Source organism: Coffea eugenioides, chromosome 10, assembly GCF_003713205.1.
Source record: "Coffea eugenioides isolate CCC68of chromosome 10, Ceug_1.0, whole genome shotgun sequence".
In the NCBI taxonomy this organism is placed as follows: domain Eukaryota; kingdom Viridiplantae; phylum Streptophyta; class Magnoliopsida; order Gentianales; family Rubiaceae; genus Coffea; species Coffea eugenioides.
Window position 1 is genome coordinate 31,467,778 of NC_040044.1, and position 72,089 is coordinate 31,539,866.

Sequence of the window (72,089 nt, forward strand, 5' to 3'; positions counted from 1 at the left end):
ACATGCTTTTTGCACATTGTTACGTATCATCTTTCATTCAGTCAAGACTATATTATTCTTCAGAATTAGAAATGTACTCAGCATCACCAAGTCACATAGATGAAATAGTGTCCAATATATATATAATGAAGCTGCAACAATCAACAGCATTTGTGTTATACGTCCTAGAACGAACATTACTTGTGCACCCTTCACTTCTACACAAGAGTACTCAGAGAGGAGAAATTCATTCCATGGTATCAAGATGTTTGGACGATTGTAGCTTTGCCATCCATCACACTTTTTGCAGAATGCGAACCATCTGAAGGACTTTTCTTCAAGCATTTGATTTTACGTGCCTTTCCAGTATGGTTTGTAATATAATCTTTTCGCTTGACTCAGGTAAATTATAGATGTTAAAAAGGTTATTGTGGTTTAAGATAATAAAATAAACAAAATGGAATAGAATGAAAGAGTAGATAAGGTATGCACTAGTTCCCAATTGGGTACAATAGCAAATGAATTTTGTTTCTTTTTCGTATCTTCTAATAGAATACATTCCATCCAGCAGACCAGATACAAGATTCATCAGACTCCTGTAGTTGTGGAAATTTAGTTTTGTTTATTCAAGTAGGTACACATGACGTATATGTAGATATGTAGCCAGCTATCTATTTTATTTGGACATGCAATAATCTTTCGAAACGTGGCTGATGAATCCTTATCTGGAATTGAAGGTCTTTTTCAATCTATTCATTCCCTTATGGAGGAGTTTAATGTTTGCAATGCAAATTCGTACAGATATATTATTGTTAATTGGTTGTTTCTGTTGAGAACAAGTATTAGCGCATTACTGAATTTCGTTTTGCCGGCTGAGCAATTTGTGTTGGAAAACGTTTTGTGGATTAGTTTCTGCGCAAACCATCCAATTGTTTTGTCCCCTTATTGCCCGTGAAGTATACAGATGAAAGAGGAAAAAAAGAAAAAGAAGCCAGAATATGGTTTCGATAATTGGCAACTTTCAAGCTGTAGAAGGATAATGTGAGGTAGATTTTGAAGTCATGCTTCTGGTGTAAGTCAGTACATCAGATAAATCAATTCATGCAAGATTTTTGGAGTTAATTTCAAAAATAATGTTGTAACCAAAGCTACTTCTCAGCATGATACTTAATTTACTGGTAGGGGTGATTGAAGGCGCGGCTGAAAATTAGATTGAACAGTAGTTTAACAAAATGTTCTTCGAGGTAGTTGGTTGAGGAAAAAATTTCTCCACAAATTTAAAAAATGTGGAACTGGAAAACTTTTCAATCGAAATATAAAGTTAGACATTTTCAACCACAAAATTAGCTGCACTCTATCATATTCTCGTAGGGCAATACGGAAAACCAAGATTGAAGAATGAGTTATGATGTTTACTCCTAATCATAAGGCCTACAGAAGAAATTATAGCTCCATTCTATCCCAATTCAGTCCTGCACTCCTTTCCCTACATTCTTTTTTGGAAATTATAGCTACACATAGTTGATTTTGGCCGTTGTTATTGTTGAATTTCTATCAATAGTTGTCTTAAAGCCAAAAATTTTAAAAACAACTTTTTACTCATTAGGGACTATTACGAAGCATAGGTTAAGAGATGTAATCGAGTCGAGTCGAACTCGAGTATCGCCATACTCGAGCTTGACTCGACATGCAAGAAGGATGTTCGAACTCGAGCGAGTAGTATTATTGGAACTCGAACTCGAGCTTGATGCTTGCTCACAGAACTCGAACTCGACTCGCATGGGTTCGAATCAATGCAAGCCTTATTGAACTCAATCGAGTTCGAGTTAGAAATTTTCATTTTCTTGATAATTTTTGAGCAAAAAGACATTATTGACCTTTAAAAATTTTCAAACGACTTGAAACATTTCGTAAATTCAACAATCGTTTTGGGTATAAGGGTAATTTTAGAATAATAATATATAAAATAATTAAAATTAAAAAACTCGATAAGGCTCGACGAGCTTTCGAGCATTGCTTCTTGATACTCGAACTCGACTTGTTTGACTTATCGAGGCACTCGAACTCGGATTCGAGTCAAGTTTTTGGCTTATCGAGTAACTCGGTTAACTCGAGTTCGAGTCAAATTTTTGACCGGGCTGCTCGCGAGTTTCGATTACAGCCCTTCCAAATTGAATTACTCCAAAAAACTGATTTGGAGAAGGAAAAACAGAACCAAATGCTTTTTCACTTTCTAATCCCCTCAACACTTGCTTTAGTTGCCAATTTCTAATTCTAGATAGATTATGCTTCACCAGAAGACTAGATCCCTACGACCAAAAAGGTCAAAACTGAAATGTTGTTTGCAAAGACAATGGACTACATTAAAATTAGAACACAATTTCAGTGACTTTGCAAGATGAATCTCCTCTTTTAAACACTTTTCTAAATTAATTTCACTCCTGTCACCAAAATTAAGACTTGAAACCCCCCTTAGTGAGTGTCTAAGCACCCGTTAGCCACACCCGGAATGTCATTTTGGACGCATCTATATAGAACACACAGATGTATTTGTTTGTTATTCCCAAATGTTGAAAGTATTCATCGCAAACAAAATTTGCAAGTTTCGCTCCTCTTTTTTCCCGGGGGTTCTGAATTCTGATATCTTTAACGCTATTTAGTAGGGCCTTACATCTTTCTTAGGTGAAACTATTGATCTATATTTTATACTCCACCAAAATGTGATGAACATTATTTCTAAGGCAAGAGACCTATTTATTTCTTTCATAAGGTCAATTGCAATTTCTCCCCTTCCTCTTGATTATTCGCGTTAAGCACTCAACCTCCTAATTGTCTTTTAACTTATGAAATGCCAGCCAAATTATATTAGCCCTAAGGTATTTTAAATCCTTCACTAAAAAAAATGAGAAATTCTAGATACTATATATAGAAAGTACTTCTGATAGTTTAGGAGGTTCGGTACTATTCTCAAATCATTCATTCAGGGGACAAATTGCAATTAACCCTTTCTTCTAATCACACATACTAATTACTTATCCTACCTAACAATACATTCAAGGTTGGTGGATTGATGTACTAATTCGAAAAATATAAAATTATACACTTGGGCAATTGGTACAAGTGGAGAATCATTTAAGAGAAAAATTTTGTTCTAGTACTCATCACTAGCAGTCAGTGACAAATGCCAAACTTTTGCAGGGGAAAGCTATGAATGGTTATGCAGTACAATAACTTTCTTTTTAATATTTAGAAAGAAAAATTTATATATTTATTATTTTTTTTTTGGAAATACTAACATGCACAGAAACCTATGCTCCAAGCTTCAAAGCCAGTCTCAAGTCATGGGACATCCGACAGCATTCAACTGATTACGGTAGAGCAATTGGTGGTGGAATAGCTTTTAGCTTACTTAATTAGCTCCTATCATCGAAAATTGGCTTTAATAATACACTCTTTCATCAAAAGGAAGGAGAAAGAGAAAAAAAAGAAAGTTTATATTAATAAATCACTTAAAGCTAAAAAAGATAATAATACATAATGACTGGAGATAAACTCGAAGGCTAGACTACAAAAAGATGACTTAAGATATTAAAGTAAAGTAGAGATAAAATATTGTGATGTGGAGTTGTGACTGGAGAGTCATAATGCTCTTTACTGGTTTTTTTTTTTCTTCTTCTTTTCTTGGATATTGGATGAGAGTAAACTACAAATTTGCAATACAAGATGACTTTTGGTCCTTTGATCTTGTGCCTGAATAATACAAGGAGTCCTTATTTTCATCAGGGACCAATTAATTTAAGACCACTATATCATGTTACCAATAGTACAAAAATTAAATATTCATTCCTTTTCTTTTTTGGGCAGAATTCATTCAATGATTGACAAAAAAGAAGTCACAAAGATTCTTGAAATGCATCTGTCTGCATTTCTAGTGGAGAATCCATGAATGTGGAGAATTGCCTCAGGCTCAGAGTTCCTGTTTGATTTTAAGTATCACATATATATATATATTTCATCTTTTTTCTTCTCCATCCTCATCACAGGTTGGTGTACAAGTGATGCACTCCAATGCAACCTCTTCTTTAGTCTGATTTGATTTTTCTTCACTTCCATGGATTTCAGTCTCTTTATTCTTGCCCCACAAAAAGCTGTACAGGCCAGCCACTAAAAGAACAGCCCCCAGAACACTGCTCCACAAATAATAAAAAACAGAAATCAGAATCCCACTAATCAATCAGGATAACCAATCACCATAGTCATTCAGATTTTAGGGTACAAGGAATAGGTTGATTAAGTAAAAAAGATGCTTTAAGTATTCTACTTGGAAAAGAAAGGTACAGTTTGTTTACATGTAAATATAAACATACCCGTACATGTGAAAATTTGGTTGTCAAGACGTGACTGCATTTTGATAAATTGTGAAAGGCAGCAACAAGAGATTAAATTTTCGATGTTTTATTTGCACTTTTATATTTGTTGCATAGATATGATAAAAGTACAAAACCTGCCCCAATGAAGCGTCTCCTTAAAAATCATTGCTGAAAAGATTGCTGTTAAAAGGAGTGCTATCGGGCTGAAAATGGATGTAAATACAGGCCCTCTCTTGTCCACTACCCATACTTGCAACCAGTATGACAGCCCGGTGACTACAATGCCCTGCAATTGAAGTTAAGTACTGGTCAGTTTAAAGCCAACATTTTATCTACTGATTTACGTGCAATAGACTGAAAACATTCATCTCCACCCAATAATTAGGTGGTGGTGTCGAATTTTTACACATATCTGATTGAAATAAGGTGACAACACAATGAAAAAAAAAAAGAGATAATAAGAATGCGAATATAAGCTTAATTTTTGTGGTTGCTGTCTTACAGAATCAAATTACATCTCCATGTGTTGTTTGTATGATTTTGGTTGGTGTAGAAGAAATAGGCTCATATCACAAAGAACAGAACTGGAAATGAAATGTGTTCTCTATTTTTAGGAATTTCAAATTTTAATCTTGTCCACGTCCCATTGGGATTCAGCCATCAGTATACAAGAGCAACGGCCACACATTGGGATGACAAAGAATGGCTTGAACTGTCCTTGTCCTAGCCCTATGGCTAGCTAATTTTAGGACATCTCGGCCTGCATCTATGCCCTTCTATAGAAAGAGAGGGAAGAGAAACAGGGAAACGTAACACTAGGCTTGAGAAAGCTTCATTTGTTTGTCTAAAAAACTTTTTACACTAACAAGTTTGAATGCATGACAAATTATCACCGTTCAATTTTGGAACTGTAGTATGCATTCAAGGCGATAAAATTATTTCATTTTGAGGGTGTAGGAGATATTAACGCTTATTTTTAGATTCTTATTACTTAATTTTGAAATGAAATGGTACTTTAAGTAAAGCTTGAAAGAATAACAAATAAAGAAAATTAAGGGACATGATTATGTTTCATAAACTAGCTTTCCAATTGCAGGTCCATCAATCCAGACTAATTAGTTAGTGCAAAACAAGCTGTTTAAAAAGAGTGCTTTAATCATTCTGATGTGATTTCTGGTATGTACTAAAAGTAAGATCATTAGACTTTGATGTTTAAGTGGTTATAGTTTAGTTCAGTTTAGATTTGAAACTAGTGGAATTAGGCTTCTCAAAGAGCAACTATGACACAACTTGCCACCCCAAAAGTGATATTACCATCACAAGGCAAGGATACGATCAATATCCCAATCAAGTTTTTCTCAAGATAAAATGAATATATAAGAAATAAAAGAACAAAAAATGAGCAGATAAGTAAAGAAATAAACAAACAACATACACAATAAGCTACGGAGAAAAGATTAACATCCCATCCAAGTTTCCAGGAGGATATGTTCCGCTCCACAGCTGCGCTATAAGCTGTCGAAATCACGCAGCTGAAACAGCACTGCAATGTTGTTAGCCGAAGTTTTGCTGGATACTGCTTGAGAATTGAAGCCTGGAAAATTTTTTTTTTTTTTGGATATAGTTTTTTGAAAAAGAAGTTTAGAGATGGAATATTAGTCCATGTTTAATGGAAAAATAAAAAAACTTAATTAGGAAGAAAAGTAAAGGCTAAGAACCTGCATAATAAGCCAGATAGCCCATGTTAAGTTTGATCCAAGCATGAGAAGAGAACCTTTTATCCATTCTTCTTTAGTATAGGTTCTTGAAGAATTGTGTGAGGCTTCTTTGCCATGTTCTGAATACAAAGCAGGACCTTTGTAGAAAGTGATTACCATGGCCCCTGAAAGACAAATAACTGCGCCTAACACTTTGGCCATCCCATGCCATTGAGTAATACTTAGGCTTTCAATCCTGTTTACCATTACCAAAACTATGATTTTAATGCTTTTTTTTCTTCAGTTAAATTTATAGTAATATTAATTTTGGTAATTAAAGCTGGGATGATACCTTAAACAGACAGCCATGATGAAGACCATGATTGGTATATTATTGGTCATGGCCGTAGCAAAAGTTGCTGAGGTGTAATTCATTCCAGCATAGTAAAGATTTAAACATAACGTTACCCTGATATTTGTCCCATGGAGAACGAAAAAAAAAATTATGTTAGGAGTCAAATTATTCGTTTTTATTTACATAAGTGAAAAAAAATTGCATCAAGATAATGAAACAATTACATACCCACATAATGACACAAGAAACAGCTTGCAGAGTACATTGAGTGATAGTGGATGAGACTTTTGGCTGCACAAAATAAAGAAAGGAAAAATTTGAGTTAATCCATCAACTTTGGTCGATCGAGGAAAATATAAATTTGAATTAAAAAATTGTAAAATTTTCCAGTGCTTTTTCCCCCTACCTTTCAAAGAAAATTGCGAAGGGAGCCAAGGCAAGTGTGGCTAATGCTTGTCTATAGGCAACAAATATTGAAGGTTTCATGCCTTCAGCTATTGCTGCTTTAGAGAAGAGGGACATGCCTGTGTAGATGAATTGTATAATCACCATGACAATACAAGGCTTATGTTTTTCCATGACTGCTAGGAAGTATTGCAATGCCATCATGTTGCCTTCTTAGCTGCTATCTCCAAATATAGTGATGCCGGTGAAGGGAAATGGAAGAGGACACACCAATTTATAGACCAATTCAGGAATTATTTTTCTTGCATGGATGGATACATTTTCAAAAGCCAATTGCATGAGCACTTTTTTCTAGCCCCATGTAAGCCACGTCGAGGGTCTGCGGTATGATGGACAATAGTGACATGATACCTTATAGCTTTTCATTATTTTATTTGAATGAATATGTTAGGTCTTTTAGCGATTAATAAAATCAAGAATTCTACGTCATATATACTTATACTGGATTATTGTTTGGAATACTAATCTGTTTTACGTTCTTAATTTAATTTACTATTGTCTCTTGCTTATTGTTATGAGTATTTATTGGCACTTGGATATGCCATTAATCCTCGTATTTATAATTGTATTCCTCCACATGTTTTATCTCCTGACTACAGGCTGCATGTACATCTTTGAACACTTGTGTAGGGACATAGAAACTTGTACATTATTTGGTGGAAAAACTTTAGAATATTTCAATTTTCTAAGGAAAAATTTTTACATTTCATAAATATATTTTCAATCACTTTTCTACCTCACATATGTTAAATCATTATAACGTATTTTTTCATATAAAAATTTAAAAAAATAGCAAGCCAAGCGGCCCCTTAGCCTTTGTACTATATATGTGCATAAAATGAAATTCTACATAGGTCAAGAGAAATTTGAGATATTTCTTACTGTCTTTTTTATGATGAAATAAATGCAAAATATGTACGTACTTCACCTTATTAAAAAGGCAAGACATAGAAACTTGTTAGAAAATGAAAAGACAAGAATTATCACGAACCTGCCATATATATATATATTTACAATTTATGTGCTTTTATCTGTTAAAGCAAGTTATGAGGACTTAACTGATTTGTTAAATTTGATTGTGGTTCAAAGTTCATTGTAGTGCTTGTGTTTATAGCAGTTAAATCAAATTCAGATTGTGTTATCAAGATAGCATCAAAAAATTAAGGGTAAATTATATATGACCACTATGGATTCACATATTGCTATATGATCTATCTAATATTTCAAAATATCCACATCACCCCCTTATAGTTTCATGTAAAGTGAAAATTTGACAAAAATAAACTCCGTAGAGTCATAAAGTTGAAATATTGCTCTTAAACACTAAATAGAACAATAGCCATTGCTTTTTTCTTTGTACAAAAGCATAACAGAATTATGTGCATAAATGCAAAAACTATGATGAGTAAAGCGAATATTGAGGCAAATTGATAGGGTGTAAATTGTAGTTCATTTCTAGGTAAAAGTTACTAGATAACCATGTTATTTGAGTTTTATCTTGAGTAGAAACTACTTAATTTTGCTCTTATATTGTTCTAATTGGTGAAAAGCTCAATTAGAGAGAAAAATGACTAAAAATGTGGCGTGAAGAAACAATGAAAAAGGAAAAAGTCAAGAGGAACAGGTTTGGCAGGATTGACATGCTTTAGTATTTTGGCAATAACGTAAGTTACACAAATTGGATTGAGATGATTCTTGATTAAATTTGAAGCTAAGAGAATACTCTACAACTTTTGTGAAGATATCAAAGTTCAGTTCTCAATTTTTCATAGTCAAAAATCCAAATTACTGAAGTATAGTTGCACGGCAATGCTCTTACAACTAGGTTTCCGTATTTTAGACATATCTTAGCTTCTAGACTTTCAAATGACTTGATTCTTATAGCGTTGGAAAACTTATTCAAAGGGCTATACCTTTTGTGTTTTGAGAAAGAACTGATTCGGCCTCATTGATGGTGTTTTTGGGCTTCAAAGAGGATCTGCACGCGAACCTGTACCGATCCGCTGACGGATCTAAGACCGGTGCCGGACATTGCAAACGACTTCGTGCCAGACATCTCCAGATTCTTTGGTATTTTAAGCTCAGCCTAATAACATGCACCGGACATTAGGCTGGTCTTCATTGGATAAATGTGCGAAAACGCAATTTTTCGAGTCCAATAGAGCCTATTCCTATCCTGTTTAGGATATATCTTCAAGAAATCATAAATAGAAGTTCTTTAGGTCTTTTTTGGGTGAAAAACATTAGTCTAGCCTAGTTTTAACATCTTTTCATAGTTTATTCTTGAGAGATCAAGATCACATGGAGGCGGATCAAGGAGCGCTCAAGGAGAAGATTGGAGCAAGCCATTGAGAAGTTTTCTTACTCTTTCTCTTATCTTTATAGCAATTCTATGAATTTGTGATTTTAATTTCTTAATCATGTTAAACTAAGTTGTTGCTAGGGTTATGGTTTTTATGAAGGAATTTGATTAATTTTCCTAGTTTAATTTCTTGCATTTTACTATAATTTATCTATCTTGATTTTAATTACATGTTTGTGATTGGCCATCGTAGACATGCTTTTAGGGTTTGTGTTGAACTGAGAAGGAATATACAATCTTGCACTAGATAGATAAACATATTTAGTCTAATTACGAGAGTAGGTTAGGATTTGTATGACGCACTTAGGCCTGTCAACGGGTCGGGTCTAGACCCGGATCCGGACCGGATCCGTGAAATTATTGCGGGTATGGGTAGGGATTTAATTCCGTTTTCCGGATCCGGATCCGGATCCGTTTTGTCAAACAAAAAAACGGGTCGGATACGGAATATAGTATTCCGGCCCGTATTAGACCCGGATCCGGATATAAATGAATTAATAATTTTAAATATATTTATTTATCAATATAATTTGATTAGAGTGATGTATTTTAATAAAGTTAATTTGATTTCTTTTCTTATTTGGTTTTTTCTTTGCATTAGTTAAAAATTAGTTTACAAATATATTTTTTTTTCATTTTTATTAGAAATTATAAATTTTGCTAAATTTGTTCGGGTAGACCCGGATCCGGATCCGGGACCCGCCGGATCCGGATCCGGAACATAGAATAAAAGACCCGTCGAGTAAACGGGTCGGGTCCGGGTCCGGCATAGTAATTCGGGTTCGGGTCCGGAATAATGAATTCCGGCCCGGACCCGGCCCGTTGACAGCCCTAGACGCACTTATATCAACAAAGTTTTAAAAGCTTTAATTGAATACTTGCGATCTCGAGAGAGAAATAAGATTTAATTAGGCATACTTTAGATGTATCAAGAGATAATCTAAAATGCAAGTGTGTTCATGGTTTGGTAGGAAATTAACTAGATAATTGACTCAAATTCTGGATTAAAACCTGAAACCCTAGACTCGTGTTTATTATTTTCTCACCACTACTGTATTTGAATTGATTATTCCTTTATTGCTTAGTTAGAAAATAAAACTCTTGAATTTGAATTTTGTTATTTTTCAGAATAATTAAAGTAGAAAATTAACTCGTCCCTATGGGTTCGATCCTAGAATACTCCAGGTAAATTATTACTACGATCGACCTGTGCGCTTGCAAGAAATTTTTTATCACAAATCATAGAAATATTAAGTGAATTTTATGATTCCATCATATGTATTTTTGAAGCTCATTTAGTTCAATCACCATAACTGTTGGTACTTTCATTCATTTTTTACATTACATAAAATCATAGGGAGTTATATGGATATTTTAAAACCTTAAGAGTCATACGGTATTATGAGAAACCACGAGGGAGTTCTATATAATTTACCCATAAATTAATTCATTATACTTAGAAAACCCGTTTTCATTTCTGAACATAAATTTTCTCAAGCTCATATATCCAAATATTAATTTTACCTTCTCATAGTTGCATGCCTCAGCTAAATCAACATGCTGTCAAGAAAAGGATGAGAAAGACCTTATCCTAATATATACGCTGGTCATGACCTATGTTTTCAGAACCGGACCGGATAGCGACTCGGCCGAGGTCAGGGGTCAGGGGTCAATGGGTTCGACCGGGGGTCGAACCGGATGACGTCATAAATAAAAATTATTTAAAAATTAAAATATTATATATATAATATCTAATAATATATTGATATTAATATAGGTATATTCATATATATTTGATATTTCAAATATATTTAACAAGAAAATACAAAGAAATTAGAACAATCAAGTAGCAATTTATATTATTTAATAAATATTAACAAGTTTAGAATTAAAATTATGAATTTAATTGAAAAATAACATCAAATTTTAGGACAATATTTATAAAATATCAAATATTTGAGGTATATCAATAAGTTTTAACAATTTAGGGGGTCAAAACATAATATTAAAAAGTTTGAATTTTTTTTAAAAAAAATTACTGTTGAACCGGAAAAACCGGTTTTTGCCCGGTCAAACCCGATTTTTGACCGAATTTTTAAATTTTCAGTTTTTTAATATGACTCGGACCAGCTACCTGACCGGTTCCCGGTTCCCGGTTCGACCGGCCGGTCCGGTCCGAGTTTCAAAACAGAGGTCATGACTCATGAATACTTAAACCTTAGTTATAATTGACATCACGACTAGTTCAATGCTGTTGCCTTCACCAAACCAAATGTGTCAAATCAATCGACCTGGGGTGGCGGGTCATCTTTTATAGACCATATCTCTTTTGGACACAATAATCTCTAGTAAAGTTTTCGTAGTGGACACGATTGGACTTAGCAAAAAAGCCGGTATATTACGTGGGTTGTGATACAATGCCATTGAAATTCGTTGAGTAGATTAGCACTTACAGGCGTGCTCCATGCCTCCATATTAGAAAAAGGGCTACAGATATCCCTAAATCAGGTTTTGCTCTTTGACTTTTTTTTTTCTTTGCAACTTTTTACCTTCACTAATGGATTCAACCCTTTATGCACAGCTCGTCTTTCCATGTTAAGGAAATGGGCGAAAAGTTAAAAATGAAAAAAAAAAAGAAGTAACAGGACTTGTCCCTGCACAAAAATGAAAAAGATCTTTGAAAGTAGTATTAATAGATAATTTTAATTTGAGATTTGAATTAGAATAGAGTCAAAAAATGGAAAGCATAGTAAGAATTAGGGTTATCACATTCAATCCCTACTGAATTGGCGACCGAATTTAAGAATTTGGATTAGGTAATTTGGCGGATGCACTGATCGCATGATGCACAGTACATGTGTAAAATTTTAAATAGGTATGAAATCTGTAAGGAGTTTTTCCAATACAGCGCGCATTGATTTCGAATTCAAATACAAACATCAATGGATAAGTTGTATCATACATTACTAATTACAATTAGTTCATTTTTTTTCCTACACAATTAATATCATAAGTTTAAACTAGTAAGTAGGAACCAATCAAGCATATATATTTAGTTATAACCATATAATAAACATTGATTTGTTGATTAATGAACTGTAAGCTTATCATTATCTCATTTAAGGGATTAAAAGTTCTATTAACGTGTAATTGAGGAGAAAGAAGGACTAAAGCTGAAAATTTATGTTATTTGGTGGTAGAAATTGGAAATAAAAATTCAACTAAGTGATATTAAGAACTTAGGGTCCCAATTAAATTGAATTCAACAGGAAGATTTTTTCCATTTTTTATAGTAAAGGAGAATGATTTTATTAATCATGAAACCAAATTTGTAGCAAGTGCTGATTTGTTGTTGAAAACAGTTTGTACTGTTTTTGCACTCAATTTCAGATCAAAAGGATAGATTATATATAATCCCTTGTGATTTTATATAATGTTAGATAACCCCTCTAAGGTTTTAAAATAGTCATATAACCCCTATGTGGGTTTATGTAAAGTGAAAAATAGACGGAATGCATAATCAATCATGGCTATTAGACCGCACTTGCTCTAAAAGTGCATATGATAAAATCATAATATCTACTTAACCCTCACATGGTTTGTATAAATATTCATTTTACCCCCTATGATTTTATATTTATCCATGTAATCTCATTGTTGACTTTACCAAATAACTCCTGAAATTTTATTAATCAAATCAATAGACTTGCTATGCATAAATGCTTTATGAAGATACAGGTCCATTCAACGGAAGAATTTTCTATTCTCGAATCTCCAAGAATGGCATACGTGATTCAATTGAAAACTTATCTAGCTCATTGAAGTACAGAATATACGTTCTTGTGGGGTGCTTCATTGAATTCTCTAGTGGCATATTCTCAACTACCTTTATACCCTTTTTTTCCTATCCAATAATCAGCAAAACCCAAAGAAAACATTCTCTAGTGTTTTCATTTTGGTACTTTTTGCTATACTAGGCCAGGCAAAATTAAAAAGACCCAAGATTTCTTGTGTTCCGTATTCATTGTATAGAACCATTTTACAAAGGACAGAGATCAAAGCTTTTTAGCGTTTCCTTCACTTAGTCTAACGTTTTTATTTGATAAAGCTACCAATGGAGCACGACAAATGAATGATAAACATTTGTTTGAGAGCTTCTTTTTCACGTTTCTCTGGTTCCATTGGTAGAAGAAGAATCCACATTGACCCTTAGTTAGAATGAAAACAAAACGTGATTTTCTACATGTTAAGCTATGTCGAGTGGATGGACACGTCAAAATGAAGAAATCTGATGCTAATGAATTTTTCTTGGGCAAATTACATTTCATCCCCTCAATGGTTTAGTGTTTTTGTACATAACCTCCTATAGTTTTAAAACCTATACATAACCCCTTCATGGTTTGGATTAAAGTATCAAAATGGTGGAAATGATCATTTATAACAGAACCTTTCAAAATATCGAAATTATCCTTATTTAAAAATTAAAATGGTTGAAATGACTAAAATATATAAATATAATATACATGACGCATAACCCCGTATGATTTTATGTTTTATCATATAATCCCCTTATGATTTTTAAAATATACATATAACCCCCCTTTGGTTAATAAATAATTTTCAACTTTACATATGAGTATTTTTGACATTTTAGATGACTCCATTATGGATTGCAAATTATGTTATTTTGACACTTTAATTCAAACTATAAGGAGGTTATGTAAAACTTTTGAAACCATAGGAGGGTAATGTACAAAAAAACACTAAATCACAGGGGGATAAAGTGTAATTTGCCCATTTTTCTTTATTGGAAGTGATATTTCATGTTTCGATAAAGCAAATGTAAAGTAGGTTGGTTCTGCTTGTCTATATTTAGCCATAGCTACAAGACTTCAATAGCTTCTTCACGAACTTGTACAAGCAAAACATGTATTTTTTTTCCCCGTTCAAAAGACAGAGGAAAGAATAGATTTGTCACCAAAATGAGTTAGTTGGAAAAAGTAACCAAATTCTACTTAGTAGTGGTTGCAATCAAATGACACTTTTCGATATATAAGGCAAATGGGATTAATGCCTTTCAACCAATTAATTCAAAAGACACGTTTTAATTCTTTTACAGTTGCAGCAGAAAAGCGAGTCTTCTCATTTCTCTTGGCTGGACAGCATTAATCATTTCTCTTCCCCCAATGCACAAAATCCAGAATTATATATGTCAAATGTACAAAATTAGGAACTTGGATACTTCGGATTTGGATTTGCTTATTCTAGATTTACTGAATCTAAAACTCATAAGGAACTTGTGGGATTATCTTAACGTCATGGTATGAAAAGAAAACTGCCAAGTTGATCCTTTTGGTTCGATTATGCACACATTTCGGGTAAAAAGCATCCAGAATTTTGCGACATCATGGCTCAAAACAAATACAAACGGGGTTTGGCTTTATTCAAGAAGAAAGACACACTACAACAAAAATGGCCTTTCCTGACATGTTTATAAGGACACTTGCTGGTTTGTGCCATTATAGCACTCCTATCATGACACTTATTATCAACTCAATAATATATACCCTAATTTTTTTTTATTTTATCAGATATAAAAATAATAATGTGCCTTTAGACTACTTAACATGACACTTGAGAAAATGTGAGGTGTACCAAAAAAAAAGAAAGACACAAAACGGCATCGTTTGATTTTGGCGGGCCAAAACACCCTTTTCAACTTCATGGATTTGTAAGGGTTTTTTGGCTGCCAATCTTTTGCACTTCTCCGAAAAAGAAGAAGAGGCGGAATTACTGTGAGCGATGGTCCAAGATGAAGACAATTCTAGCATTGGAGACTATGGATATTCCTGGCGGTGTTAAGATTAAGATGAAAGCCAAGCAGATCGAGGTGGAGGGACCACGCAGGAAGCTTACTCGCAACTTCAAGCATCTCAACCTCGACTTCCAACTCATCACCGATGAGGCCACCGGAAAGAGGAAGCTCAAGGTCGACACTTGGTTCGGCTCCTGCAAGACCACTGCCGCAATTCGAACTGCCCTCAGCCACGCCCTCATCACCGGCGTTACCAAGGGCTACTGCTACAAGATGAGATTCGTCTATGCACATTTCCCAATCAACGCCTCCATCACCAACTCCAACCGTTCTATTGAGATCCGCAACTTCCTTGGTGAGAAGAAGGTATCTACTATTCTACTAGCATGATGAATATTTGGGTCTTTTCTTATCTCTTTAGATTTGTTATTTCTGATTTCTTTTACATTTTCACACATGTGAATTTTGTTGATTCGATTAGAATTTCTTGATACTGTAAGAGGACTTAGACTTGTGCGGAGGAGCTCTTCCTTTTTCCCTCTGGTTTGAGTGTGTATTTGAGCAGAGTTTATGGGCCAGACTACCAGTGCTTTGTGTCTGTTCATTTCTAGGCTTATTGTTAGATGCTTTTGACCCTTCAATTTGAGAATTAAGCCAACTAAGGCCAGAATGATCCCCAACTTGGGCATTTCGTGGTTGGGTTGTGTGAGGTTGCTCGATAATTCATCTGGGTTTGCTCGGTAATTGCTTATCTGGTTTGCTTACCTGTTGATTACATTGTCAATTTTAGTATCCTGTTTGGTTGTTATGTGATTGTACTGCGTTTGGAATCATTTTGTTTGTCTCACTGGTCATTGGAGATCCGTGGTAATAGTTTTAGTGCTAGTAATACTATATGCGTCTTTAATTCATAGAAATGGGTAGTAGATGCTATTGGCATTATGGTTTGACTTTAAATGAAGTAATTACTTTCCTTTGCCAAACATACTATATTTGGTTTTTTTTCTTTTTTTTCTGCCTTTTTCTTTCTTCGAGGATTTCTGCTGCAACATCTGTAGACCAGTGTTGTTGAGGCTAATTAATATTGACTGGGTCATGGTTGAACCTTTCTACTAGACCAATATTGTTAGACTATGAGAGGTATTATGGAATTGCTTCCATTGGGTTGCCCCCATTATGCATGTTGAGATTGCTTGAAATTTCTGATAGGGAACATTTTGTAATGTGTGATGTTTTCTGCATCGGGTGAGTAAGGTGGATATGCTTGAAGAAGTCACTGTTATCCGGTCTGAGAAGGTTAAGGATGAATTGGTGTTGGATAGCAATGACATTGAGCTTGTTTCCCGATCTGCTGCCCTGATAAACCAAGTAAGAGTCACTCTGTGCCATATTTATGACATTTGAATCTACAAGTTTTGTTCCTTGTCACTTGTCTTTAAAATGTAGTTCATCTGGCTGGATAGCTAATATACAACGTTTTCTTATTGTGGACAAAAATGCCATGTGAAGAACAAAGATATCCGGAAGTTCCTTGATGGTATCTATGTCAGTGAGAAAGGGCAAATAGCTGAGGAGGAGTGAGAGTTAGTGGCCTACATTTCTTGTTCGTTTGATTGATTCCCTTTTATCATATCAAGCTGCTTGTGAGGATTTCTTAGAGATGACTTCTATTTTGAACTTAAAATAGAAGTCATGTTTTTTGGAGTATATATGCTTGCTTTTAGTGGTCAACTTTAATGTTTTCTAATCTGTATTTAGAATGTATCACTGCTTGCAGTGTTTTCGACCACTTGCTTGACGATAGCCCATTGCCTGCTAACGAGGCTTCTTTATCAGTGCTTTATTGCAACCTTTTTCAGTACACACTCACTAAATGGAAAAGGATCTACAGGAGGTGGAAAGCTGAGTGGAAATGGTGAAGTAGAGAAGGGGCTGTTGACACTAATTTCCTCAGATGCTCCTGGACTTCAGGTGTTGTAACCTATATTTGGACTTTTTTTTTTATGATCTGTAGGTAGGTTGCAACAATATGTACTAATTTCCTGGATTCCTTTTTAACTGCTTATACATTTTTTCTACATTTCAACTAGATCATTTTTGGAATTGTAATGCTTCAACACTTTGTTTTCCTTGATTAATTATCCACCAGTTTTTTCCTATTATTTCCAGGTTTGTGACCCCAATGGCCGTTGGTACCTGGCTGATAGTGGCTTTGTTCCTGGGGACCTTTTACTTCTCACAGGCAAGGTTCTCAGCCATGCTACAGCTGGTCTGAGGCCTGCGGCTTCACATCGCTCTGCATTGGATATCCCTCCAGGAACTTTTAGTGGCGGAAGGTAGATATTGGTGCTTAAGTGTAATTTGATAGTTGCCCAAGAATGTCATAGGTTGAAGAAATTTCTCAACTGATTAGTACACTTTGCCCTGCAGGACATCCCTCGTCTTTAGGCTCATGCCACAAGGCAATGCAATACTTGATTTTTCACCAATTGCAGCAGCTGGTCATGTCATTCCTCAGAGTTATGTGCCAATCTCTGTAATCCAGTTTATGGATGCTATAATAGTACTTGTTATGTGCCAATCTCTGTAACCCAGTTTATGTGCCAATCTCTGTAACCCGGTTTCGATTAGCTATGTTAGTACTTGTTGCTGACTTTTAGTTCAATAAATGATATTTGAGCATTAGCTTTTGCTTTTAAATTACTACATGCATTCTGTTCTTTGGGATAATTTTACAAGTCCTTTGGGTATCTGATTGACAGAATGTATGGTAGGAAGCACAATCAGGTTGCTTCTTTATTTAAAAAAAAAAATTCCTAGCAGTTAAAAGTGTCAGCATATCTCAGCAGCTTCGACAATATTCAAACACTTACGATTGTCAAGAAAAGGAGTTTTTGTTGGCAGATGGGATGCTATAATAGCATCATTTTCTTGACACCTTTGATGCTTCGAGCCTATTCCCACATTGGAAGGGACGACACTCATCTCAGGTGTGAAGAAAGGTAAAGTGTCAGTTTAAATTATCTATACTGACACCTTTAAATGCCGTTAAAGGTCATTTTTGTTGTAGTGACATGCTGCAGCTGCTGGTTTTATTATCACCAAAATAGATGTGATTGATCAAGAATAGAGTGCAAAGTATCCAAAATTAAAAGTTGAGTGTGCAAAATGCCCAAAATTGAAGTTTGAGGTATAAAGTGAGAAAGTGATACAAGTTTAGGGGTGTAAAGTAGAGTTAGTTTATTTTGTACAAGTTTATTTTGTGATTTTGAAATCATTTTTGTACAAGTAGAGTTATTTTGTGAAATTGTCAAAAATCAGAAAATATTAGAAGTTTGTTTATCGCTACTCTTGAGATTTTTGATAATTTCACTAAGTTCCCTTGAGATTTCAAAAATTACACCTACCTCCCTTGCTTTATCATGATGAGTACAACATGAAATTAACAACAATTGACTAAGGCAAAATGATTATCCATTACCATGATATAAAATTAAGGTATTAACAATGAATTTGGAAAAGTAGCAAATGGAAGCCAAATGAGTTTCTACGTTAAAGTCAACTTTCAATGCCCAATTCCCAAGATTGGTACATCAAATGATTTTTAAGGATGTAAGAATTCTAATCTTATATTAATTAGGAAGGCAACTGCCACGCACACATGGAGTAGCTGCTCATGTAAGTTTTGAAACTACAAATTTACGTATTTTCGATCATCTATAGACGTAGAAATTTTGTCATATAATGATTCTTGAATATTGTTGGCTCATAAAAACCATGACATAGGAAAAAATAACAATAATTGAAAAAAAAAATGACATGAGAAACCTTCCGTAGTTAAGCACAGGATAATTCATATTATTTGTGATTTGCCTATTGAAAATACCAAACCATTGGCACATTAAACTGTTCATTGTAGGACCCTAAATAATCTTTATTAAACAGCGAATAATAAAGATTATTTAGGGTCCTACAATGAGCAGTTTTCACAACATCCTCTATGCATCTTCAATTACCAAAGAAAAAAAAATTCTTTATTAAACAGCTCTCACAACATCCTCTATATATCTATTTGATATATGTTAATCACGTAATGCTATTTAATATAAAAGTTGTACATATTTACACATGTAACCTCAGTTGCAGCATATTAGTAAACAAAACTATGTGGTTCCATTGATAATTTATAAATGATTTTTTTTTTATTGGGGGAGGGGGGTGGGGGAAGGATTCTAGACAAAGTTTTAAGTTAGCTTTTTAATATGAATTTTTCTAACAGGTGACTACTGGACATCCATTAGTATTTTTTTTTATAGAACATGAGTCAATATTATTAATCATCTAGTTGGAAATCGTTCAGCATGATTTACTTGACAAAGTAACCTATACTAATGGCAAAAAATACATTGAACATATCACAGATATATTTGATGTGAAAAATCATAAGATTTAACAGAGTTACAAAATATAAAAGATTACACTGTGAATCACAAATCATCAAATCTGATCAATTAAACGAACCACTCTATAGATATATGTACATGTCTATTCCCCCAGATCTGCTATCCAACTGGTTCAAGTTCAAAACTGATGTTGAGATTTAACGAGAAGACATAAGAAATTTTAAATCTAACATATAGATCTGAAGAAATTTTTAGATCTGAGAAAATAAATAACAAAAAAAAACTAAACAAAACTCTCACCAGAATAGTTTGGAAGAGAAGAAAACTCTTATTAGAATACCCTAGGAGAGACTTTATTAAATAAAAATAAGAACAAAAAAAATAGGAAGGGAGACCTTGACTTAAGACCAAGATCTCCCTCCTATAGAGAAAGAAGAGTAGATAGAAGAAAGAGAGGGAAGAGAGAAAGTTTAGGTGTTTTCAATAGCCATACTAAACATCCATTAGTATATTTAAATTATATCTAATATATTATGTGATTGCACATACTTATATTATTTGTACTTTCTGCATTTCGGCACTTTTCAAAATTAACTATGCTCTTGTTAAAAATAAGCACTTTTAATGAGTGCCAATGGAATATCCGATAGCCAAACCCTTTTAATATACATGCCATGAATATTAAGTGAAATTTAATGGGAAAACATCATTTATGCTCTTCTATTATCTGTTAGCAGAAAGTCTGAAAATTGTATTACTATATCAATCTCTTACGGTCAAATGTCACTTTAGAAATGAAAAGCAACGACTTTCTTATCACTACCAACTCAATGCCCTTTACGTCTTGAAAGACATCTTATCAAAAGTTAAGAGGTGTTAAACTATGATTAAATACTTCGATAGTTCGATTCACCACACACACCCTAGTCAAGTTGCTAGTCTCCTCCTAAAATTTATCATTACTTAACTGAGAGATTAGAGGACAAGATATTGGAGCTTTTTATTGGTGGAAAAGAAAGATCGATCATGCAGCAGAAGGCAATCAACCGGGAAAGAAAGCAGTATCACTATAATTTGTCCCACCATTTCTTTTTCTTTTGAAGGGTGTGGGGAATGAGTGACATCATGATTTTTCATGAGTTTCAACTTTATGGCATGAATTAATGGATTTTTTTAAATGGATATCCAAAATGTACTCGTTAACGCACTTAATTTATATCAAATTTGTCATATACACACACAATCAAATTAATTTCACTCGTTATGTTTATACACTTTTCTAAATAAATACTAACAATCTTATCAAAAAATTAATAACGGATAAAACTCTTAGCACCCTAGACACCGTCAAACTCAAAATTAATTTCAAGAAATTATTTAAAGAAAATATTCCTATTCACATTTCTTATCTCAAATACCTGCCAGCTACATTGCCATGCATGGTTTGACTTTTACACGTTGAAACTATTGCCCCAAGTCCTATTTTAACGTGTCAACTATCTGTGCCTTACAAGTAAATTCACAGTTTCAGTATATAGAGTTTGCCTCAAGTAAATACATGCAAAAGACTTCAATTCATCTATTTTATGAGTTGTATGAGATTATGTCATGAAATCAATTACAACATGCGACTTTTATTTTTATTTTTTTTTGTGCTTAACTATTAAATTCTAGACAATAAAATTTTTAAATCACATAAAGGCAATGAAAAGTTTTTATGACCTTAGTCAATCCTGACATGGATTATCTAACAGCAGTTGCACCTGCAGTTACTGAAAGCCTTAAGACAATTGCAACAGTATGAGTAAGAAGAAAAGTAAGCACTTATAGAGAGAGGGCACCAAAAGAAAACATTATTGGACAATTGATTGACAAAAAAAAAAGGATTGAAGATCCCTTATATAAGCCATGTGTCTCGTAGTTATCAACTGCGATAAGGTTTGAAACAGCCTGAAAGCACATTTTTCTTGACAGAGTTCAATTCTCTCTTAAAGATGTTCCCATAAAAGTTTATTCATCAATAGAAAAGAATAGTTTGATTGGTCCAAATCCAATATGGTTCTGAAGTGCAATCTTTTACGTCTAACTTTTCACTGTTTGTCACCACAATCAACATTGATTAGCTGAAACAGTCACAGAATTCTAGGATTTGATTGGTCTGAATTACTCCTTCCTTACCAAATTTGTTTGTCGCAATTCGAGATTCCAACTTTTTAAATATCTAGCTTTTTACAGTTTGTCAACACAATTATTAACTAAAACAGTCACAGAATTCTAGGATTTTTTTTTTTTTTTGTCGACACAGGGGTGTCCGGGTCAATCCTTACGGGACCCGACTAATCCCCTGCGGCCCGGACCCGGCACCCTAGCCCGGCTCAAGCACGATATGTGCACGGAGGAATCCAGCAAAGCAAAAACTCGAACTCGGGACCTAGTGGTCACCGGTTGGAGGTGCTACCGCTGGACCATTCACGCGGGGCACAGAATTCTAGGATTTGATTGATCCAAATTACTCCTTCACTATACCAAATTTATTTGTCGTAATTCTATTCCAACATTTTAAAGTAGTGTCTTGATTGTAACGTTAGTACTTGTATTTTTAGTTTTGTCCTCTAAAGTTCAAAATTCAAAATTCAAAATTGAATCTAGCATAAAACATAGGTTAAGGTAGAGATAACAGTTGAAAAAAAAAGATAAAAAATAACTTAGACTTTGATAAGAGACCGATAAGCGCTAGATATGTATATAACAATTAAACTCAATTCACAGTTCAGTTTTACATTTATAAATTTCTAAATACTCCACACGCAATTTTTCGCTAGTATACGGGTTGTGAGCAAGTATAGGGTATTAAGGATCGATTCCTCAAAGAAGACAGGCGACTACCGGCACTACTAAAATTTTTTATTATTTAAACTATCGACAAATTAACACAAATAAACTAAACTATAAATGGATAGATAAATGCAAATAAAAACTCCTTGGATAATGGAATCCCTACCTATTCATGTTAGTGCAGCTCGCTAACCAAATGAGTACCAAAATCTCGACTAAATTATGGTATAATTTACTAATATACGTGATACCCGCTTTCGCCGGTGTATCAATTATACCTATAATTAATTCATACATACTTTTGTGATCATAAAATCAACTACAAGTTTATTCACTTCTATGAAATTACATGGAACAAAACCACAAATATATACCTCTACTTTCGTGAGTGTACTCTCTAGATTTAACATTTTTATGAACTAGTATCAAATTTCAATTCTCATTGCAAATCTAACACCTTTAGATGATCATAATTAATGGCCAATTAATCATGATTATAAGAGCAAAAGTGTTAAATAACTCAATCAAGATAATAGTATCAATCAACCAAGAAATCAACACCAAACAATTATAGAAAGTTCAACCAAATATCCATGGCATGTACTTTAAAATAACATCACAAACACAAAATCCAAATCTTGCATTAACAAATTTGGAGTTTAATACAAAGATAAAGATATGGAAAGAAGAGAACCCTTGTTACTAGAACTTCTTGGACCTCTCATACTTCATCTCCCTTGACCTCCTTGTTGAGCCAATACAAATATGGATACACCATAACTTACTTACAATACTATACTAACCTACACTAAATCAAGAGAAAATAAAGAGAGTTACATTTGTTAAAGACTTGTGTCTTGTTTCAAAGGGCAAGAGTACACAACCCTTTGGTTGTTCTTCTTCTTTCTCCCAACTATCTCTCTTTTCTCAAGTTAACTTGAACTAACTGTTCTTAAACTAGAAGAACTATGTAGTATATCTTCTCGGTCTTCAAGAGCCAATGTCTCTCTTTTCAATAATGTGTTTCTTTGTTATTAAGGATCAATAATAGAAGCTCCTAGATCCTTCAAAAGTTGGTACAAAACGTTCTTTTGTGTCTTGTCCAAAATAAAGAAAGAAAGAGAAGCCATGCAAGTTGGCAACTTGCAGCCATCATGAATCTCTTTAACGAATCCCTGGAGTGATTCTCTTAGGGATTGTGGAGAGTATTTGTGAAATGACATTCTGGACATAAACCGCGGGAGAAACTGCGGGTGGTTTCCTTGAGGGTTTCTCTTCTCTTTTTTTTTTTTTTCTTTTCTTTTGCACTACTTCTTTTAGCATTTGTTGTGACTTCTCAAGCTTCTCATCCTTACTCATTTCACTTTCAATTAAACTTAATCATTTTGCCTACAAAAACAAAGAGGTTTTGCAAGTAGAATGATAAAAATCACAAGTAATTCATTTATCAATTCAAGGTGCAAATTAGTGACACAAAATGGATAATTTATACCAATTAATCTTGCAGATTGACTCAAAAACAATATGAAACACATTCAAAATGATCATAAAATTAGCACTTATCAGAGACAAATATTTTGGGACATTCTAAAATGAAAGGTTGATCCTTTTAATTAGATGGAGAGAGTAATATTTGAAGAATTGCTTATGGATCAAGTCAAAATTTTTTTTTATCCTTTCAAGTTAGTTTTTGGATCCATTCAACTGAAATATGTCAATTATGGTTATTATGTGATCAAATAAAAGTCACATGCGTGTCTAACAAAAGTTACAAAGAACTTGAATCAGGTTGCTTATGGATCAAATAAAAAAAAATTATGCTTTCGAGTTAGTTTTTCGATCCATTCAACCGAAATATGTCAATTATGGTTACTGTGTGATCAAATAAAAGACATATGCGTGTGTAACAAAAGTTACAAAGAACTTGTGCTATTGAACTTGAATCAGGTTTCTAGGGTAACTTACGTTTATTCAAAAAAAAAAATGTGAATCAGGTTTCTAGGTTTATTTTCTGTCTCCAGCAATATCTATCAGTCAGGTGCTTTGGATAGCATAATATGTAAGTGGAAAAGTTGAGTCACAATCCAGACTTTAAAACATTGTGCTTGTGTGTATGCCACATTTTATTTATGTTGTTTTCCCTAAAGTTTCCAGAATTCGTGCTGATACAGATGTCTTCAAGATTAGAATTCCCATTTTTCTCATCTATGAAGATCTTTTGGATCCTTATCATAAAAAAGAAAAAAGTGAAATAGAACCAGGCTTCCATCTTTAAGTGATCACCATATATTTAAGGGCAGAACTAGCTACTACTATTCCCTTCCGACTGTATTTACGAAACAAGATTACTAAAACCCTACCACTTTCTTTAAAAATGGATTGCTCGTCCTACTAAATTGTGGCTTATCTTAGTATGGAAGCCCATGACAATTTACTTTAAAAAGCCAGTCTTTCTTTTTTCCATTGATTTCGAGACAGCTCGCAGGCAATAGGGATCTTTGCAATCAACTTGATTTTGTTTTGTAGTTTTTGTTTCTATTTGAGCTAAAGCTTTTAAGCCTTTTCAAGATTCCAAGCGGATCCTTTTCACTTTTTTGACCCAAAATGGACTTAGATGGCTTTGTAAATCCTATATAATCACTCACTTTCTTCAGTCAAACGAGACATTAGCTGGACTAGTTTACTGCAAAAAAAAAAAAAAAGTAATTGAGAAGAGGATTATTTCACATCGAATTTCAAATTTGAATAAAAATTATATACTATAATTCAAATTTACTTGCACAAAAAGTATTTTTATATTATCGGTGTGAGAATAATTAACCTTTTTTTTCAAAGTAGAGAAAAAGACTTCTATGCATTGTGACATAATCATTGGAAAACTTTAGAATAATGCAGTAACGTATCAGTCAATAGAAAGAGAGGACTCTTGTTGGCTAATTGAGTACAGTGTTAAAGTGGTACATGAACAGTCTACTAGTGTTCGTTTTCAACAAATTTTCAACACATTTTAGAAAGAGTGAAAGAGAACAAAAGGTGTAGCTTTTGCCTTTTTTTGTTGCCAATCTGTTTTTTTTTCTAATTCACAACTTTTAAGGTGGTTTTTCTTTTCATCTTGTCATCTTCATAAGTAACAAAATATCTTCCACAGACCCTTCTTGATATATATATATATATATGTGTGTGTGTGTGTGTACGATTCTAGTAGAAAGGGGCGCACATTATATTTGTAGCAAGAAATTTAAGAGGAATTATTAGAAAAAGTTAACATTATCTATTAAACAATTGTCCACTACTTGAAACTAATGGGAAAGGATGCTGATAGTTTTGTCAATCTTAAATATTGATAGCAATACTATATATATATATATATATATATATATATATATATATATATTGCTTAACTTGGACTGTCTCAATCCACTACTCAATCAAACATGATAGAAAACCTTCGAAAAAGAAATCAAATTCTCTAGGACAACAGCTTTATTGTTGTTTTTTTTTTGGAATAATAAAAAGCTAAACAGATAAGATATTGAAGCAAAAAAAAAAAGAAAAAGAAATCAGTATACCTTTCCATATTCGAAACTACCATCAATTGGCAGCCTACAAGTGTTTACAAAAACACGTCACTTCTAGAAACTTCAATAATGTGGTATTCCAATAATTTGGCATAGGAAAGTTGGCCACTGACTGTAGATTACGTTCTTCTTGGGGTTTGCTAGCAATAACAAGATCCGACCCTTTTGCTGCTTTACGATTTTCTGATTCAATCTCTTGTTTTATGGCTTACCCTCTACCGTATATATAGTGCACAAATGTTCCATTCCATCCACTAATCAATTAAAGATGAAAGAAAAAGGTGCATTAATTGAGAATTCGTACCAGGAAAGACATGCAATAATCTTGGCCCCAGAATGCTCGGGTTATTAGTTTCTTTACTTGAAACATAGGTTCAGATATGATGATCTTGTGTACTGCATATGCTATTTTTGGTGAGATGGTGTTCGTTTTCAATGGTTTCCAGCTTTGGAAATATGTGAAGGAGTTCCACCTTCACAAAATGTTTAATCAAGATTAAAAAACAATAAGCTCCAAATCTCTCTTAAGTTAGCCAACATGGGATCTGCTGGTTCAACATCCAAATGTTCTAGCCCCGAGCCCCAGGCTTGTTCTTGCCCCTTTAGAAAGCCAAGAAGTCCGCCATCAACATCAAAGATCAAAACATAAATTTTTACATTAAGATCCACCACACAACTTACATACATTTGAGGTTAATTATTAATGGATGGAAAGAATCCTTTTCGCCAAATTGAAATCTGAATTAGTTCAAGTTCCTTGAGCACTTGGCGAAACTCGATAGAGTGAACTATGCAAGACTAAGAATAAATGGATCAACCATAATTAAATAATGTGTGACTAGATTGGTAGCTAACCCTCATTGATATATATATTTTTTTGGATGGTGGTCCAAAGTTTGAGTCAACTCGGTTCCGATCATTGTTATGGGTCAGGATGTGCCCCTTTGATTAAGGTTCTTATCATACATCCACAATGAAATTGACCTTTTGTGAGGAAATGATCTCGTCTTATCTTTTCCATAAGATCTTAATATATAGTTAATACCCTATTTTTTCTTTTCATTCTACAAATTTAGTAATCAAGTTGATTTTCCAACTTGCCTTACGTTTAATGTCAAGATCGATCAGGCAAGTAATGGTTGTCTTGGTCGACAACTAAAGACATAGAATGCGAGGTGGAATTGGAATCTCCATCACAATCTGAGATATCGACTGAGAAATCGACAAGGAGAACAGAGACACACACCAAGTTGATTATTTTTTCAGAACCTAGATTCATGGAATTATACGAATTCCAAAAAAAGCTGAACAGTGCCGAATCCAGAATTAGATATTAAACAAGTACGTAGAAATACTAAAAGATATGATGCTTATATCTACAATATTGCATATAGTCATTATGCATTTCTATTGCGAAACGAGTAATTAATAAGATGCACAAAACTGAGGACTTGTTAGGTAAACGAATATGGCAGGCTCATTAAAATACAAAAGTGATAAATGATCAAACAACATAATCGGTTAAGAACTAAAAAATAAGTTGTTGGTTTTTATCTTTTATTTTCTAATTTGAAGAACTCCTAAACAAAAGAAATACTGAAAACCAAAAAAAAAAAAAAGAAATCTAAATATTTTTTATTTTCGAAACCACCATCAATTAGCAGCCTCAAAGTGCTTCCAGAAACATGTCATATCAAGATAACTTCAATAATCAGATATTCCAACAATTTGGCATAGAAAAGGTTGCCACTGACAAGAATAGGGTTTCTTTTTTAGGTTTTTTCGGTGCTCTTGCAATAGAAAGATCCGATCCTTTGCTGCTTTACCATTTTATGCTTTCATCTCTTATTTTATGGTTTACGTTCGACTTTGTATAGCGTACAAATGTTCAAACATGAAAGAAAAGATGCATTTGACAATTCGTACTGGGAAAGACATGCAAACTCTTTTGGCCCCAGGAAGCTTGGATTATTTATTTGTTTCTTATTACTCGAACCATGAATTTTTTTTTTTTAAAAAAAAAAATTAACCATGATGAGCTATCAGATAGGCTATTTTTGAGATGGTGCTCGATTTTGATCTTAGTTTTAAACATTATATAAAATGCAAGCTCTTATTTTAATTTTGAAAGAGCTTGCATTTTATATAATGTTTAAAACTAAAATAAGAAAAAAAATAAGTTCATTGTCTCTTAATTAGTACCTATTAAACACCTATTAGACAAATTCTATGTCAATTAATCCAAAGAAAGAATTAATTTTGAACTTCGTATCAATAAGCACTATTAGTTTGAAATTTCCATTTTAAGGTTTTACTTATATAATTGAATATAAACAGCTTTTCCATTTCAATGTGTAGCTTCTTTCAATTTTTTTTTTTGATAAAACATAAGTCAATATTATTAATAAACTTACTGGAAATCATCTAGTACAATTTGTTTGATAAAGAAAGCGACACTAATGGTAGAAAATACATTGAACATGTCACAAATATATCTAATATGAAAAATTATTAGATTTAATAGAGTTACAAAGTAAGAAAAATTATACTATGCATCACAAACTATCAAATTTGACCAATTACATGAGGTGCTCCATAAATATCTTTGCATGTCTGTTCACTCAAATATGTTATCCAACTTATTCAAGTTCAAAACTGATGTTGAGATATGATAACAAGACTCAAAAAATTCTAGATCTAACATATATATCTAGAAATAATCTTATATATGAGAAAAAACAATGAAAAACTAAATAAAACTTCCACTAGATTAGTTTAGAAAAGAAGAAAACTCTCACCAGTAAGCATTAGAAGAGAGCAAACTCTTACTAGAATATCGTAGAAGAGGCTTTATTAAACATAAAATAAAAATAGAGGAATAGAAAGGGAGATCTTGGAACCCTCTTACGAAGAAAGAATGATAAAGAGAAGGCAAAAAGTAGAGAGAAAGCACAGAGAATAGGTGGATCGAGAAATTGGATGTTTTTACTCTTTCAACTAATATAAATGAAAATGTCACCAATGTAGGTACTTACTCCTAGATAACAATTTGAGGAATTAAACCTCTCAAATTTAGAAATTATTGTACCATGGAATTATGCAGAACAACCTTATGGATTCAAGGGACCAAATTAGCCCATAACCGAATAATGAGTGCCTAACGCAACTATCCGCAATTGATATTCAAATAATTCGTACGTGGATGCATTAATTTATTTATTTTTTTTATGAAAATGTTACTAATTCAGTCGATTTGTCAACTTGCTTTAAATTAAATGTCAAGATACCTTAGGCAAGGAATGTTTGTCTTGTTCCTCAACTAAGACATACGAGAGCGGCGGAATTGGAATCTCCATGAGAATACCAACTAGGCAAACAGAGCAAAACCCACAAGTTTACATAGAACCAAAGTTTTTAGAATTATACAAATCGAAAAAGCTAAAAGGTAATGAATCCAGAATTAGACACTAAAGCATGCAGTCGAAGTTGCAAAAGATTATACGGTCACATCCAGAAAGCGTAGAGTTCATTTGTATATTTATCGCAAAAAGAGTAAAAAGATGTAGAAAGCTATTAGGTAAATGAAAATGATAGGCTGATTAAAATTTAAAAGTGGTTAATCAAGAATCGGATAATCTAATTGGTAAACGATGACTAAGTTTCTTGTAGATTGCTTAGAATAAGTAGTGTTTTAGCAACCTCTAAGTCTAAGGTATATAAAAATATGGTTAAGGAAGCTTAGATAAGTATACGCCATGCAACCTAAAAGGTGAAAAGTAGTGTAACTTTTAAGAAAGAATGGAGGGTTATCGTCTCCAATCAAATTGCAAAGCACGTAACTAAACATTAATGGTGCATTTAGCATAGGAGACTTATGCTCTATTTCGAAGTTGAATGTCTACATGTTAACCACATACGCTTCACTCTTCTTTTGGATATACGTTATTGTTCTAGCTACTACAAAAGAATTATTGTATAGCATTTGTACGATGTTAAAGTAGGCTAGTGTCCCTTTCATACTTAATTAGGTGGCTTTAATGAAGTTGTGGAATTACAAGAAAGAAGAGAAAAACATTGCTATTGGTATGTACTTCAAGGGAAAATAGATCTTGCTGGCCACAATGGTGGTTTCTTGGGCATTTTAGTTGGACCTTTTGCATATCTACTTCACAGGAATTGAAAAGATTGTAACTTGGATTCAACACCATCCGATTTTTTGTCATGCTATGAAAGATACACTAAGAATTTCTCGGTCCTTTTGCCCAAAACCCTTATCATTCTCATTTACAATAAAGCACTAGGAGCAAAAATTGATGATTGTAAGCAGCTAAATAAGCACTGCATAGTTGTAAGGCGCAGTATTGCGGGATATTCTTTAGTAATATATCCCTAAAATTAATCAAGAGCAAAAATTCAGCCCCTTAATAGTTCTAATTATTATTTAAATTGGCTGAAAAAAATGAAAGGAATATTAGCTGGAAAATTAAACTTAAGCATATGTTAAGCGAGTATTAACCAGCTGGATGAGCCAGGCAGACCATGTAATGTTGGACAAGAGCATGATTAGGGAACCCATTGCCAACTACCTTTGAAGAGTAGGCTTCACATTGGAATTTGTGGTCTCCTGATCATGGGCTTTAGACCATTGTATGAAATTCAATTGAGGCCCTTTAACAAAATCAAACTCCATAGCTCCAGAAAGACCACTTTGAGAACCCAAGGCCTTTGCCATTCCATGCCTCTTCTTTGCAGACACATTGTTTTCTTGTAAAACATTTGTTTTCTTGTAAGCAAATCAAGGTGTTGATTGACTTGTTTTCTTCACTGAAGGAACTAGGACTTGAGATTTGGAAGGCAAGATTAGTAAAATTATATACTTATAAAGAGTCTCTTATGTGTTTTGTATAAATCTTTGGGGCCAAAAACTAATATTTTCGAGGATACAAGTGAAAAGATTTACTTTTTTTCAGAGGATATAAAAAGAATTCTAATATTTTGGGTTCCGGGGGAGGGGGAGATCTACTTTCTATAAGAATACAAGCAAAAATGTTTTAAGAGGATATAAAAAGAATTTGTAAAATGTTGGGGGTGGCAGCTTCTTTCCTACATCTGCTGTGGTTGCCTCAATAGAATTGCCATAACAAACGTTGTGGCAGGAACTGTATTTGTTGCTGCAGCTGCAAATTAAATGTTGCTGAGGTATAATTCATTTCATAGGAGTAAAGATTTAAAATCAGTGTAATCCTGAAAGTTCCATAGAGAATTATCGTATAAAGCTATGTTGAAATAAAAATTTGAGAATATTAGATGTAACAATATCGGTATCAGAGAAAAAAGAGGAATTAAGCACGTACATGCCCAAGTAAAAGATTTTGTACACTATGACATACGACAAGAGGGAAGTCCTATTCCTGAATAAGGGGGAAAAAAACAAGAATTAAAAAGGGAAACAGCTCCTTTTTCTAAGAAAAACAGAATTAGAGTGAAGACATATATATATATCCATTTGCAAAACATGAACAGATGAAGAAAAAGGCTGTTTTTTTTGAAGCAACCTATCGATCGAGTAGAAGAGAAAAATGGAGCCAAAGCAATTGTTGCAAATGCTTGGCGGTAGGCAGCAAAGACTTCCTTTTGAGATTGCTGCTTTGGAGAATAAGGCATCGCCTGCATAGATTATCTCCACTAAGAGCACTGCAAAGTACGGTTTTTGTTTCTCTATACAGTTTGAGCAACCATTTTGAACCTCCATTTTTGGCTGACTATTTGATAGCTCACCTGCATATCCAAGACTTGCGCTAAAAATATGGCTGCACATAGTCTGGAAAAAGGAATCAATATGGGACTTTAGCATCCATACGCATGAAGAAAGCAATCTATGCATCTAAATGCACATTTTTTTGCATACCTATGGCTAAAGAAAAGGTACAAAAAATGGAGACAATGTATATTAAAGTCTGTCAATTTGGAGCGATGACAACAATGACTTGCTAAGCTTCATATATATATGTAGGGAGCAGTATATTCATGCAATGCTTTAGAAACAGGTACCATTTCCACTATCGTGAAATATACATTTGAGTATTAATCATCGTATGCTTTACCTGAAAATAGGTAAAGGCTTTTCATCGGTCACTGATATCAGGGTTTTTCTTTCTTTTTCATTCTTTCCGCACCTAGATAAATTGGAAACGCTTCCATGTCCACTGCAATCCAACAAATATCGTACCAAACATTCATTTTGAGAAATCGTTCCTTCTCAATATAATATATCCGCCCAAGACATTGTCCAAATATTCGGTGCATGTCTATAAGCTCAATCAACGAGCAAGAGAATTATTGAACGTGTAATTTATATAGAATTAATTTTAGTTGACTGTTAATGTAAGAATCATATTACACTAATACCTTTATATGTATATCACACGATTAAATTTAAACGTGTAATTCATTTTGCATATGTAGCATGCATCTGTACTTGTTAATGTGGGAAAAAAAAAACCTCTACACTGACAATTGACGGTACATAAAAAGTTTATTTCCTTGTATCCATAGAAGTTATTTCCTAGTTGGAAACCTAGCACAGTAACAATATTTTTGAATTTTGACTTCTCCCATCCGTCATTTATGTGTTTTGCAGTCCATTGCTGCTACTTGTACAACTCCACTTTCTTCCTTGTTTGATTCTGATGTTTGGTCTTTTGCTGTTTATTCTTCACTTTCTTTGCTTTTCCCCCACAAGACGGAATAGAGACCTCCAACAAGCATTATGGCTCCACAATAACTGCCAAATTCGACAGGAAGGGTTAAGAAGCAAAGTAATTTTTTCCTTTTCTTCTGCTTGTTTGCTGAATAAAATTAGCCTTGTTCACATGATAGTAAAAAATATGTAATCCTTAGTAACCCTCCCAAATAAAGTATCTCCTTCCACAAAAGTGCTGAAACAATAGCTGTAACAATCATGTTCACTGGGGTGAACATGGTAGTGAAAACGGAGCCTTTCTTCTCTACAGCCCAAAGTTGCATCCAAAAAGCTATTCTAGTGACAATCAAACCCTGCTAGAAAACAAAATCCCCAATATGTGAGCAAGAAACTTGGTGTAGGAAAACTAAGATTTTTGAAAAGTTGGAAAGCCAAAAAATGTGGATCATGTAGGCTGATGTGCCGTATGATTTAGAGCTTGAATATGCATTTTCAGCAACTCATGATTCGTCTGAAAAGGACCTGCCAATCCAACTAGAAAAGATCTCGTCGTTTGTGCTTAAAATAATTAAGCCTCATGATTCATGATTTTCAGGGTGGATTTAGTTTACTCAATTCTGAAGCCTTCTTTTTTTCAATTAGAAAAGATCTAGTTAGCATCAGTAGAATAATTGGAGGAGAATGAGATTGGACAAGGGTTTTTTTTTTTTTTCAGCTCACTTCTTATATTGACATAGCCAGAGAAATATACACAAGAAAGGTTTGAGTCAAAATTTGAATGTTTTCCTTCTACGTTTGAGTCATGATCAGTAGGTAATATTGAATCAGAAACCATTTGGTCCTATTTTCTACCTGAGTTGGCCAAATTGAATAGGTTTGCCTAATCTTGTAGCAATTGGATCGGTAAATCAGAAATTATAGCTTACTTTCATTAAATAGGATCCATAAATCCTCAGAAGTTCCCATGTTTTGGAAAGATTTGTCCATGCATCCAATTCGTTTGTTTGTGCTTTCTGAAGCCTTTGATTCTTCAAGTTTCTTTATTAGTATTTATATGAGTTTGATTATTGTGGAGGTCTGAGTACATTATATTCACTGAATATAATGTGAGTTTGCAGTTTGCCCTTCACCTTAAACTACTTCTACCTAAGGTTGTAATCTTTCTGTCAACTTTTAATTTCTTCATTCTATTCTCAATCTTTGACCATCAGCTCAGTTAAGCCCTTAAAATATTTTTGACAAATTAAATGCACCATTTCGCCCAAAAAATGTAATTAGTATTTGACTTCTTATTTTTGTACTAATATCCAACTTCCTGACAGTTAAGCCCTTTAAAACAATTTCTTTATAAATTTAACGTTTTGCCCCCGCAAAAGATTAAAAATATTTGAGGTTATATAATTAGATTTTAGTTGAATTAAAGTTTGCTCCATCAAAAGAAATTTTTTGGTTTCTCCTACAACTCCATAAGCTCCGCAGTTCTATTGGATTTAATTTATATTAGTACTACAAAAAATGAACAGGACCCTATAAATTATTTTTGATCATATCTCGTAATTTTGTACATCCATGGAAAACCATAAACCATTGAATACAAACTATCGTGAATCAAACTATCAGTTTCAGAAATCATTTTCAACATAATATTCGACTTAAACATCATCCTAATCTCTGGCATATGTCTATGTGACAGAAGTTGTTTCCTAGTTGGAAAGCTATCTACATCCCCACATTTACACGGCAGTAAAGACAAGCATGCAACAAAGGAAACCTGGTACAATTACAACATTATTGCATTGTCACATCCATCACTTATTTACATTGCATTTTACGACTACTACTTGAACAACTCCAGTTTCTTCCTGTTCTGGTTCTGATATTTGGTCTTTTGCAGCTGCCCCTTCACATTTTGCTTCTTGGTTCTTTCCCCACAAGACGGAATATAGGCCCCCCACGAGCAATATGGCTCCACAAACACTGCCAAATTGGATAAGAATTAGGTCAAATGCAAAGTCCTCCTTTTCATGTCATATGCTTGTTTTTGCTCACTAATTAGTCCTGTTTTGCGTGACAGGTTTTTTTTTTTTTTTTTTGTGTTGGCATTATAAAACTTTATGTACACTAACGAGTTTGGGTGTATATCATATGCGCAAAATGAATTATGAATGTAGCTAATGTATAATGCTTGCAAATCTCTTAACATAAGAAAAGGTCGATAATGTGATAAATTAGATCAGTTGCATCTACATTGGCATGTACAAGTTTTGTTAAAATAAGACCAGTCTATATATTTTAAAAAGCAATAGAATTAGATGCAGTGCTTTGAAACTCAAACTAGCAAGAGACTTGGTCGAATTTAGGGATCAAAGATCAATGGATTCAACAAGTTAAATCGAATATAAAAAAAAAATTGAATTACCAAAAAAAGAAAGAATTAGAAGAAAGCCCTAAAAGCCAAAAAAAAAAAAAACGTACGCATAACATTTGATTTTTAAGAAACATAAGAAAGATGTAGCTATATTTTTTTGAAAAAACATATCCATTATGAGTTCCCATGAACAAGATATGCAACGAACAAACAATGCACGCACGAACTCTCAAACTAGTACATATAAATGAGAAAATGCACCTTCCCAGATGAAGCATCTCCTTCCATGCAAGTACTGAGACAATAGCCGTAATAATCAGACCTAACGGGGTGAACATGGCAATGAAAACGGGGCCCTTCTTGTCTACAGCCCAAAGTTGCATCCAATAAGTGATTCCAGTCACAATCACACCCTGGTTAATTAGACGAGTGAATCCAAATTTATGAGCAAGAAACTTAGTGTAAAAAAAAAGAAAAAAAAATGAGATTTGTGAAAAATTTGGAAAGCCATTAAAATGTGGAGCATGTATTCAGTCGTGCAAGTCAGTTCCTAGGTTATGATATTAATCTTGGTGTCAAATGATACTTGGGGGTCACCACGTTAAATGGTTTGGATCATGACTCATGAGGCACTGAGGCAGGCCAACAAACTCTTGTCAGCAGTTTTTTCTTCTTCTTCTTCTTCTTCTTCTTCTTTTTTGTTTGTTTTTTTGTTTGTTCTGGTTGCAATTTAAAATTGCAAAACTGAGTTATTTAGGATTAATTTATCATACAATAGGAGAAACAAAATAGAAAAGGGAAGCATACACAATATGCCACGGAAAAGAGATTGATATCCCAGCCAAGCTTCCATGATGATATATCCCTTTCCATTGCAAGGGCGAAAACTGATGATTGTAAGCAGCTAAATAAGCACTGAAGAGCTGTAAGACGCATTTTTGCTGGATATTCTTTCACAATAAGTCCCTACGCAGAAACAAAAGCACTTCTTGAGCACCTTAATTAGTGGTTTTATTCATTGCACTGAATTAACTGAGATATGACAAGAGAATTAACGGAAACAAAATTAAACTTGGTATTGTCGCTTAGAAAATTAAATCAGAGAGAGAATTAAACCAGTATAATGAGCCAGGCAGACCATGCAGTGTTGGCCAACAGCATGATTAGAGAACCCTTTACAAACTGCCCTTGGGAAGTAGTCTTGATATTGGAGCTTGGGGTGTCCTGATGATGGGAGTTTGACCAGTCCATGAAATGCAACTGAGGCCCTTTAACAAAGGCAAAAACCATAGCTCCAGAAAGACCAATTAGAGAACCCAAAACCTTTGCCATTCCATGCCTCTTCTTTATAGACAAACTCTCCATTCTAAATTTCAGTCAGGAAAAAAGAAAATGAACCGATCACTAAAAGAAGGGAGAAGTACATCATGAAATTGGCCAAAAAGTTATTTGACTTGTTACCTTAATAGAATTGCCATAACAAATGTTGTGGCAGGAATTGTATTTGTAGCTGCAGCAGCAAATGTTGCTGAGGTATAATTCATTGCATAGGCATAGAGATTTAAACTCAATGTAATCCTGAAAATTCCGGACAAAACTTTGGTCTAGTTAAAAGCCATATAAAAAATATGAAATTTGGCCATAAAGTTGTACTTGGAAGGTATCTAGCCGTTGAGAATCTTAGAAGTGACAATCTTTGTTTTAGAAAAAGGGAAAAAAAAAAAAAAAGAGGAGGAAACATATACGTACCCGAATAAAGAAATGAAGAAGATTTTGCACACCGTGACATATGACAAGAAGGCAGGCTTGTTTCTGGATAAGAACAAGAAGAAGTATTAGAATGGGAATCAGCTCCTTGTTTTCCAAAGCAAGTTAGAGTGAAAATGAGCATATATAACCAAGTTTGCTCTCTAGAATGTGAAACAGATGGAGAAATTAAGAAGGATTTTTTGTAGTAACCTATCAAGTAGAATAGCAAATGGAGCCAAAGCAATTGTCGCAAATCCTTGGCGGTAGGCAACAAAGACATATGGATTCATCCCTTTTGAGATTGCTGCTTTGGAGAACAAAGCCATGCCTGCATAGACAATGTGTACAAAGAACATTACAAAGTATGGTTTTTGTTTCTCTAAACCCTTTGAGCAACCAATTGAACTCTCCATTTTCGTCTATATTTGATCTGATAGCGCACCTGACATCTATATATATATAACCAAGGATAGTGGTACATTATTAAGTTAGAAGTTGAACACTTGGGACTGCACAGAGAATATGACGTAATTCGGAAAAGAGATCAACATGGAATTATAGCAACCAAATGCATGAATGAAACAAGTATGCTTCCAACAGCACAGTTTTATGTACCCGTGTGCATTAAATTGGAGACAAGTAATGTAAGATCTGTTACTTTGAAATGATAACAACAATGAATAGCAAACCACTTGTATGTATATATATGGTGAGCACTGTGAAATGATAACAACAATGAATAGCAAACCACTTGTATGTATATATATGGTGAGCATTCTCTGAAACTAGATAATTACACGTACCTTGCACGTAAGCTAATTAATAAAAGTCTAATTGCAATAAACTGCATGTTGAAAGCTAATAAATAATAACTCTTTTTTTTTTGGAAGGACAACCTTTTGTTTGTGTTTTTTTTTTCTTGGACAGTTGAAGGAGAACCTTTTGTATTAATTTAACGCATTTAATAATATTTTTTGAGCATCATTTAGTTTGTATTCAAATATCAAGAAATAGAATATTACTTAATTTTCCCAATTCCTAAATCAACTAGCTTAAGGATAGTGGTGATGTCTTTCATTGTCCTCAACAATACCCATGGGTTTTTTTTTTTTTTTGGGTCCTACCTTTAAGATTCATCTCTCATACAATTAAGTTATTATTTTGGCAAATAGGATAACTTGACTTGTTACTTTCATGAAAATATCAAAATTTCTCCCTTAACTTTGTTAAGAATGAAGGACAACTGCGATATACTACATCACACGACTAACAATCTACAAGACACGAAAAAACGAAGAGTGGCTCTATCTATTGCAAATTTATGACTATTACATGTATCAATTTTTTTTTTTTTTTTTTTTAACCAAGGTTTCAGCTTCTGAACGTGAAATATATGCTTGGCCTATATTATACATCCATGGTATTTTTGTTTAGAATTATTCAAGAAAATTTTTTCGATTACGCATGAAGGATTTGTCTAATAAGTGCTCAATGGGCACTAGTTAAGAAAGGTTTCGAATGCTTAATAGGTAATTAGTTCAACGAGGTCTTAAATGTTAGTTTGAAAAAACAAATTTAAATTAGAAAATGTCTGAATGCAAGAGTGACTAATTAATATGAGTGTGTGCAGTTAAATGATAAACTGACCGTAGATTATGTGTATAAATCAGTGCCTATTGGGTTCCAATTATAAAAATCCTAAAAGGATAAACCTACAAGATGCATGAATTAAATAGCAGTTCGTTATTACAAATTTGATGATTTCCTGCATGAAGTTTTTACCAGGGTACTATTCCAATGATATCATCTCAACTTGAAATATATGCTTGATCTATTGTTTAGATTTTTTTTTGTTTTAAAAATAACATATTAAATATGATATATAGAAGAGTAATGAGGCTGAGATACCGAATTTACTTGCTTAAAAATGCTCAAGGATTTGATGAGACTTTAGACAAGTTAAGGACTAAATGAAGTTATGAATCCGCTAAATTTGTTGAAGTGAAGGCACCTTTGGGATATATTCACCATGATGGGATGTGCACTAAATACGATGTTGTTAGGATTAAAACTCACTTATTAGTGGGATTAACTATTCATATGCTCCACAGATCGACTTAAAATCTGACCATGTTATTGTGGGGTATCTTTTATTTGCTTTATTAGTTTCACATTAGACCTGAAATAGAAAATTTTTGCCCAGGATGTATTCTGTAAGATGGTTTATTGGCAAGTCTCAAAAAGTTCATTATAACCTAAGGAGGTGCTTGGTTCGTACTCCATGGTTGGTACTAAAATCGGCTTACTATATATAGGTTTAGGTCATTCATCGTTACATGTTTGGCTTGAAAATGGAATAGGTTTTACTCTAGTAAAGAGCTAATCAACTTGAAATCTAACCTCTAATTGGTGAATGATAATGAATAAGATCTAACCCTTTCATTCCCACTAATTAATTCAAATAGTGATTTAGTAAAGAATAAGTATGGGAATCATTCAATTTGATACCTATTTCTACTGCTATTTACCAAACACCCCAAATTTATTAAATTCAACTGCCATTCGGCCATGGATCGAAGCCCTTCTTATTCACAGATACTCATTCCAGGAATACAAAATGTTTGACAATCCCAAACAGCTGTTGTCTCTATTTTTTAGCTAAATTTGAAATTCCATGACTATTTGCCTGATCAGCTCTGTCTCTGTAATTGTTTTTTAACACTTTTGAGTGTAATACATGCATACATGTATACATATAAATATATGTATGTATGGATAAAATGAAAACAAACCTATAACAACTAAGATAAACAAAAAAAATAACAATTGCCAAATATTAATATATATATATATATATATATATATATATATATAAAAGCAAGCTAAAAAACATGTGTATGGACATTCTTTTACAAATGGAGGTTATATTCTGGCAAAACCCTTTTGACAGAATTGGTGGAGCACTCGAGTAGGCCTGCTACGTACTGACATGCGTCCCATTAGCTTAATATGTGCATGTTAGACAAAAAATGCGTAAGCAAGCAATTTCGAGTAAGCAACTATGAGTTGAACGGAAGAGGGCAGGAGCGGTCATCAGATAGACCGCTGCTGTGCTGTTAAGGGCCAAGATTTGACCACAAAAACTTGTAAGGTCTAGATAACGGACCAGTTGAGTTACTTGAGCATACTGGAAATAGTAATTGACTCTCCTAGCTTATTTCAAGGATATTAAGATTTCGTCGATCAGATCGTCAAATGTCGAAAAATCATGCAAACGTATTCAGAAAATTTGTCTGTCAAAATGATGTGGAGGAAACTACAGACTACTTAGTTTTTTCGTTTCTTATAGTTATCTATATAGTTCTGACAAAAGAAAATAGCATTTATATGGTCCAATTTGTTCTTGGCCGACCTCAGTACAATAGCGTTCTTAGGCACAAGGGTCCTGGTATAGTCCACAGTCAGAGGCACAAAAAGGAAAAAAGAAAAGAAGTTGGATGCTCAGTAACAAAATCATTTATTGCTTGTATAATGATTGTCTTTGGATAATCAGTATTGGTTAACTGTAATCCAAAAAGAAAAAAAAACTTCTAAAATTCAAAATAATCAACCACAGGGAGTTAAATCATATTCATTTTCCCCAAGAAAACTGCAAAACAAGTTAAGTATAAACTCCTCAACCTTGCATCAAAAGACTTTGAGATCTCCATTTTGGTTATTAGAAATAAAAGGATGATGCTATGTGAATATGCTTAATATTGCAAGTACTTCGTGGTATACATCCAAAATTTGTCTACCATTTCCTTCTTCCTTATCGTTGGATCAAATGACTTTTTTCCATCTTCCACTTCTTGCACCATTTCCATCATTCCATGTAGACCTGTCAATTGAGTTCGGTTAGCCCGAACTCAGCTCGATTGACCCTAAATTTAGTGGATTGAGTTTTATGCAATGTGAGTTGAGTTGAATATGGATCAAAATATTTTGTCCGATTCAATTATGAGTTGAGCTTGAGTTGTACTAAACTCAGCTCACTTAATTCTCGATTTGAACAATATATATATATGCTAGGATTCATATGTGAGAATTAAGAAGATTTGTTTATCTAAATCCAATCATATAATTAAAATTTAGATGAGTAATTTTATGATAAATTATTCTTTTTCGATCTCTAATTGACAGGTTTATGAACATTATGGTAAATTATATTATTTTTGTCATAATATTCAAACTTTTTTTTAGATATTATAGAATGTCTATAGATTAGCTGTTGTTTGATTTAACAAGATTTTGTAAATGTGAAAAATGCATGAGGTGAGTTTGAACCTGCTCGAATTAGCCCAAACACCCGACTTTTTGTGTAAGCTGAGCATATGTAACAAAAATATGAGCTTAACTAAATTAAGTTTGAGCTCAAAAAAAATGATATTTTATGTGAGTTGAGTTCGAACATGTTAAATCCTAGTTCACATTGACAAGCCTAATTCCATGTCGCCAAAAAACTACGACCTACAAGTATATTTTAAAAAGAGCCCTTTATTGTAGATCATATCTATGAGATGAAAGTTCTTATTACTGTAGATCATTGTGTTTTAGTTGACGCTAATTAATCCTAGAGTCCTAGAGAATTTGGTCATCTGTCCCTATAACCCCTTTAACCATTAACTGACAAGGCATCATTATTGTAGCCAATTGTGAGCTGACATATGATGGAGAAGATCTTCATCTCATTTAATAAACAGTGTCTAATAGCATTAGAATGAAAAAAAACCATTGCCCGACTCTATTGCCGCCCCTAAAAAGCAGGACAAAAAGTAAAAGGATAATCCCTCGGACGTTGCCATTCATTTTGCTTTATGTTTTAACTTTCAATCCAAGTTAGAAAGTGAAAGGCATTTGACACTAACTTTAAAAGGTTAGCGCATCTTTTTCTTCTTTTTCTTGACTTGGACTTCATACATTGTTTAGTTATAATATTGATCACATAATTTATTACAATAATGAACAGTTAATTACTATAATGTATTATTGGCAGAATATATATTTCAGATTGATAATCAGCAAGCACTTTCCCAAGTCTTTTGCTTGACTTGGGGCAGGTATGGTTAAGATCTCCGTGAGATTGTCTGGTTATTATACTTCTTACACGATTTGGTATTCTCTATGTCTAACCTAATTTCATGGTACAAAGATAAGTACACCAACTTAATGTATTTGTATACTTGAATGTATAATTGTAAACCGGATTTTAAAAAGAAATACAACAACTGCACTGGTTACACCAAAGTTAACCACAACTATCCAATCCCCTTTCGTCCGTATTTTTGGTAAACGTGATCCTAAATTGTCTAGATATTCATGTTCTTGCTTTTCGTCTTTTACTCGTCTTTTTTTTCTTTTGTATGTTCGTCCTGAATCCAAACAAAAGGGCAAAGATTACCAGTTTTCTCTCCTCAATGATGACATGCCCCTTATAATCTACCGAAGTAATCAGCTTGTCCAAGAAAAGTTCTGGAAAAGCAGCTAAGGGAGAACATCAGCTCATAGTGGCTGATGAAGGAATTTACATTACCAGACTTGTGCTCCATATGCACATTTCTTTCCACATTTCGCAAGAATGCTTAGTTGTTTGAATTGATTGGATATTGAAAAGCATGCTTCAGATATTAGGACAGCAATTGCCACATGGTTATATCTACATGTCGAGTAGTGCAGGTCAGAGATTGCAGCTCTGGTTCTTGCACATTTTTCTTCTACATTATTAGGTAAACTTGAATATATATTTTCTCTGGTTTGCTAAAGCAGCAAGGTCTAATCCTCCTCTTTTCTCCCCTTATGTCAATAAACACATAGAAACACAGATATTTTGCATGTTTTCTTCCCTACTTAAGCTGTCTGCAGCTTTATCTGAATAAACAGAAGAAGAAAGTTTTCAGAATGACTTCCTACACAATTTATCCAAAAAGGATTTGCAATGTAACGCGTGTATGGATCGCTCTACCAGTGCTGCTGCTAGTTCTGATCCGATAAGACAATACAATATTCTCGTGCTTTTAATGCTTCTCATTCTTCAACTTGGCTATTTTCAGTAACTTGAATCATTATGCCACTGCTAATGAAAATATAGACAGGAGAGAATGAAATGAAAGCGATGCCCCAAGCAAGATTGAACCAGAAGGTGGCATACTGAGATTCGGGGGGTCATGATGATGATGTTCATTACCGAAGGGGCAAATAGATTAATGCATCACAGATGCGATATTAGATGAACTATTATCCAGTTGGATCGATAACCATTCTCTAAAATCAAGCACGTGTCTATATTTCTGCTGAAATTTTGTGCGATTGTTACTTGACGGAAGTGTTCATTACTATTCGGCATCCCCACCACAACTGCATTATCCATTAGAGATGACCTTCAAAGCATTATGGTGACTTCTACGTGGGGACTCTAGATATGACCCCTATTCTAAATTGGTTTACTTTCCTAAATCTTCAGTAATACTGAATGAAATTAAACCAAACTATCTTAGTATTTAATTTCGTAATTCTTTTAGTTTCTTGTTTTAGTGTCATGTTTGTTTAGTTTCCATATTAGTTTAGAAAATCTTAAATCTATTCCAAATAAGTTGCAATTTACAATTGTGTTTGTTTAGGAAGTTTAGCAATCTATAAATACTTCTAGTGTTTTGTTGTTTACTTGAAAAGAGAGTTGAGAAAGTATAGTTTTGAGAAGTTGAGTTGAATCGTAAAACTGAGTTTGAGAGAAAGTTTTTGAGTTCATATTTATGAGTTGCCGTAAGCGAAAGGCTACAACTTGATATTTATTATTATTGAGATTTGAGTTAATAAAATTATTGAATATTTGTTGTGTGTTTTTATTTTACGCATCTTTTCGTATATTTTTATACGTATTAAAATTATGAATAAATCTTATATACACTGACAATATATACACTATCACAATTGAATGTAAGATACATGAGCAAAATTTAAATTTTAAATTTAAATTTAAATGAATTGTCATGCATCTAATGGTGATTGTATATACAGTGTGAGCGTATGAAAGATTAATCCTAAACTTATTTCCGCTGTGCGTGTTTTTTTGTGCTAATAAATACTTCTGCCTTATAAATATTTCTTCATCTAAAATATTAATTGCAACCATACAAATGATTGTCAACGTCTTCATTCTCGAATTGGGATGAAATCATAGACGTGAAATATCAAAAGGGATAATCATATATGCTCACTAGGCTCTACTAGACACAAATGTCAGTTTTCTGGTGACAAGGAAAAGCATGTTGAAGAGAAAGGAAGTGGCACGATTTCTTCCTATTCAACATCTGAATTTCTGTGCTGATTTTTTTAAGCATCAGCAACTGCACTAAAGAGCAGGCACTTGGCAAATCACTGTATGCCTAGTGGTCTTGATATGAGGCTGTCATGTCGCAATATTGGAAGCAAAGATAAACATCATTTGGGCACTGTTCTTAATACTCCAAAATAATTGTGGATTTTACCATCAATAATTTTTTTGGGGAAATCGAACAGTTTCTATTCCCTGACCAAGACTGGTGCAACATGTAGAGACTCAATTAGGTCTCCTTTTTGTCCCTTGAAGAATTCCGACCTCTATAGGAAAAGTATGTTTGTGTAATACAAAGCAATCTCATGTTTGAACTTATGAAGCACCATGCGTTTCTAGACGTGTATGTCTTCTTTTTTTACGAAGCATAATACTTTATTCGGTCTGTCGGGCACTCAGTCATGCGTTAGATGTAATTCAGGTGTTAAATTTTAGAAAAATAAATTTAATTAAAGAAAATATATAAATATAAAAAAAGATAATAACTATTAATATGAGCATTATATAATACTTCAGGTATTATTTAGAGGTATTAACGGGTGCCCATAGGAAACCCTACGTTATTTTATTACCTATAAATATTCATTGTCAAGATTAAATTACATGACCAACCATATTATCCTAACAAAAAGTAAAATGCTATGTTGAGTAATGTAACTTAACCATGACTAGACATGTCAATGAGTCGGGTCTTACGCAAATCCAATCTAGATCCAATATATTTGGATAAGATTTGGATTTAATTTCTGAAATTCAGACCCTACCCAGACCAAGACCCTATAAGAGAGTCGTGGGTTTGGGTAAGGTCTGGTTTTCTAGAATCCATATCCAAATGCAGACCCATACCTGACCTTACCCAAACTCATATATATTTAATTAAATAATATATATATTAGAAAATTTATAAAATACTATAATATTTTATGGCTATTGGATCAAATACAGTAAGATTTTATGGCATCAGAATCTGCATTTAGTGTTGATGGCTGGGTGATTGATGAGAATTGCTTTTAGATGTGGTTGAAACAGTAGTGACTACTGATGATTGGATTGAATCAAAGAAAAAATGAGTAAGTATTTATAAATCTTCTTATTCTATTATTTATTTGCCATCGGTCTTTAATCAAATGATTTTTATCTCATTCACTATTTTAGTGCTGGATTGTGAGACATTTGCCAACATTGAGGTTTAAATAAGAAAAAGAGGTACAAAATTACTTTTTTTATTAAGACTAAATATTTATATATGTTATGGTTGTTTTCTTTTTTAAAAACTAATCCTAATTGTCATTGTAATTGGTACAAACTTTTTCAAGAAAATGAGAAAAGGTAAAGGCAACCAAATGAAAATATTGATGTGGATGCAGTTGAATCTTTAAAATAATATAGAAGTAGTCAATAATAATTCTTTCTTTGAGTTCAAAATATTGCATTCAATTTGTTGAATGTTAATTTTATTATTTGAAAACAAAAATTGGATGGTATTTCTATTATTTATGGATTCTATATATTTTTAATACATTTTTACTTTAGTATTTTCAGAAAATACCTATGGATGCCCATTGAATATCCAGATCTATAAGGGTTTGGATATGGACTTACTTTTTCAGACCCAAAAGGGTCTAGATCTGGGTCTGAGTCTAATTAAATTAAATGGGTCTGGATCTGAATTAAAGGGATCCAACCCAAACCCTACCCATTGACATGCCTAACCATGACGACTAACATGATTTACAGAGAGCTATTAATTTATCTCTACCTGAGCATTTTTTTGATAACTAAATTATGTGTTATTTTTTGGGTCAAAAACTTATTTATGCCTTTTGCACCACCTGAAGTTGAGAGGAAAGATCAATTAGTAAAGGAGATTATGAGGGATAAAGACCACAAAAAAAAAAAAAAGTTCCAACACAAAACCAATGGACCAATCTGGAATTCTGTTACATCTAGAACATTTACTAAAGCCCAAATTTGGGGAAACAAAAGAAGCCCCAAACCTGGCCCAATAGGCAATACGAGCACTTCAGTCTAAACGGCGTCGTTTCATTCTCTACCGTTCAAACTCTCAAGGGAGGGAAAAAATGCTCAAAACAAATCCGGAAAAAAAAAATGCCGCGAAGACGCCTCCGGGTAGTCTCCTCTTCTTCCTCCGACGAAGACGACGACGTCGTTTCTATCCAACCTCCACCACCACCACCCTCCCACCAAATCCCCCACATTCTACCCGAAGAAGCGTCAGAAGAAGAAGACCAAATCATAAACGACGACGTTGGAACCCGGCTCCAAACCGTAACCCTCAGCTCCTCCAATTCCACTTCAAACACAAATTCAAACTCCCACAACCCGACCCGCATCACCGAACCCATCCCTTTCCACATTTCCGATGACGACGTGGACGACGCCATCATGAACGATGTTCCTGATCCTGACTCTATTAACCCTAGCACTGTAATCGGGAATACTAATTTTGTGAGTAGTAATCCTAATTGCGACGGAATTGACGGGATTTTGCGAAGAAAGGGGCTAAATTTAAAGAGGGAATGGTTTGATGGGTGTATTGGAGCCCTAGAAAGGGAGGTTCCTGGGTTTTCGGGTAACTCCGATGATTTGGTGAAGGCGAAGATTTGTTTTCAGCAGTTCTTGAATGTGGATATGAATTTTTGTGGGGCCGGCGTGCTTCCGAGCAATGTGGCTAGCTTGCATTTGGTTGATCTTAAAGGACCCTTTGTCTTACAGGTGAAATTTTGAATCATATCCAAAAAAGGAAAATGTTTTTGAATTTATAGCATTAGAGCTAAATGCTGCAAACAATTGTAGAATAGGGCATCACTTGGTTGATAGAATTCTTTCCTAGGATTGTCTATAGCTTGCCTTTGGGTGATCTTAAAGGAAAAGACCATTTTTGCTTACAGGTAACAATATTGAACCCTCCCAAAAAAAAAAAAAGATAAAGATGGTGAATTTATAGTATTAGAGCTAAATGCAGAGCACAATCATAGATATTAAGTCCTTGGGGTGTCGAAGAAGAGTGTTTTGTTTAAACTCAAAGATTGAATCTGCATATTGTCGACTGTCATTTGGTTTCAGCTTTATTGAACTATTTAAAGATTTGACCCCATATCTTGTAAAAATGGGATCTTTTTCTTTTTTGAATAGGGGCATAAAGTCATGCATGAGTTTGTAGGGAAAGAGTGGACGGGACGAGTTTTGATTGATGTGACATTTGTTGTTTAATATGTTTGTGTAGGTAGATGAGATAGTGAATATCAGCTGTCCGCTTAAGGATAGGTACCAGGAGATGGCTGCAGGAGTAAAGAGATGCCTCAAGTTATCAATGACGGATGGTGTTCAGCGCATTTCTGGCATGGAATACAGGCCTATTAAAGCTCTTGAAGTTCTTTCCCCTGCAGGAATGAAGGTTTGTTTGAAATTCATGCACTTATGAAATTATTTGTAGTGGCGTTCCTACTTCCATGTCGACGAAAAGAAATTGAGAAGTATGGTGTTCAATCTGTAGGAAAGGGCTAATTAACAACTTGGATACAGTAGGAAAGTACTGTTGTTCAATTTGGAGGTGTGCTTCTCAATGCAGTAATAATGTGGTCTCATTGAACAGGAAAAAGTTACATGTATATACGTGGAAAAATGCCTCGAATAGGTTCTGGATAACAAGCTTGAGATCATAATAAAATATAATGGATACACCTTTCTGTTGGCTATGATAATTGAATCCTATTCTATTTGCTGCTTGTTACAATGCACTAAAAATTGTGGTCTTCATTTTGTTTGATATTTTTTTTACTGTATGCTGTTTTGGGTTGTGTTTACCCAATTTAAATCATGATATAGATCACTGTTGCAGGTTGCTATTTGCAATGTCAATGTGAGACGTGGCATATTGATGTTGGTCCCTGAAGTTATTGAAGTTTTAGGTGGCAAAGTTGAGGAGTTAGATGCAGCTCGACAGAGACTTGTACAGGAAGTAAATAAACCACCAAGGGGAAAAAGGTACTAAAAAGAGTCATCAGATACACATATGCATGTGTGTGTGTGTATGCGTCTGTTGCAATTTTGAATTTTGATTCTCATAATGCATTTGCCATCACTTTGGAGCTTTTTATTGATCGTTTGTGAATCATTTTCATTGTGTTAGTACTCGTTTTCCTGTATCTCATAATGCAGACTGGGTGTTGCTTTCTTCCATTACCTTCATGTTATGATTGAAATTTTCTATGTAAAAAGACTAACTTGCATGGATCAGGATACTGTAAGGTGATGGTAATCAGCTCAAACCAGGAAAATTGACTGGCTGGATGGTTTGTTGGTTGATGGAAATTCTACTTTGGAAATTCTTTTTTGCTCTTGCTGCTTCTGAACCTGTGATCCTCTTATGATGTGGTTTTTCAAATGTCATTAGTTTAGTTGGACGCCTTTAAAACATTTTGGAAGTGTTGTTTCAATTTTCAACCATTGACCTTCTTAACCGAATATCAGAACCAGGACAGGGGTAGTTCCTCCATTAGCTACAAGAGCTACTCGTGCTGCATGGCCTGCAGAAACTGTCAATGTACAAGAGCACATTTACAACTCCAGAACGACTATGCCTCTTCAGGTTGAGGAGCCAGGTAATTACTTCCCTCCGGATCTCTTCACAGTCAGGTAACCTATAAAAATCTCGAGATTCACGAGCTCTTAGAAAACATAGATGGCCAAATTGGTCAACTGTGTCCATGTCTAAGCATCATAAGCAATTCACGGTGTCTACTAATTTGAATGAGCATCCTGGAGTCTGTGAACTGAAAGAACACTTTCATGGTTTACCTCCTTTTGAATGGTATATATTTATAATTAACTAGCCTAAAATGTGGAAGAAAAGGTGTGAGAACAAATCAAATTATTCACAACCAGAGAGTATGTAATGAAAATTTGAATAGTGAGACTGGGATATGCTCTCGACAACTGATCTCTTAGGTTAATATGCTATCTCAAAAACTTAATCTTTTTGCTTCTAATATATCTCCAACCAATAGACTGTAGTATTCTAATTAGACGAAGCTCAGATCATTGGGCTCAAACCATTTCAAATCCATAACCTGGAAAATGAAACGAGCCAGAGCAAGCATATCCCCATTGGAAAAGCTTGGTTCATGGGGAGGTATCTCTTTAAGGCTAAACAGAACGTATCTTGCCATGCATCAGACTCCTAGAAAATTACTTAATGATAATAATGTTGAAAGACATTGAAGTGTCCTTTGTGCTCCTTAATACTCTTGAATAAATGCTGTTATGCATCACCTAGTTCGAAGATATAAAGGTCAAAAAGAAAATTAACATAAGCACTTCTGGGCTTATTTATCTTTTAAAATAGTTAAAGCAATAGCAAGGATTTTGACAAAGATAGCTTATTATCATCGGCATCCTCTTATTGTTTCATTGTTCATATTTCTTTCTTTTTCCAATATAAGAGGCATGGGATGATATTGTTTAATTGCATAACTCATTTGCTGGATTGACCATGTATTGCATAAATATCTAGCATGTTATCATGTGTAAGCTGGAACCTTTCCACTGTGAAAGCTGATATTCAAAAGTCTAGATCATAAGACTGGGTTTATTTTCCAGTGCAGTTCAGAGTAAGGTTTTTTACTTGCCACAGGAATTGCATCTGGTATTCCTGCTAGTGATGGGACTGAAGATCGCCATAGGACCGATGCTCAAGCTATTTCACCATCTGCTACTGAAACCAATGAAGTTCATATGGCAACTGAGTCGGAACAAGATGTTGATAGGATAAATAGAGAACAGAATGCTGTTTCCAGTTTTAGGGAAGAGGCTGGACCTAACTTATATTCTAGTGCAACCACGGATGTTCAAGAAGCTCATATGCTTGATGAGTTGGAACACCCCTTTTTATTAACAGGAGATAATGAATCCCCATTCACATACTTGGCAAGTTTGTTGGCTATGTGGGCTGCAAAGCAAGGTGATGTTGCCAGAGTTGAAGGGAAAATTAAGGTATGCATGTACTTTGTTAACTGTATTCTGTCTTAACTTTGATGTTGTTGCACCAGGTCATTACATTAATTGCATATTTTCCTTAACGCAGTTTTCTTTCTTAAATTGGCATTTGACTGTGAACACGTTTTTAGAAGTTGTACTACTTGTGTTTATATTTTATAGGTATATAAATTTAGCCGAGAATTTGGAATTGCCTTTTCTTTCCAATTACTGCTCTCTGCAATCAACTGAGTTTTAAAATATACATTTATGCATTCTTTCTATTTCAAATGCACTTTGACTCTCTCTTTCTCCCTCCCTCCCTCCCTCCCTCCCTCCCTCTCCTGATATTTTGGAAGTTTTGCTTGTCAAGTTTCTGAGAGAAATAGATCCTTCTTCATTTGTAAATGCCTGCTCTTTTATTTCAAATTCCATCAATCTCTCTCATTTTCGAGGTAAGTTCCTCATAAGTGATGAATGCTGTTATGTGATTGCACCTTTGTAGTGCTTTCTTACGGGTGTTAAGGGATTCCAATATAAAAGGAGGACCACATATGAGCTTCTAGTCTACATTGATGACGGCAGCCTCATTTCGGAGATCCTTATTGATCATAATGTGAGTAACTTAGTCTCTTTGCTATCCGAGTTTGTGAGGGTTGCGTTTTGAATTGATTGAAGCTGCAGGTCGTTCAAAAAGGGATTGGCTATTCTCCAGAGGAGGTTTGTGCCGCTCTTGCTTCTTCAGACGCTAGGCGAGTCAGTGAGATGAAGGAGACATTAAAACAGTTTCAGAGTTTCCTAGTAAATTTTGAGGTAACATGTTACTCTTCCTTTGTTATCATCAGTTAATCAGTTTCAGTTTTCATAAGGCTGAACAACAAAACCCCCTTCCATGTTCGATTCAACAACTTGACCTTTTGCCTTGGTAACTATATGGACCCTTCAGTTTAGGCTCTGTTTGGAAGAAAATTTAGGGGAATAATTTCTTTTAACAATCAGGCACCAGTCTTGAAAATGTTGTTTTTGGTAAATGTCATGCCTTGCTTCTGTTTCCATGGGTTTAGATGGCATTGTTTTTGGAATTTTAAAGATTTTCCATTTCTTTTCATGCTATTCCACATTTCAGAAGTTTTTCTGAATTTTGCTAAAATTTTGGATGCGATAAACAATGCGGAAATGCAATTCTCCTGTCACTTATTGAAAACAAATGGAGTGCCTGGTAAAATTTCATCTGGGTCCTTAATGCTTGAATTACAAGAAATAGATCCCTGAACTTTAACCTGACTCTGTACTGTGTAATTCTGAGATGCGAATGTGTTGCAGATTATGAAGATACTGCAGTCCTGTAGACTTGAGCTTTGAAATGCTAAATCAATGTACAGCATTATATCTGTACCAAGATCCATGTCCCCCTTTTAAAATTTTATTCATTCACTTCTATTGACGTCAAGACCTAAAAAGTCATGTTTATAATGCATGTTATGATAAGCTTATTTTTCCACTGTTACCTTCTGATATATCCCCAAAATGCATAATGCATGTAAGTGCACTCTTCAATTACTCCCTGATGCCCTACCAAGAAGAAATGGTGAGAGAACAATAGCAGGAGAGACTGGGGACAGGGAGGAAGAGAGACACTCAGAAGCACTACTAGCAAGAAGAAGATAAAAAGTCAGCTGTATGTAAGAGTTTGATATGGATTGTTAGTAATCATCTGTCTTTGTGCATTGCAAAGGGTACTTGGTCATTTCTTCGGCCACATGGACTTGTGTGTGACAGTTATGCATTTTCTATATTGTCTGTGGGTCAAAATATGCTCTTGATAAAGACCTGAGTATCGAAATTTTCAGTTCTTGTTCAAATTGCTCAACTTTTTATCTTTGACCTTATCTGCTTCATACGGATATAATGGGTGTCTCAAATTATCTCATGATAATTCACTATGTCATGAATTTTCCATGTCAAAGTTTATCCTGTAATTCTTTTGGAAGGTACTTGTTAATGCTTGCTCTGCAATTTCCAGGGAACGATGCTTGTAGAGATCACTGCAACATCCTCTATTCCTGTCGCGACTGAGATGAATCAAGGTTGCCCTGCATCTGATGCTTGGTTGCTGCTTGAAAGACTCGGCAGATGTGGTTCAGCTCAGCATCAGCATCAGCAGAATTCTCATTTGAATGCCATCGTCTTGTCCCCTTGACTGGAAATATACCCTTGATGGGGGCTAAGGACCATAGAAGCCTGTAAGATTGCATATGGCACAAGAGGTGCTTCTTAATACCATTAACACATTTAAACCTGTAAGAACCAGGACAAACCAAATTTTGGTGTTCACGTACAACCGGGGTGCAAACACCTCTGCCCTCTATTCATCCCGCACTTTTCTTACTAGTTTTATATTCTACAAAAATTGTTTTTTGAGTTTTATAAGCATGACACGTGATTCCAGTTTGGCATCATATATCATTCATTTCAGATGAGAACTTGAACGAGGACATAAAACACTAAAGGCGCCGCAGAAAATTTGTAAAGCAGCTAAGGTGGGGGAAGAGTGCAGACGGAAAATTGAGGTGCCAAGCGCGCTTAATCTGCATTCGCATATCAACTTTTTAGATGCTTTTAGTTTTAAGTAACATCAAAAGTATACAGGCATGAACATAAACTACATGGAGAAAATGTATTTTAGCAGCTTGAATCAATAATGTTGCAGCCCTTAACGTAAGAAGCATATGCATGGACTGGACAATACTTGTCCAGAGACCAGGTCTTTAGGTCCTTTCAGCAGCTTGGAGAATATTGAATCCTTTTGCATAGATAATAGAAGAAAGCCTACGCTTCACATTTGAGCAGGTGCCCGATCATGTACACGTACAGATCGGAAATAGTCATTCGCAGAAGACAATAGCATTAGAACTACAAAGTTATGCTGAACCAATCTAAGCACACACGTATGATTAAAGAGACTAACCAATACTAGACAAGTGAGCAAACATTTAGCTACCAAGATTTCTGCAAAACAGAACTGAATATTCATTTCCTACCACATCAGTTGACGATTTTAGCATGCAAATTCTAGTAAGTTAATCATTTCCTAATTAGTAATGGTTTGCCACTTTGGGCTAAAAGAAGCTCATAAAAGCACAATGACAACCAAATGACGAGTATTACTATTCCGATTATGTATCCACTGTACTTATCAGTGAAGAGGAGGCTAAGTAAAGTAGAATTCACGTTGCTCTCTCTTGCATTAACACCGTTTAAGATAGTAAGAAGCTGAGATAACTGTGACTAGATTACAAGCAAACTCAGACAAGCCAGCATGTTCTGCTATAGCTTAAGGATGCACAAATCCGGCACACTATATCTCACAAAAGCTTAAAAAGACACCAGCAACTGCAGTGCTCCTAGAGATGGCTGTTCAAGCACCAAATGAAAACATATTAAGTCATGAAGGAAAAGTCCTTTAAGACAGCACACTATATGCAACAAAAGGATGCAAATTTCTGTAGACAAAGCGAAGCAATTTTATCAGTCAGAATGCATAATTTTCTCTATTTGCCTGAGCATTTTGGATGTACATTACATATCATAATGCCAACAATTCAGCAAGAATTTAAGACATGACTAGTAATTGTCCTGTTCTAGATCTGCCAACTACCACCTTTAGTTGTGGAATACAGCAAATTACCTTAATGTCCATATGACAAATTGGAAATCAACAACTTTTAACTCCAAGACAATCCCACAAGGTTATAAAACTTGGATTTTAACTAAATTTGTTAATGCTGCAATATGACAAAGTCAGAAACAAAGAGCTTGTAATAAAGACAAGAAACAAGAATCTTCCAATTTTTTCTTCTCTTTGAAAAGTACCAAATTTCTTTGTGAAAATCCAAATGCATTCTGTAAATTTACAAGTATACATTTAATTGACAAACAGTTGGATCCATGACCTCCAACTAATAGTACAAAAATGTATCTTTCTTTGCCAAATGCTATATGGTTATTCCTTTTTTCAGTAGAAGATAATCAGAGTGCAGCATCAATTTAAGAATTCAAAGCTGATGTGTTGATGGGCACATTTAGTATTTTATAGCTAACAATCACAAATCTCTTAACTTTGGCAGAACCATGTTCTTACAGGTTTTTCAAATTAAGTTACCCACACCAGGGGAAAAAAAAAATCAGAAGAAGTTCTAAGAATAAATGTCCTCCTATGTGGTATATCAAAATGCTTGGAGAAACTACAACTGAGGTTTTCCTAGAGATAGCTATACTAGCATGATCTCCACTCAAATTGATATGCATAGGTGCAAACGTTCATAAAGGCACAACGATATAGGCAACTCAATCATGCAACCTCATCTGTACAGTTTAGAGTGCATGATTTTCTATATTAGATTAAAGAAAATTGAAGTTCAAAAATATGATACATATTCTAATGCTCAACTTTAATTGACATAATTTAAGGATATCATTGTTGGTCATCTTATTTTAAATTTGTACACAGCCAGCCCCGACTTTTAGACTATTGCACAACAATATAACTTTATATTACAAAATCGAAATCAACAATTTTCAAACTCCAGATATTTTTTCCAACAAAGAAGAAGAAGAAGAAGAAGAAGAAAAACCTTGGTGCAAAAACAACAAAAAATTCGTTGTGGGTAAAAGACATAAGGGCAGTTAATTTCATATTTTCCTACTTTTTCTTCTTTTACTGCACATGCGAAATTCAAGTGAAAAAATATCTAACGCATCCAGTAATTTCACAATGGTTATTGACTGATGTGTATGTCTTCTTTTTCTATGGTTACTTGTTTAATTCCTTTTAGCAGAAGATAATTGAGTCTGTTAGCATCAAAATCTCAAAGCTATACATTGATTGTGCACATTTAGCTTTCCACAGCTTACCATCACCCAAAATCGTAGGCACTTAGGATATTCTCATTTTTTTCACATTCTTCTCAAACATCAGCTTTAGATTAATTGCTCCAACTTCTAAAAAAAATGAAGTTTACTTGAAAAACCACCAAGGACTTTACCACGTTGTATTCATCTTTGTTTGCCTTTAGAAGCTACCATGTATTGATTTCAATTTAGCAACATTTGATGAAAGGGAAAATTAATTCTGATTCATACAATTAACAGTTCAAGTTGTATTTCTATACCCAGAGAAGAAACCATAGTTTAAGTATTTAATATACGTTTTCTGACCAATTAAAAGTGATGTGATTATGTACGTAGTTCTTATTCTTTAATACTTTTCCATGCCATGCTTTGCCTCTTGAAATCTTAACTGTTTAAGCATTAGGGGACACAGAAGTGGATTTGTAAATGTAAATAGCTTACATAGGGACAGTAATAGCAATCACCAAAGAGGGCCATAAAACAATTTTCTACCATGGTTCATTTCTTCTCACTAAAAAGAAAAAACAATATATATATGTATATGTATATGTATATATTCAGAATAAAGATCATTTTGACCACAACTTTTTTCACCTTGGGACAAATATCAATATTTGTAAGACTTTGACCACAAAAATGTATGGAAAAACTTATTAATGCTTCAATGCCATCGCTTCGAAATAGTTATTTGCAATTTGTACAACCACATACCAAGGTGTACTTACATATTCTTTTGTATATTGATCAACTTATAGATTTCACACTCACATGTCATGACACTGAAAACAATATCAACCAAATACTGGACTTACTATATCTGGTCTTCAGATAAGAAAGACAAAAAAATTACAACAGTGAAAAATTGAAGAAATAAGAAGGTACTCATGTTTATCCAAAAAAATTAGGCACTAGTGTTACTTTCTATTCTCCATATCACCTCGATCAATTTACTGAGACCCTAACGCATTAAATACATGTTATATGGGAAAGAATGGAGATTAAAAACATTGCATGAAGCAGTCAATATCATGCTGTTCAAAATCTTGCTTGCTTTTATCACACTGTTAGCACAGAAGTTTAGTTTACAAGTGTTAAGGACATCTATCTCCTTTTTGGTATGTGAGGTCTGATGAAATAAAGATTGCACAAAGAATCCCACCCCCACTCCAAATCCTCCACCCCTTAATTAGTTGTCAAAAACATTCAATTATTGAAATACAGAAAAGGAAGTACATTTATAGACTATTAAATGTATAACCGTTTCTCGGATTTCAAAAGTTTTCCTCCTCTCAAATTTTTACACTCTTTAGATCCGGTGTAGTATAAAAAGAGAAGGCTATGCTTCTTCCTTGGTACAAGAAAATTAATCCCAAAGTACATTTGCTATACACACACATATAGCTTCCTGCATATTTTCACTTATCTTCTCTAACATGAAAAGAGTTGTGTTTTACCATTTTCTCAAAACAAAGGCAAAAGAGGAAGAATGCATCAGAAAGGGTCAGAACCCTCATGTCCCTGAATGGCAAATGGTGGAGAAAAGAGCTGGCACTCCTAACACCATAGAAAATTTCCTATTCCCGTGGGAGATGAAGTACGTCATCACAACGAAAGACCTGGGGTTTTCTTTTGAATTGAGTCCGATGCACGTTCAGCAGCACATCCTCAAATACTGGGCCGAATCTGATATATCAAGGTTGGTGAATGATAGAGAGGAAAAGCGACTCTTAATACGTGATATGGACACAAACACCGAACACCGCCTTAGTTTGACATGTGAAGAATCTGGGAGATTCACTATCCAAGGAAACTGGAACAAGGAATTCGTGGAACGACGGAATCTAAAGAAGGGCATGTTGGTTGGCCTGTATTGGGACATTTATTCATCAAGTCTCCATTTCTCTGTCTTGGACAATATAGGACATTAAAAAAACATCCAGGAATGAAATGTTTTCTAAGTGTATGCTTACAATTTAAAGGGTCTAAATCATGTATAAGGGGGTGAGTTTCATCTCCCCCAACCCTACCCTGTTCAAGTCCCCAGCAACCCCCACCTTTCAATGATGGGTCCCTTATGAATATGAATTATCTTGTGTTCATTTAATGTCACAAAGGAATTATCTTTCCACCTTTAGTGATAAAAACGTCTAAAAAGTGAATAAAAAGGCTAAATAAGAAGAGGAAAAATGATCCTTTGCTCTCTCCAATTTTCCCTAATGGATTTGATTTTCCTCTCCCATAATGAGATTCCTACCATTTCATCTGATGTTGAATTTTCTGTAATCATTAAAGGCAAAAAGAAACCAAAAGCAAAAAAAAATAATAATAATAATTAAGGGCTGTGGCAAAATGGGAAAGAAAGGATGAGTTGGGGTCTTAAATGTATTTAATCTACAGCTTCTCAGCTATAATGCACATACAAGGATTACTCAGATGTCAATGTCAATATGTGTGGGTGTTTATGTGGAAATGTATATAAGACTTACATCTGAAAATTTTTTGTCGCGGTCTAGTCAATTTCTTGCAGTCTTAGAAGTTGGAGAGATCTTCTTGAACTAGAAAAAATCCGGAGAGCTGAGTGGTTGGTTCCTTACAGCAGATTCTTGGAGGTGTTGCTGTTTCTTTGCAATGACTAAGAGTGTCTCCAAGTTCACATATAAGCAGGTGCTTCATCAAATACATTAAACACACAATTACAATCGGCGATATTAAAAGTAAATACAAATTATGTCTAAAACAAGTTGTCTGGACACGAATGCGAAGTCAAGAGCAAACCAAGACATACAAATACCATGGAGCTATCAAGATTTGTTACACACAAAAGTTTAAATAGTGCCAAATTTATCACTCCATTGCATTTACAGATATCTACTCATTGTCTCACTACTACATCATTCAGTATATTTGCCTGATATGAAATTTTAGTAAATTAAGCATTTATACATGACCGAAAAATCAACAAATACCTAAAATTCAGGTAGAGAGCTATTTAACATTAATGAAATATAGAGTACCCTAAGTCATCATAAACTCCCTAATGCTAAAGACACTCAAGTGATCAGAACTCTCCTGTCAACTTTTGGCTAACTATTAAACATGTGATGAGTTAACAAACTTGCAAAAAGCCTACAGTAGGTATAACCTTTGGCAGCCATATCCATTCAAAGCAGTGAAAACACCATAAAGAAGCAACTTCATGTTCAAGCTTTAGAACAAGCAAAATGGGTATGGCCCCAGAGAAATTAGATTTCTACTGTTTGCATACTTTGCGTCTTCATCTCAAGTACTCAAATCATCTACCAATAGTCTTTGCATGAACAAGTACCATTCTTAAAACAATGGAACCTGTTCCTGTCACGCACAACAATCTCTCGGTTAACAACATCAGATATCAGTTTAAAAGCAGCATGACAGTCTTCACATACACGAAGATTCTTCATTATCCTAATAGTTTCTCCAGGTGGTGTGTTTATTATTCCAAAAACTAATGCTAACTTTTCACTGTGGTGGTACAGAATCTTCTCTTTTTCTGCCTCTTCTATATCCAATAGAACTACCGAAGTGTTTGGTACATAACCTTTCAGCCTTAGTTGCTGAAGCAAATTTTCCCAACTTGCATATATTTCCTTCACTTGAGGATGACTTTCATCACAAGCCACAAACTCATGGACCAATCCTGCCACAGTGATTGAACTCTGACCAGGTGTCTTCTTCACCCCTTGATCTCTCATCAACTTTCTAACTTTTGCAGCATTCTCCCATTTCTTTGCATTTGCATAAATGTTTGACAAAACCACATAATAGCCATCATTATGTGGGTCTAACTCATTGAGGTGAACTATAGCTTCTTCAGCCAGTTCAATGTTATTGTGGACCCTACATCCACCGAGAAGAGCACCCCAAACAACCGCATTTGGCCTGAGAGGCATGTTCTTGATGAACTGACGTGCCTCTTCAAGAAGACCGGCACGGCTTAATAGATCAATCATACAACCATAATGTTCAATGCGCGGAGCAATGCCATAATCCCTGCTCATGCTCATAAAAAATTCCCTCCCCTTCTCTACTAACCCCATATGACTACACGCATGCAGGAGCCCAATAAAAGTGACCCCATTGGGCTTTGTTCCTGTCTGAACCATCTTGGAGAATAGTTCCAAAGCTTCCATAGCCTGCCCATGCATTGCTAGCCCTTGAATCATGGCAGACCATGAAACAATAGTTCGTTCATCCATATTCTCAAAAACAACTCGAGCAGCCTCTAGACAACCGCACTTGATATACATATCAATCAGGGTATTACAAATACGAACATTTCTTTGGTAACCACTTCTATTAGAGTACTCATGGATCCTCCTCCCAAGATCAAGTGCACCTATATCAGCACAAGCTGCAAGAACAGCCACCACAGTTACCTGATTAGCTCGCAATCCTGCCCCTTCCATCTCCATGAAAAGTTCAATAGCCTCTTTGGGCTTCCCACACTGAACAAATCCTGCAACCATAGCAGTCCATGACCTAACACTCCTCTCAGGCATTTGCTTGAACAACTGAGATGCTGCATTAATATCACCCCTCTTTGCAAATTGTGTGATCATTATATTCCAAGTCACGACATCTCGCTGATGCATTTTATCGAACAACAACTTAGCATCACCTCTTTTCCCACAAGATGCATATAGGTGAACAATCATATTTTGCAAAAACAAATTTGATTGAAATCCAAGTTTCTCCATGTAGGCATGAACATTTCTCCCGTGTAAAAGATCCAACAATTGGACACAGGCCTTGAGAACATAAGAACAAGTAAAACTATCTGGAAGCACATCATACTTCCGAAGTTGACAAAACAACAAAATTGCATCAAATGGAGAGCTACTCTCAGCGAAACTCCTTAAGCAGCCATTCCATACGGTAACTTCAGGTTTATTAACACAGTGGAAAATTTTTTGAGCATGAGGAAAGCTAGAGCTGAAAGCACACACTGAAGCAACTCGGGAAAGTGGAAGAACTGAAAGAGGAGTACCAGTCTTGATGAGAAGGGCTTGGACTTGTTTTAACTCAGATTGAGAGTTGAAGTTGTAAAGAGGACTGCTTTTGTCATAGGACGTCCATACTGTGGTTCCATTGCTGGTTTCATGCAGTTTAGGGCAGGAGAGTGTGTTGGGAGAAGACAGAACAGCAAGGCAGTGAAGCATTTCAAAGTTTACACCAATAACATCCTCAGCAAGGCTTGGCTGCTTGCCACTAACTCCAGACGTTCTATCCAAAACTCAATCATCAGCCACTGGTATCTACTCCAAAGACAGCAAAAGTTAACCAAATCAATTAATTTTACAACAAAAGCACGGTGCTAAACCATTTCCCACAAAAAGCATATTGAGTTATCATCCGAAAGAAAGATTTTAACAGAAAACTTAATTTCACTGGAAGTTAAATGTATTGTATAGTGGTGTACTTCTTGTGAGAGGGGATTACGAATGCTGAATTCCAATGAAACTTGGGATGCGTAAAACTGAAATATGAATTCATTAAGTCATTGAATTATTAAGTATTAAATCAAATATATTTGAGTATGTATCGCATTCAGTGATAAATAAATAGCTTATCACTCATTTTTTGAAACAAGTTTTGTTTAGAAAATTCAATGACGCTTAATTAATTCGATTGTTCAATTTTTTATTATCAAATATGTTTGAATATGTTAACAGTTTAAGTACTGAATTGCATTATCAAACAGAACCTTAATCACAATCCTCGAATTAGAATGAGCGTTTGATTCTCACAGTCCCTTTCCTTCTAAAACAATCATTAAATCCATTACTGATAATTGTTCTTCAGTATTGACAAAACTATTACCATTGAGCAGATTAAGCAGCAAACTGTTACAGATTAACCAGGCCTAAAATCAGTTAAAGGAAGAAAACAAGAATTCTATCCACCATGTTAAAGTATAAAACTCAAATGGCTAATATAAACAGAACCCAGAAAAAATAATTAGAAATGTCGTCTGTATCATCAAGAATCATAGCAAGTCAAATCAAATTAGCAATAAAAAGACAGATTTTGGAATGAAAAGATTACCTTGCAGGCCAGAATTGGCGGAGATGGGGAGTTGTGGACTGTTTGTTTACCGGGCCGTTGATGGGGATGAAGGGTGTCTGGATAGCGTGCGAAATGCAAGAAGAGTAACCGGCATGAGTGATTGCATGGTTGTTTTTTGGGCGTACTTAGATAAGTAGGTGTGTACATGAGATAATGTTGCATATTTGAAGAAAACATTTCCATTAAACCCAAGCAAAAGCACAAACGTTTAATCTTGCGATTAATCATTCTCACACCGTGTTAGTGTAAGAATTTGTTTATAGGGGCGGGTTTGGATGAATACTACATGTGTATAAGAAGGATTTGAAATTCATATATGATTGCATTTGAATAGAGGGATTTGACAAAAGATTTGAAATCTTCTTAAATTCTTCTAATTGTGTAGATTATTTATGAGGTATTTGAATTTGTAAATCATAAATTATTATAGTGTTTAAAATGTATTTTAACAACTAGTGAATTATGAAATTAAATGCCTTTTAAATGATTCAAATAACTAGAAAGATTTAGGTGGATTTTAAATCCTTCCTTAAATTCTTCAATCCAAACAACTAGAATGATATGTGTGTTATGTGTATATACCTACTAATCAAAAAAATGTAATATTGTAGGAAAGATTAATTCTTATTTTTAATATAAAGGAGAAGAGCACAAAAGGTAAGAGTGATAAAGGGATAGATCACAATGCAAATATTAAAATTTTATATGATATAATTGACTCACAAGTGACTAGGTAAAAAGAACATGGGCGAGGGTTGGGTTAGGTTGTAAGGTGGGAGGGATTGTAAGTAGGAGGTTTTGGGATTAATCAGTTTTACTAAATTAGTTTACCTTCATATTTGAGTTTTAAAATCACTCCTAATAAAATTGAAATTCAAAACGTGCACACCTGACATACATCCATAACCAATAGCGTAAACAAATAGATTAATAATACTTTGCTCCCTTGAACTATAGGGATAGTCCCATTTCACCCCTCTAAACAAAAAAATATATATATGCACTTTACCCCTATCCTAGTAAATGTTGGGCCCTCAAAACATATGAAAATTTTGCTTTTAACTTTGCCCTTTATATTATTCACACATTGCTCCCTTCAATCGCAAAAATCTACAGTTTGCTTTAATAATTAGCAACTCTATATATTATATATTAAACTGATAAGAAAGTTATAGTATAATTATAATACTTAAAGCTAACATACTTTTCACCAATATATTATTGATGAAAAATACCACATGTGTATATGTATGTATACATATATATATATATATATAATAAATTTTCTATATAATTACTTTACTATCAACATTTCCTTGCAATGTATTTTTGTAAGTTTTCATCAAGATAGAATTAAAAACTTCCACAGTAAAAAATATGCTATAAATAATCTCATGTGCCATAATATCTTTTGAAATATATAAAATAAACTTTCAAATCTTTAACCTCAAAAAATTAAAACAAAAACAAGTTACATAAAAATTTAATAAATTTGATATCAACAAAACAAATATTGTAATTTAAAAACATATTTATATCTGTTAGGTTAATTAAGTAAAAGCATGTAATTGTTATTTTTTTATGTTTAAACTTATATTGAACTATCTTTTGATGCTTAGTTTTTGACAAGTACTTTTAAATTTTTTGTTCATAATGTTTTGTCAACATTTTGTTAATATCAAATTTACTTAATTATTGCATAACTCCTTTTTTTTATTCTTTGAGGTTAAAGATCTTAAAGTTAGTTTTAAATATTTCAAAATATTATTTATAACACATATTTAACTATATATGTTTTTAAGTCTATCTTGAAAAAAATTACAAAATTTTGCATTGTAAAGAAATGTCACACAAAGTTTATTTTGAAGAACTATATATATGATACTTTTCATCAATAATGTTTTAGCATAATGTCTGTTAGTTTTAAACATTAAAATTCTATTATAACTTTCTTATTGGTTTAATATATTATATATAGAGTTGTAATTATTAAAACAAAGTGTACCTTTTTTTTGGACTAAAGGGAGGAACAAAGTGAGAATAATACTAAGGGCAAAGCTAAAAGAAAAATTTTCACTTGTTTTGAGAGCCTAACATTTACTAATGTGGGGGCAAAGTTTATATTTTTTTTCAAGGGGCAAAATATTACTACTTCTATAGTTCGAGGGGGCAAAGTGTTATTAACCTTGAAAAAGTCACTATATTGTCGGTGCGTACAAAGTTAGCGGGAAAATCACAAAAAGTTCCCTTAAGGTTTGTAGTGTTTTGCACTTTACTCTGTAATATTATCATTTTGGCACTTTATCCCCTTAACTAATAGTCAAAGCATTCAACTAATAACTGTGTTGATAGTTAACAAGCAAAGGGCAATGATATCCTTGATAAAATAATGGATAGACAAAACTACCTACGAATTTAGGTCGTGCAATGGTTTTTCCCAAAAATACCCTTTTAAGGGGGAAAAAAGACCGCTCTTACTAATGTATTTTGCAAAGGAAAAAAAGAAAATCATATGTTTGATGATTCTAAATTTTTTTTTTTGTTTTACAAGTTGTTTTGGGTAAAGTTAAAAAAGACATTAATTTATTGTACAAATTATACCTTGTAATTTGAACATCCAAAAAATCTCCTTCGGGGATTTTCCAGTGTTCATGATTCTTTTAAAGGTGCTATTTTACCACATCCACAGGTTTTTTGATTTGGTTCTTTTAGATGCTGTGATGAATAACATCAAGAAGAAAAGCAATGCAATGAATCTAAAGAAGTTTGAGACAATTTTTTCCCTTTTTCGGCTGCAAATGTAGGACTTGGAAGTTTAAAAGCTCTGATGAATGGTGAAATGATAACAAAATATTTCTGGGTTTAAAGGGAAACATTTCTTTATAAATAATAGATGGGGGCATTTGCACCAGAAATTTTAACAGTTTAAACAGGAGGCATTTTCATCTAGTTCAATATTTCAACGGATCATTTGCTAAGATGGACTAATAGAGGGGATAAAATGCCAAAAAGATAACGTTAGTGGATAAAGTACAACAACACCACAAACCTTAAGAGGACTTTTCATGATTTTCCCAAAGTTAATCTAAATAAAAAAGCTGGTTGATAATATTTTGGCCCCGAACTTAGGTAGTAGTCACACTTTACCCCTCTGAACTTTAAATAAATACCTTTAATCCCCCATGAAGACTAGTGAAAGTTTGAAATATAAAAAAAAAAAAAGCAAGTACAATGATATTATTGCCCTTTTATTCATGAAATTATTTATAACTTAATATCATTTCCTTTCATCGCCAAAAGATTTATATCTTCTCTATCGTATCAATTATATTAAAATATTAAAATAAATAAAGTTAAAGAAAGTTAATATATAGTTTATATCCTTGAAATTTTTCCTGTTAGATTAATGTTTACTTCTCTATATGTTTTATTCAATTTATTAGACTTTAAGTCAAACAAAATGGATAAATAACACAATACTGAAAATAAATACAATTACCAAAATTTATATTAGGAAGAGATTTGGTATCTGTGTTTATTTTAGTATTGTGTTATTTATTCTTTTTTGTTTGACTTAAATTATAAAAAATTGAAAAAAGAATATATAAAAGTTAATACTAACTGACAGGAAAAATTTTAAGGATATAAACTAAATTTAAATTTTATTTAGCTTTTCCCAATTTGATGTTGTTGGCATAGAAAAATCGATGAGATTTCAGTTTAGTGGCTGAAGTTGAGATCCCAAAACCTAGACGTTTTAGATTCTAATTCCTCTGTCCTCTCCTCGTTTCTTAAATCTTATCCCTCCCATGCTAAAATTTTTTTAAAAAAATGGTTAATAGATAGAGAAGATGTATATTTTTTTTAGTAATAAAAGGAAATGATGCTAATTTCATGAATAAATGGACAATACTGTCATTGCACTAACTTTTTTTTATATATTTTTAACTCTGACTAGCTTTCATGAGAGTAAGGGCCTGTTTAGGGTTGCGGTAACTTATTGAAAAAGTACTTCTCTAGTCGAGTTTTTAATATAAGTGCTTATCAACTGCTTAAGTGCTTTTAAATATATTGTTTAGAGACATAATTCAATAAGTACTTATTGTATTAGATAATGTGTAATTTGAAAATTTCTAAAAGTGTTTATCTCTTTATTTGGTTCATAATATAAAATAAGATGATTAAATTTGATGTTTTATTTTTAAAATCATAAAAGCTACTCTAAAAGTACTTAATTTGAGTTTTTGCTAAAATTACTTTTAACACCAAAAATTCTACTCTTAATTTTATGGGATAATATTCACCAAATGCTTTAAAAGCATTTTTAGCACTTAAAAGCATTTTTTTACTAAAAGTACTGCAATCCAAACGGAGCCTAAAATATATATATATATATATATATATATTTAAGGTTGAAAGGGATAAAGTGTAAGTACCCTCAGTTCAGACTTCAGAGGGACAACGCGTTATCACGCCTAAAAAAGCGCATAAATTACATGGGACTTGGAACATCAGTGCTGATTTGCTTTTTGGCATTAAAAGCACTTATTTGAGCCAAGAAGCAATTGTTGACCTTTTCGTGTGCCAGCAACGGTTACATGAACACCATTGACATCTATGAACCCCCAAAAGTTAGGTGTAACGGTTTGAAATTGACACTACTATTTCCACATCTGGTGCCTTGGAAAATATGGTAAAAATATATTGTCAGTTAATAATATATACGATGAGGGTAAAAATGGATTGTTCATTAATAATATCTACATTAATAGTAAAAATTTGATTGTCAATTACTAATATCTACATTATTTCTATTCTCACTTATATTAAGGAACAATCCAACTGGGTCCATATCATCGTGAACTCTCCTAAAACGAGTTGATTGTAAAGTTCCTACTCAAATAAACTTGCAATTAAAACTCATTTCCTGGTAATTTACTTTTCCTTCAATAATTTGAAACAAAGTCTAGGAATAAAGAATTGAAAAGGCTGGAAAAATTGATACTTACTTCTACTCTGACTTATACTTATATTAGAGGAGCTAGGGTCAATTGCGCTACTCCTACTTTAATTTATATTGGAGGAGGACCAACTAGGCTAATGCTACATAGTCTTTCGATTTTACGTGGCCAACTCACTTAATACAAGTTGATCGTAAAGCTCCTACTCAAGTAAGCTTGCAAAAGAGCTCATTTTCCTGAAATTTACCTTACCTTCTATCATTTAGAACAAAGCCTAAGACAAAGAGGATTAAAAGGGCAACAGATGCTTGCAAATAACTGTTCAGATTCTGCAGAATGAGTGCACAGAACAACGGACCAAGAATGGTACAATGCACATGCAGAACTCAGTGTGAAGGAGCCACCATAAATAGAGGCCACAGTTCTGGTTAAAATAGCCATTAGATTTAGGATATGACTGTAATTTTTTTTTTTTTACTACAATGCAGATTTATTAGATTTTGAAAATGTTTCTATCAGTTTAAAACTTCTTTAATTGGTCCACAGGAATTTATTTGATCATGTGTTTTGAAGGAAAATATGTAAATGATAGGGTGTAAGATTAGTTCTCTAGCACATGATATATATTTTATGGTTTTAAGAATATTTTCCACACAGCAATTTTTTTCTTTTTTTCCCAAAGGCATTCATTTTACTAGTATGTCAAAATCAAAATTTTAAAAAAAAAAAGTCATTGGGGTAATACAAATTTAAACATACCCTACTCTTCATTAATTTCTAAAGCAGACATTTAATTGGTTAGTACATGTACTACCTTTCGTACCATTCATATTAAGCCGATGGCTACTCTCTAGCATGCATACCTACATCAATAATTTGTAGTACGGAAAATAATCATTGACCTGTAACTTTGTGACTCTATTTTGTCTCATTTAATTTCGATATTCCAGCATCCGCAAAAATCATTTTCAGAATTTTTTTACATTGAGGTGTTGGAACTGAGGAAATTTGTAAAAGAATGAACTTTCTTTTTACCCTTTTTTTTTTTCCATTTTATTCTTTTGGGTAGACTTGGGGCCTGTCACACCAGCACACGGATGCTTTGTATCATCAACGTAGGAGACAACTTAAATGCTTTGCAGAAGCATTGCAGGTAATTATAAAACCCTGAATGTAAAAGTACTAAACTGTCATTTCATTCAGGAATCAGGACCATGGTTCTGTTCTGTTAGATCCAATCTGGTGTTGTAATTTGGACACAAGTTCTTAAAAAGCTTCCATCTCTCTCTCGAGTATTGTGACAAAGTTGGTGAAATCCTAGACACTTGCAGGAAGATGCTGTTAGCTCAGAAAACTCAACTTTGAACAAACTCAAGAACTGAATAATAGTACTAATAAGGTTGTATTAACATTTTCTATGGCATGTTTGAGCAATTTCCACGAAACAAACTAACAAAGATATGTTTGTAAGCATAAAATTAAAACAAAAAAGGAAAAGAACTCAAGAGTGTTGTTGGATCGAGCACAGTGCTAGAGACTAGAGTTGTATGATGGTTTCAAGTTCCAACATGGCTGTTGGAACAAGCAAAAAGCAGACAAAACAAAGATGGATCACATTTCAATCATAGTGGTAATTTGATGATTTGCAGTGCTGAAAACAAGGAATGATTGGACTTTTGTGTTTGATGGGAAAGCTTAGAAATGAGGTGAGATTAAGAAAACAAATAAATTTGTCGATAATACTATTCCCTCCGTGTTTCATTCAAACTGTTCTATTTTCTATTTGGAAATATTTCAACATATTTGTCATAAAGTCAAAATTACTTTTAATTTCTTTTTTTTTAATGTTATCTCCACCTTTATTTATATTTATACTGAATTTAAACTTTTGAGAGTAATTCTGAAAACAAATTCACTAACATGACCATCAAATCACTATTTTAAAAAAAGTTAGAATCTCAAAATGCGATAAATAATTTGGGACGGAAGAAGTACTAGCTAGTTCTTACTTTTTATACCTAATTTTTTTTTCCATTTCTCTTTTCTATACGGAAATCGATTGAAATAATATCTATGATTAGTTTTTTGCCCTAAAAAGGGGTTTCCCTTACAACATTCTCATTTTTGCGCTTCTCCACATCCTTCATCATTATTGTTTCAAGCAAAACATAGAGCACTGCTAACTTCCATCATCATCAAGTGAAATTTCTGAGCAAAACAAGTTTCTTAAATTCACAAGCTAGAACTTCATTTTTCCTCTTGAATTGACTCACCTTCTCAAGCGTCCACGGCAATAAACAAATTTGGGCCATTTTTCTACTGCTCAGAAACCATCAATTGTTGAAGTTCTTTGTTGTTTCATCAACTCCACAATCATCACTGATCTGATGCTCAAATCAATAACAAGTTGGAAAGATTTTAGTAAATTGCCAAGATGACTTGAATGCTGGTCGAATTAGCATGGAGAAATCATATAATTTTTCATGCATAAACCTAATGATCATGGACATATATATATGGTAGACGATAAGCTTCACACATATTCCTTGATCATTTCTGAATCTTAATCGAATCAATCAACAGAATTAACACTTCAATTCCTCGATCGATCACAAAACCTAAAAGGGTTTCTGAAACATGTTTGAAGATTTTGAGCCTAGCCTATACGCAATTGGAATCCAACTACCTAGCTAAACCCTAAAATGGGCAAAGATTCTGTCCATGCATAATCAAATTAATTAAACTAAGCTGCATGCTTACAACAAGCTCACAATAATTAGGTCATCTATAGTGTATACTAGTATAAAGAATATCAAAAAGCAAATTATATATGTATATTATGTATTATTAGGTTTATCTGCTAAAGGGGTGTTTGGGGGGGGCTAAAGGGAGGAGGGAGGCAAAGATTAGCACAAGTTGATGAGAGCATAGACAGATAGGGCAGACCATTAAATGGAATTTACAACCGCCACCCAGCAAAGTGGCAGTGACGTTAGAATTTCTGCGTCCAAAAAAAGTGATAAGTTTGAAAACAGAGAGAAGATAAGACTTTCTGTGCGTAAGTGTTGACAGCAACGGGAGCCTGCATGTCATATACTCCACTGTTCATCAATAACAGAACAGAATATCTAATGCTGTCCAGATACTAAATAATATATTTCTTCACCACTCAATTTTTGGTCCCACTTTTGGATGGTAATAATTTCCCAAGTCTTTCAATAATTTGGGTGGGGAGTAATTATGTGCAATCACAAGTCAAATAATTTATATGGGTTCAGATTTGGGGTATTGTTCTTGAAAGTGAAATTGAATATTAATTATTTTGCCAAAAGGCAATAATAGAACTCATCTTTCCTTCTTTCTTTTTTTTTTTGGGGTAAATTTCAAGCCAAAAAACTCTTTTGCGACGTTTTTGTTTGAATTTTACTGTACGACATTTCAAAGTTGAAGGCTGCCGTTTTAAAAAAAAAAGCGTCCGGGGACCCTAGAGGAGGAGGTGTTTTCTGAAGTTTTTATTGTTCAAGAAAACTTTAAAAAACAACTTGGGATTGTGCAAAATGGACACTAGCAACCCTTATTAGAGAAGTACAAGGGGAAGACACCAACACTTTATTTATTGACCCTTTTCCCAAAAATAAAAAAAGAAGAAGATAAAAGCATAACCTTAGAGACATGGATCTTATTCTTATTTCTTTCAAGTGAAAAGCTATTCTAATGTGTTTCCAAATATTTTTTTTTTTCCTTTTTTCACTTTTGGCCTAAAGGAAAGATGACCACCATTGCAACAAAAAAAAAAAAAAAAAGTACTATACTATCTTTAAGCCAAGTGATTTAATTTTCTCTTAATTTCTTGACTACATGATTTTGGTTTTTTAAGACTTTGTACTAATCACCTAGAAAAATTGAAAAAAGAAAAAAGAAAAAAACAGTAACATCAAACTAATACAGACATATATAAAAATAGACCTCACCCCAACAAGGCAACAAGTAGGGGGAAGTGCAAGAAAGTTGGGGTGGGGATGTGGGGTTTGTTTCTGTTTGTCCTTGACAATTCTCTCCATTGGTTATATCAGGCAAGAAAAATAATGGAAAGCATCATGAAGAACTAGACAAGTGAAAATTCATGTCCTCCTGATTTCATTCTGCACCATCCGTGATGATTACTTGATCAACATTTTGGTTCTCTAATTAAAGTCAACCGATCAAAAAAAATTTTTTTAAAAAAAACTCCATATAATTACATAATTCCCAAAAGAAAAGAATGATTTGAAGTTGGATAGAAAAAGAAGGCATCTCTCACACTTTGCCTTGTGTAGAATGGTGACCCTCTGCTAGAAGGGATCATGTGTCATGTTGGAATCTTCTTAATTGTGTGTGGGGGCCCTTTTTTGTCATGGGAGACTAGCTTAAAGCTTTCTTCTACTAATTATAATTAAGCCCTTTTAAACTCAGATTAAAAGGTGCCTTAAGCACTAGTTAACAAGTACTTTATACAAGAAAAGTGAGACAACTGAAAACGAGGCTTCCTGCACTGTTTTTGGAATGACGAACTTGAATGAATCATCATTCCAATCTCATGAAAAACTTGTTTGTCATAATAATTAAGCAGATGGGTTATTATCAACCAATTGGAAAGTCGGATGGGAAAACTTCACCAGTCTAATTAAATCCAACCAACCAACACGTACTAAAATCAGTCACTATATTTTGTTTCTATCACCTCACAACACAAAAGTAATTAAAATATCGTGTTGTTGGAAAAAAATATATATAATTTCGTGTTGTTAAAGAAGACGCTCTTTTTATAATTTAGTCGGGGCAAAACTTCGGATACCGGGCGGGCAACCAAAAAAAAAAAAAGAAGACGCTCTTTCTTTTGTAGCTAGGTGAACCCTTCTTGAAAAACTTATCTAAAATATGGTTTCTACATCATTAGACTCGAAGATTTCGATTTTAAAAACTTTCTTGGAATTTGGAAAGGCATAAACCTCTAGATTTGACATTTGGATCTTAAATATGCATAAAGAAAAGAAAAGAAAAAAGCATATGGATCTTAGATATTAGCGTTTAAGCATACTTCAATAAGTTAATAATTGAGCACTTGACTTGAGAAATTCAGTGACATAATATAAAGTATGCTCATTTTTAAATAACACCCACATGAAAACCACTGCTTTCCTTCAGTATCAATGACTATTTTAATGAAGCAAAGAATCACTAAATGTACCCAACAAAGTATGCTCATCAAAAGACAATAACACTCTAATTAACCATTTTGTCACATTACACCCCCATTAACAGAATGAAAAATTTAAATACAACCACTATCCTTGTCTGTGTTTATTAATTGAAACTCCTCTCTCTCTCTCTCTCTCTATCTCTATGAATTTACTTATTTTCTCAAAACAATAAATAAATTATGAAAATTAAACTTATACCAAGCTAACCACTGTACCCTTACAACACCAAACCCCCCCCCCCCCTAAAAAAAACCCCCCCAAAGAAAGTAAAAAAAAAAAAGAACCAAATTTTAAAAAAAAATAAAAGTAAATTTAAACAAAAAAAAAGAAGGTAAAAGTAAAACACCATCCTTTTTTTCCCATATGTATTTCCACTTTCTTTTTTATCTTTACTATTTTCACCACCAGCCAGCCAACAAGCCACCCATCATCTCTGCAGCAACAATTTCATGCCTACCGTTTTTCTGACCCACTGATTCCTTCGTTCTTCTGGCATCTTCCTGCAAATCTGTCCCACCTCCCAAACTCCTCAGTCCCGTTGTCCCCTTTCTTTTTTTTTTTACCACCTCGGCCTCTTTCCTCTTCCTCCATGGCCTCATTCGCTACTCGACTGTGGTCGCCACAGACGAAGCCTGCTTGTTTGTCACTATCTCGTATCCTGCTCCTTCATCTTCGTCCTCATCTTCGTCCCCATCATCTTCGTCATGGTCATTTTCATCCATGTTATCGCTCCCGTGATCCTCCATTGCAGAATCCGGCTGCTGCTGCTGCTGCTGTTGTTGTTGCTGCTGCTGCTGTTGTTGATCCTGTTGTAACGGCCACTGTTG

At 33.9% G+C, this 72,089-nt stretch overlaps 6 protein-coding genes and 1 pseudogene across 6 annotated transcripts in view; 2 read left to right on the forward strand and 5 right to left on the reverse strand.

Annotated features, from left to right (window-relative positions):
- Positions 1–3,991: 3,991 nt before the first annotated feature.
- Positions 3,992–6,980, reverse strand: LOC113750663 (WAT1-related protein At1g43650-like). Its single transcript, XM_027294616.1, has 7 exons — positions 6,808–6,980; positions 6,630–6,692; positions 6,399–6,515; positions 6,068–6,302; positions 5,785–5,943; positions 4,484–4,635; positions 3,992–4,166 (listed from the first exon to the last, which is right to left on the reverse strand). The coding sequence occupies exons 1-7, from the start codon at positions 6,978–6,980 to the stop codon at positions 3,992–3,994; spliced, it is 1,074 nt and encodes a 357-aa protein (XP_027150417.1).
- Positions 6,981–14,960: 7,980 nt separating this feature from the next.
- On the forward strand, positions 14,961–17,633 carry LOC113750664 (60S ribosomal protein L9-like). The gene is made up of 6 exons (XM_027294617.1): positions 14,961–15,409; positions 16,298–16,411; positions 16,538–16,620; positions 16,903–17,014; positions 17,213–17,379; positions 17,474–17,633. Exons 1-6 carry the CDS (start codon positions 15,041–15,043, stop codon positions 17,631–17,633), a joined length of 1,005 nt encoding a protein of 334 aa, XP_027150418.1. The 5' UTR covers positions 14,961–15,040.
- A 12,510-nt stretch (positions 17,634–30,143) lies between these two features.
- On the reverse strand, positions 30,144–31,611 carry LOC113750665 (annotated as a pseudogene).
- Positions 31,612–34,096: 2,485 nt separating this feature from the next.
- Positions 34,097–37,092, reverse strand: LOC113750666 (WAT1-related protein At1g43650-like). The gene is made up of 8 exons (XM_027294618.1): positions 36,890–37,092; positions 36,680–36,742; positions 36,392–36,508; positions 36,047–36,296; positions 35,738–35,896; positions 35,192–35,343; positions 34,383–34,539; positions 34,097–34,333 (listed from the first exon to the last, which is right to left on the reverse strand). The coding sequence occupies exons 1-8, from the start codon at positions 37,090–37,092 to the stop codon at positions 34,097–34,099; spliced, it is 1,338 nt and encodes a 445-aa protein (XP_027150419.1).
- Positions 37,093–46,157: 9,065 nt separating this feature from the next.
- On the forward strand, positions 46,158–52,284 carry LOC113749080 (recQ-mediated genome instability protein 1). The gene is made up of 8 exons (XM_027292731.1): positions 46,158–46,784; positions 47,296–47,466; positions 47,911–48,056; positions 48,543–48,673; positions 49,705–50,063; positions 50,551–50,661; positions 50,730–50,858; positions 52,069–52,284. The coding sequence occupies exons 1-8, from the start codon at positions 46,158–46,160 to the stop codon at positions 52,243–52,245; spliced, it is 1,851 nt and encodes a 616-aa protein (XP_027148532.1). The 3' UTR covers positions 52,246–52,284.
- A 905-nt stretch (positions 52,285–53,189) lies between these two features.
- On the reverse strand, positions 53,190–61,173 carry LOC113749079 (pentatricopeptide repeat-containing protein At5g66520-like). Its single transcript, XM_027292730.1, has 3 exons — positions 61,041–61,173; positions 57,443–60,250; positions 53,190–53,459 (listed from the first exon to the last, which is right to left on the reverse strand). Exon 2 carries the CDS (start codon positions 60,152–60,154, stop codon positions 58,253–58,255), a length of 1,902 nt encoding a protein of 633 aa, XP_027148531.1. The 5' UTR covers positions 60,155–60,250; positions 61,041–61,173; the 3' UTR covers positions 53,190–53,459; positions 57,443–58,252.
- Positions 61,174–71,812: 10,639 nt separating this feature from the next.
- Positions 71,813–72,089, reverse strand: part of LOC113749034 (trihelix transcription factor GT-2-like) — a 3,046-nt gene continuing 2,769 nt past the window's right edge. The window contains exon 2 of the mRNA XM_027292665.1: positions 71,813–72,089. This exon is cut by the window's right edge and continues 1,489 nt beyond it. Within this exon, the coding sequence (XP_027148466.1) occupies positions 71,865–72,089 (225 nt within the window). The 3' untranslated portion in view covers positions 71,813–71,864.

Excerpts from the sequence above, each read along its gene's own strand:
- LOC113750663 (XM_027294616.1), bottom strand. The coding sequence starts at position 6,980 with ATGGAAAAACATAAGCCTTGTATTGTCATGGTGATTATACAATTCATC. Across the intron at positions 6,516-6,629 it reads TTTCTTGTGTCATTATGTGG|GGTAACGTTATGTTTAAATC; the intron begins GTATGTAATTGT and ends GACAAATATCAG. Across the intron at positions 6,303-6,398 it reads ATCATGGCTGTCTGTTTAAG|GATTGAAAGCCTAAGTATTA; the intron begins GTATCATCCCAG and ends AATGGTAAACAG.
- LOC113750664 (XM_027294617.1), top strand. The coding sequence starts at position 15,041 with ATGAAGACAATTCTAGCATTGGAGACTATGGATATTCCTGGCGGTGTT. Across the intron at positions 15,410-16,297 it reads ACTTCCTTGGTGAGAAGAAG|GTGGATATGCTTGAAGAAGT; the intron begins GTATCTACTATT and ends CGGGTGAGTAAG. Across the intron at positions 16,412-16,537 it reads CTGCTGCCCTGATAAACCAA|AAATGCCATGTGAAGAACAA; the intron begins GTAAGAGTCACT and ends TATTGTGGACAA.
- LOC113750666 (XM_027294618.1), bottom strand. The coding sequence starts at position 37,092 with ATGGAGAGTTCAATTGGTTGCTCAAAGGGTTTAGAGAAACAAAAACCA. Across the intron at positions 35,344-35,737 it reads TCTTTTCCGTGGCATATTGT|GGTGTGATTGTGACTGGAAT; the intron begins GTATGCTTCCCT and ends CTAATTAACCAG. Across the intron at positions 34,334-34,382 it reads TAGTAGTCGTAAAATGCAAT|GTTTCCTTTGTTGCATGCTT; the intron begins GTAAATAAGTGA and ends TAATTGTACCAG.
- LOC113749080 (XM_027292731.1), top strand. The coding sequence starts at position 46,158 with ATGCCGCGAAGACGCCTCCGGGTAGTCTCCTCTTCTTCCTCCGACGAA. Across the intron at positions 47,467-47,910 it reads TTTCCCCTGCAGGAATGAAG|GTTGCTATTTGCAATGTCAA; the intron begins GTTTGTTTGAAA and ends TCACTGTTGCAG. Across the intron at positions 50,064-50,550 it reads GAGTTGAAGGGAAAATTAAG|TGCTTTCTTACGGGTGTTAA; the intron begins GTATGCATGTAC and ends GCACCTTTGTAG.
- LOC113749079 (XM_027292730.1), bottom strand. The coding sequence starts at position 60,154 with ATGCTTCACTGCCTTGCTGTTCTGTCTTCTCCCAACACACTCTCCTGC.